Below are 51931 nucleotides of genomic sequence, written 5' to 3'. Positions count from 1 at the left end.
ACACACACACACACACACACACACACACACACACACATATATATATATATATATATATATATATATATATATATATATATATATATATATTGGTTTCATTCAGCCGAAAAGGGTCACGGCTAATTTCTTTTGCAATGGAAGTAGTATCCATCGGATATCAAAATACCAAAGTCAGATATCTTATCCGGCACAGGGTCCCGTACAGTAGCTCCAAAGTGTTTTGCTTTATTCTCTTTATTGTTTGCATCTCTTCTTCTTAAATATGCGCTCCTTCGTCTTCATTTTCGCGACAACGACAACGCGTCCTCCTCATCATCATCAGTTTTGCTGTTCTGGCAAACATTTCCAGCGTATCGGCTACGTTCGATTTTAGAGCGGCGAGAGCGGAAGACGTGCATAATAATGTCTGGGAAAGCGTAGGAACAGCGTAGCTAAAGCGGCCAACAGCGTTATCGAAGCAGGAATGAAGCGTCGTAGGAACAGGCCTTAATTTTATACGAGAGTAGAGAACTTAGTGAGAGCGTCGTTAAAGCGGGAAGGTCGTGCTTTGATCAAGAAAGCGGCGCAGCAGCGGGACCATGTCGTCGGTGTCTAGTTTAGACTATATTTCCCGTTCTTGTGCCGCTGTTACTACGGTCAGAAAAACCTGGAATTGTTACGCTCATCCCGCGGTATTTACACTGTCACTGCTCTCTCCCCGTTTGAGCTACGATTCAAAATAGGTCAATCTTGATGGGGAGATGAGGAAGAAATTTTGAACCAGTTCAAAATTTCTTCCCGATCTGTAAAATTGCCAGATCTAACCCCATCACCCAAACGCTGCTGCTACGATGCTCCCGGTCCCCGTACACTTTTGCCGCTCTCTCCCGATCTGACAGATTGAATAGATCGGGATGCAGATCTTGATAGTGGAATTACATGTGGGGACACTTTAGAAACACTCCGTGGGGCCCCGTACAGCTATATAACTGGTTTCGGTGTTTTTGATACCTCCTTGAGTACTACTTCCATTGCAAAAGAAATTATAGCAGTGATTCTTTTACACACGCATTGACTTTATTCAGCTGATAAGAGTAACGGCTAATTCCATTTGCAATGGAAGTAGTACCCATCAGAGACATACAAAACACCAAAGCCAGTTATTTTGTCCTGTACGGGGCCCCAGACAATAGCCCCAAAGTGCCCCCCCCCCCCCCCCAACACACATACTCACACAATAGTTTCATTCAGCTGAAAAGGGTCACGGCTAAATTCTTTTGCAATGGAATTAGTACCCATCAGAGAAATCCAAAATACCAAAGCCAGTTATTTTATCCTGCATGGGGCCCCAGACAGTAGCCCCAAATTGTCCCGTTACCCCCTCCCCCTCCCCCCCCCCCCCACACACACACACACATTGATTTTATTCAGCTGAAAAGGGTCACGGCTACTTTCTTTGCAATCGGAAGTAGTACTCATCAGAGATATCCAAAGCACTAAAGCCAGTTATGTTATCCTGTACGGGGCCCCAGACAGTAGCCCCAAAGTGCCCCCTACACACACACACACACACACACACACACAGAAGATTGGTTTCATTCAGCCGAAAAGGGTCACGGCTAATTTCTTTTGCAATGGAAAAAGTAGTATCCATCGGATATCAAAAATACCAAAGTCAGATATCTTATCCTGCACGGGGTCCCGTACAGTAGCTCCAAAGTGTTTTGCTTTATTCTCTTCATTGTGTGCATCTCTTCTTCTTAAATATGCGCTCCTTCGTCTTCATATTCGCGACAACGACAACGCGCCCTCCTCATCATCATCAGTTTTGCTGTTCTGGCAAACATTTTCCAGCGTATCGGCTACGTTCGATTTTAGAGCGGCGAGAGCGGAAGACGTGCATAATTGAGTCTGGGAAAGCGTAGGAACAGCGTAGCTAAAGCGGCCAACAGCGTTATCGAAGCAGGAATGAAGCGTCGTAGGAACAGGCCTTGATTTTATACGAGAGTAGAGAACTTAGTGAGAGCGTCGTTAAAGCGGGAAGGTCGTGCTTTGATCAAGAAAGCGGCGCAGCAGCGGGACCATGTCGTCGGTGTCTAGTTTAGACTATATTTCCCGTTCTTGTGCCGCTGTTACTACGGTCAGAAAAACCTGGAATTGCTCTCTCCCCGTTTGAGCTACGATTCAAAATAGGTCAATCTTGATGGGGAGATGAGGAAGAAATTTTGAACCAGTTCAAAATTTCTTCCCGATCTGTAAAATTGCCAGACCCAACCCCATCACCCAAACGCTGCTGCTACCATGCTCCCGGTCCCCGTACACTTTTGCCGCTCTCTCCTGATCTGACAGATTGAATAGATCGGGATGCAGATCTTGATAGTGGAGTGGGGACACTTTAGGAACACTCCGTGGGGCCCCGTACAGCTATATAACTGGTTTCGGTGTTTTTGATACCTCCTTGAGTACTACTTCCAATGCAAAAGAAATTATAGCAATGATTCTTTTCACTTAGAATATAATAATACGGGAGCACTTTCCAGCTACTGGCTGGGGGCCCCTTAACTGGATGGGTTTGTGTTTTACGTATCTCAGCTGTTAATTCCACTGCCAAGGAAAATAGGCATATATGACTGTTTTCACCTAAAAACAACTAATTCATATGGGATGGGAATACCTTGGGGCTATACCTGTCAAGGGCCCTGCATCCGGGCCAATATCGCACCTCTTTTAATCGAATTCGTTAATGTTGAATTAAATTTAGCAAAAACTTCGCCTAGATGACATGGTAGTTCAATGTCATATTAATCTCTTCATTCAAATTTATTTTGAAACATTCACATTACCTCTAACCTTATTCTAAATAACACTTTTTCAACTGAAATCCATATAATACAAGTACCATTCCACTATCCGTTCATTCATAAATTCATAATGATATAGTCACGTGATTACATGCTGCGCTCGTTCATTCAAATTGATTTCTGGCCATCTAATTTAACATGTTCTGCAGTCTGTTAAACAGATATGTTCATGCTTGGCCTCTTTCCTTATTTTCTTTCGTCGTAGTTATTGTTTTGTAAGCATCATAGCATTTCATGTTTTCGTATTCGTTTAAGAGACTTTGACACCATTTTTTAACGTGCCTTTTGAATCCAAAGAAGTAAGAAGCCACAAATTATCTGGCCGTTACGAGCGCTTTATTCCGAGCGGTCGGCCAGTTACAAGAAGTCAAGGTTATGATCCTCATTTTTTTTTTTTATAATTCTTTCTATGTCTTCTAGAGATATACGTCTGTATATATTGTGCTGTCATGACTATAAAAAATGAAGTTAAGCTGCATTACTGGTACACGTATATGCCTATAATGACATGTATATGAAAGAGAAGGAGCGTTACCAGTCTGGTTACAGAACAACCAAATCCAGTTATACTAGATAAGAAATATGACACTTTTACTGCTTTATAACAGTAATTCATAGATGAAACGAAAACACACATAGAAACACATGTTAAAAAGATCTGAAACAAAGAAATAGCATGATTTGAATTTGAATGAACACGTTTGGAATTTGACTGTCTTTCGCGAAATTTAATGACTGAAATACACTTTTCGGCAAGTCAAGGCGAATTTGAATGAACGTAGGGTACCAGCCAATTTGAATACCCATTTTACGAATTCGAACCTTCTATCAAAATTAATGAACGAACAAAAGTGCAAAATTGGCTGGGAAAACCTAACTGGCTTTGATGTTTTGGGTATCTATGATGTAAACTAAGGCCTACTTCGATTGTAAAAGAAAAACAACTATGACTCTTTTCAGCTAAATGATGTCATAATAATTATGTGGGGGGGGGGGGGGGCACTTTATGGCTACTGTAACCTGGGCCCAGTACAAGATGAAATGACTGGTTTTCGTAATATATGGTCATCTTGGTTGTGCACTATACAGAAGTATGCTTCCTTTGCAAATTTCTTGAGTGTTTTGCTACTGTCACCTATGGGACCCCGTATACAGGATAAGATGACTTGCTTTAGTGTTTGTGATATCTCTGTTCAGTAGGCCCTGATATTAACGTTACAAAAGAATTTGTAAGACCATTTTCAGCTGATTCACAGTACATGTATAATGGATGGGACACTGTGGAGCTACTGTCTAGGGCTCTGTGCAGGATGAAATAACTAGCCTTGGTGTGTTGAATATCTCTGATAGGTACTTCTTCCAGTGCAAAAGAAATTACCCGTGTTTGGGGCTATACTGTGCGGGGCCCCATACAGGATAAAATAACTGGCTTTGGTATTTTGGATATCTCTGATGGGTACTACTTCCATTGCAAAAGAAATTAGCCGTGACCCTTTTCAGCTGAATGAAACTAGTGTGTGTGTGTGTGTGTGTGTGTGTGTGTGTGTGTGTGTGTGTGTGTGTATGTGTATGTGTGTGTATGTGGAGGGGGGGCACTTTGGGGCTACTGTCTGGGGCCCCGTTCAGGATAAAATAACTGGCTTTGGTGCTTTGGATATCTCTGATGGGTATACTTCCATTGCAAAAGAAATTAGCCGTGACCCATTTTGGCTGAATGAAACTAATGTGTGTGTGTGTGTGTGTGTGTGTGTGTGTGTGTGTGTGTGTGTGTGTGTGTGTGTGTGTGTGTGTGTGTGTGTGTGTGTGTGTGTTGGGGGTGCACTTCGGGGCTACTGTCTGGGACCCCGTACAGGATAAAATAACTGGCTTTAGTGTTTTGGATATCTCTGATGAGTATGCCTACTACCAATTGTAAAAGAAAGTAGCCATGACCCTTTTCAGCTGAACAAAATCAATGTGTGTGTGTGTGGGGGGGGGGGGGGGAGGGAGCAATTTGAGGCTACTGACTGGGGCCCCGTGCAGGATAAAATAGCTGGCTTTGGTATTTTGGATATCTCTGATGGGTACTACTTCCATTGCAAAAGAAATTAGCCGTGACTCTTCTCAGCTGAATGAAACTAGTGTGGATGTGTGTGTTGGGGGGGGGGGGGGGGGGGTGAGCTCCTTTGGGGCTACTGTCCGGGGCCCCGTACTGGATAACATAGCTGACTTTGGTGTTTTTGATATCTCTGATGGGTACTCCTTCCAATGCAAATGAAATTAGCCGTGACTCTTCTCAGCTGCACGAATGAAATCAATGTTTGTGTGTGTTTGTACGTATGGCCTATGGTGTGTGTGTGGGGGGGGGGGGGGAGGGGGAGGGGGTAAGGGGACAATTTGGGGCTACTGTCTGGGGCTACTGTCTGGGGCCCCATGCAGGATAAAATAACTGGCTTTGGTATTTTGGATTTCTCTGATGGGTACTAATTCCATTGCAAAAGAAATTAGCCGTGACCCTTTTTCAGCTGAATGAAACTATTGTGTGAGTATGTGTGTTGGGGGGGGGGGGGGGGCACTTTGGGGCTACTGTCTAGGGCCCCGTACAGGACAAAATAACTGGCTTTGGTGTTTTGTATGTCTCTGATGGGTACTACTTCCATTGCAAATGAAATTAGCCGTTACTCTTATCAGCTGAATAAAGTCAATGTGTGTGTGTGTGTTTGTACGTATAGGGCGTATAGGGGGTGGGGCACTTTGGGGCTACTGTCTGGGGCCCCGTGCAGGATAAAATAGCTGGCTTTGGTGTTTTGGATATCTCTGATTGGTACTCCTTCCATTGCAAAAGAAATTAGCCCTGAATCTTTTTAATTGAATAAAATCAATGTTTGCGTGTGTTTATACTTAGGCCTATGGGGGGTGGGGCCCTTTGGGGCTACTGTCTAGGGCCCCGTACAGGATAAAATAGCTGGCATTGGTGTTTTGGATATCTCTGATTGGTACTCCTTCCATTGCAAAAGAAATTAGCCCTGAATCTTTTTAATTGAATAAAATCAATGTTTGTGTGTGTTTATACGTAGGCCTACGGGGGGTGGGGCCCTTTGGGGCTACTGTCTAGGGCCCCGTACAGGATAAAATAGCTGGCATTGGTGTTTTGGATATCTCTGATGGGAACTACTTCCATTGCAAAAGAAATTAGCCGTGACCCTTTTCAGCTGAATAACACCATATTTCTGGGGCCCTTTGGGGCTACTGTCTGGGGCCCCGTACAGGATAAAATAGCTGGCATTGCTGTTTTCATGATAAGTACACCCAAAGGAACAATATCCACCAACTTTTGTCTGTGACCCCCTTCGGCTGAATAAATCCATTTTTCGGGGTCCCTTTTTGTGGTCCCTAGGCTTACGGTACAGGATGTGACTTGCCAGCAATGCATTTTATTGACCCTTGGACACATCCCTATATGATGAGACCAATAAAAAGTGTGACCCTTTTCAGCTGAATAAATCTTCTGGGCCCCCGGTCTACTTCCACATGTCCAATGAGAGAAGCTAAATGCCAGGCAATTTTGCTGTGAACATTTATTACGATAACCACACCTTCCACCTGCGCACCAATAAAACATATTTCAACACAAAGACGGACATCCGCCCAGGTATGCTCTTGTAATATGCACAATATACATAACTTTCCATAATTCTCTTGGTTTCAACATTAGGACACCCATGAATACATTTGGCCTCTTGGTTTTTTCTTAGCATTATTGCGTCCGTGAGGCAGTGAACATACACAAAGAAAGAAACGGACAGATTTAGCACATACAGGATTTAGACTAGGGAAAAAAATGATGAACATACAATAACATAGTGCAGCCATATGAGCAAATTGAACAAAACAAGAAATTTATGTATACCAGAAAATGGTACAGACCAAGTCGGTGATTGCAGACATATTTTGAAAAAAAAGGGGAGAACACAGGTTGGGTTAGAGATGTGATCTTTCTGTCCATCATATAAATGTTTTCTAGTCAAACACGAACAGATCTGATTTTCTAGAATCATGTCATGTGCTCTCGAGGGAAAAGGCAATGTGTATGTGTGTGTGCGCGCAGGCGTGCGTGCGTGTGCGTGTGTGTGTGTGTGTGTGTGAGTGCTTGTGTGTGAAATATCGCTCAAAAGGAGTTACATATCTCTTTTCTGAAAGCTTCTCAGAAATAAAAGTGATGCAAGTTAACAATCTCGCAGAAAAGTCACATAGCAACTGGTGTCCCAAGGACAGGCAAGTAACGCCACAATTACCTTGTTGCATACAGGACTTGTCACGAAACAAGCTTTGTGCCTATTTTTTCAGACAATACCTTGAGGTGACGTAAAAAAGGTTGTATGACACATAGAAGCTAATTGATATCCCGTCAAAGCATGGGTGGATCTTTGCTAAGATTTTGAACAGCACACTACCAGTATACTTTACTTCAATGAGTTATGAAGTGTCTCTTAATTGCTCAGTACCAGCCAACTGTAATTGTATGATTGCAAAAAGGAACTTGCCAGCGATTGTTAGTACATCAAATAGCAGGTTTGTTGATAAATGCTGGTAGTCACTTGCATCAAGGAAGCTATAATGTACATTTTCTAGCCTTTCCTATTCACTCCTTACTACAAGTCAATTTGCCTGAAACACTTTTTTTAATTTTTTTTTTGGTATTGCAGTGAAATCAATTCTTGCTTTTGAGGCATTTCTGCGTCTGTATGTTCACACACAAATGTTCACATCCCCCAAGGTATGCAATAAACTCCTGGAAAACCGTATGATTTGCTTCATGATCGTAAACAGTGCTTAAATAAGACACTTCACTGGGACTTGAACCAACAATCTACTCAATAAATTAGTGCGCACGCAATACAAAGCGCTTGTACGCAACACACATAGAACCTCAAATGAACTATTGTTAGCAACTTTATCACTTTCTACTGCTCTCATAGCTTGAATGAGATACATTTAAAAGCAACATTCTCCTCTTTAACTTCTGCCAATATAAAGCTTGGAGCTCAAGTACTGATCACACCCTACATACATGTTTGCCTTTAAACAAGTTCACTTTGTCACTTCCGTTTTGTCTGAGACAAATATGCTACACCAAGATTACAATGACTTCCAGCTACAACCTCTGACAGTCAATGTACCACAATGACAACCATGACACACACATACCGCCACTTTTCTTAGTCCCACACATGCCAAATAATGTCATGTTAACATTGCAGATACATTCGTTTTCCTGGTGACACCTATTAAATAAATGCATGGTGAAATCTCTTTCATTGTCTGTTTTTTAAGTCAAACTGCAGTAACCCTTTTTTCTCATAGTGCCAACAAGAGTATGAACAAACAGAAAAAGAAAAAAAAAGGTCACTCTATTGTACAATCAATGACCAAACTTCCTAACTGGCTATACTGAATTAATGGTCATAATGTACTTAGGTAACCTCCGAAGACAGAAGAAGACACCTCGTAAGAGACAGTGACTACTGCGAGTGTATAGACAGAGTTCAGGACATAATCTTAAATCCCATCAATACTGGAGACCGTTTTGGTTATAATTTGACAGATATTGGCAAATTCCCATTTCTATTTGCAGATGATATTCAACCAAACAGAGAGAACTTACAGAAGATCAATGGCGTGTATACTTGTGCTGCTGAGACTGTCTCTAATGACAACAGAGGATTAATCATTTAAATCACAGAACCAGCATGGTAATGAATTCACTGTGCCACACACTGAATACCAGCATACTGATGGGTGCTAGATGTAATGAGTAAAGGATACAGAAATTGCAAGATATCAACCTCATAAACATGGATCTATTTCTGAAATCTGTCATGCCTCGCACAATCCCAAAATAATTTTGTTTTTTCATTTACAGTTCTTTTTTACATCCAAGATGGAGACTGTGTGTGCATTCACTGTGCCTCCAGTAGTACGATCACAGATAAAAAACATCATAGAATCTTATTTACAACATGCAGGGCTGCAACATTTCAGCACGGCGACAAAACATTTACAAAACACGTCATCTCCTTCTGAGGGAATCAAGAGAATCTGCATCATTTCCCCTTTAGACTTGTCTACATATCTATGAACAACAGAAAAAAAATTAAATGATGAATTACTATAACACATACATTCACAGAAACAAGACAACATTTCTGATACTAATCAAACAGCTATAAAGTGTGTATTCTTGGCATTATGGGATACATACATTTCTCTCCTTTCTCTGCCATTAAAGGACAAGTTCACCTTCATAGACATGTGGATTGAGTTAATGCAGCAATATTAGTAGAACACATCAGTCGAAGTTTGGGGGAAATCGGACAATCCGTTCAAAAGCTATGATTTTTTAAAGTATCTGCACAGTCACTGCTGTATGAGAAGACTACTACACCTGATGATGTCACATGCGTACGACAGTATAAGGAATATATAAAGAGAATTTCACAAAATGTCACTTTTTTTAAAAAGTGCACATTTTCTTGACTTGTCACTGACATATGTTAAGGGCAATATTGTTCCCCCTGCCTTCTGAAAGAGGGAAGTCAAGCATTCTCTTATTATGCGAGAAAAGTGAAAATATGTTGAATTTTCTTGATATTTTCTTTATATCGTTGTACTGATGTGCCATCATCAGCTGTAGTAGTCTTCTCAACTAGCATTGACTGAGCAGAAACTTCAAAAATTCATAACTTTTCAAAGGATTGTCCGATTTTCCTCAAACTGTCACTGATGTGTTCTACCAATATTGCTGCATTCACTCAATCCACATGTCTATGAAGGTGAACTTGTCCTTTAAGGGCAATGCCATACATTTGGTGAAGGGAAGAGAGATGTTATTACCAGGTAGGATCCAGGTTGCATGGAGTTTGTTGCTACATCAGGCAAGCCTTTAAGGAAACCCAGTTACCCTGGCTTTGAAGTTGCCACACAAAGCCTCTACGATGGAAGCATGCAAGAAATTTGGACAGTGTGCATATGCACACATTCTTCTTGCTCTGTTTAAGGAAAGAAGAAACTGGTAAAATATATGTACACAACACAAGTAGTGATTCTTGTAAATGCACGTTCACAAATAAATTTTTGGCATTCCATTGTGTCATCTCACAATGACTCGAGCTGCGCATTCCATTACACAATGAGATACTTCACAACATTAAAACAACAGGGGAAAGACACAGTGATTACATTCTGAACATACACACATTGTGGTGGAATGTTTTCAACTTGGGTAACTGTGAAAGTCCTGCAGAATAATAACACCTGTAGAAAATGCAATTGACATCCTCCGAGATGACGCATAAAGTAAACACACCAAAATTAAGACTCACCCTTTGCAACGAATTCCAACAAACATCCACATGGCAGTGACATTAGCTGCATATTGTCCATATTAAACATTAGGCCATCGCAGTGAAATAAGGCAACACCATTAATCACACAATCAACTTATCACGGCGGGGGTAAGAAATCATTGGATCTTCTCCAAGTCGACAGAAGAAATTTCTTGCAAAAAAAGAAAATTTACAAAAACATTCATGCAATGACATTACAGACCACATGTCTCTTACTGTTTTAAATCACTAAGCTTTTAGTTCTAAATATCTATGCAATTATGTTATGCATTGTGAGTATGTGAGACAGCTTGCGTAAAACACATATGGCACCATTAGATATTCAGTGCTGTAATCAGATCAATGAAAACACTGCTTGACTTGACATCTGAGATCTTTTGCAATTACGCTTCACCCATTAAGTTTGAAAAAAAAAAAAATATGCTGTACTGTACTTTCAATTGATGAAGGTTGAGTATATGGCCAACACGTGGCTGTGATAGGAATGGAGCAAAGTTTTTACTGATTTTTAATCTCCCCTCAAACTTCAGACAAGAAAAACAGAAACAACTCTCTCTACTAATGTCAAGCTCACATTAGGCAACCAGTGTACAAAGTTTCTGCAACTATCTATACTGACATAGAGTTATAAGAGATGAGCACAGAAGAAAGATATTCACATTCCACACTTGGCAAGCCTCACTGGGAAAAAAAAAAACATTAACAGAAACACTTAAACAAAAAACAACTAAATCCCATCAAAAACAATATGAAATGATAAGACATAAGATAATACATAATCCCAATACACTTATCTGTGTTCTCTACAACATGGAATATCCAAGCATAAATTTTCGAAAGGGGTAACCAAAGTCTTGAACTAGAGAAAATCCTGAATCTAACAATCATCATGTTTTAAGAAGTTTCCATGAACATTCCCTTATTTTCACACAGAAAACCAGAACTGAAATCATCATATGCTATCCAGTAATTCTCTTGTCATTGGCAACCAAAACTAATGAGCACTCACAGGTAAGCAAATGCAGATGTAGTAGCTGCTAACTTTTTCCTGCTTTAATAAAGATGTTTAAACAAGACAATGTCAACTCAGCTATCTCAATCCAAAAACATATAATGTCCAAAACCAAAATCGTAACCACTGTGAGAATGCCCTTTGCAGTAAAAGTAAATGTGAAGAAAAAAAAAAGAAGAGAGAAAATGCCCATAAAAGAAAAGACAAACCGTAAACTCCAAACCACCCCTAGTCTCAGGGAACATTCTCAGCCTAACTTCAACCTCCGAAGTGGATGTGAAATGCACTACATCAGACAGAAATATGATCTCCTCGGATGAAATAACCTCAGGCGTCATTGCAGTTGCAACAATTCCAGCAGGACAAACAAGTTCAGATTGTGTGTAACGGTGGTCCAAATTTCTCTCCTGGGTAATGAGATGCTCTGAAGGCAGGAGGAGGAGGAGGAGGAGTAGGAGGAGGAGGAGGAGGAGTAGGAGGAAGACGGTTTCTCTCAGCAAGCTGTGGACTTGTTGGTTTCCGTGGCCTTCTCTTCCCCTCTGGAATGGCTATCAGTACTGGCTCCTGAAAAAAAAAAAAAATACAGGTGATACTGGGTCAGGAGATTGACTTTCAACGACCTACAAGTAATTCTTTGTTCCAATAGTGATTAGACCAGCCATCTGCAGCTCTACCAAGACTAACCCATACACCATTCATTGGTCAAAATATTTTTTTTGTCCTTTCTCTATTAAAACTGAACTGTTTCCATGTCAGATATTATATCATTATCATTATCATTATCATCATCATCATCATCATCATGATCATCATCACCATCATCATCACCATCACCATCATTATCGTCATCGTCATCATCATCATCATCATCGTCATCGCCATCATCATCATCATCATCATCATCACCATCATCACCATCATTACCACCACCATCACCATATCGTTGGCTCAGCAACCATTATCACTACATTCTCCTAACTCTTGATATCAGAATCATCATTTGAGGTCAAACGTTATCCTTGTTGTAACCCAAAAGCTAACAGTCTCTACCAACCTGTCTGTTCACTGCTCTGGCCGTTGCTCCTACCACTAGGACTGGCCTTCTTGCGGGTGAATGTGATGGTTGGGGCTTCGTCCCTCTGGCAGGGCTCTGCACCGCTGCTGACTGCCGCTATCCCACTGCTGGACTCGCAGGGATCTAAAACAAACAGACAATATAAAACAGAAAATATGCACGAATAATGGAGAAACTATACTGCATGAGAAGCGAGTACAGCAAATTATGCCACTAAAAACAGCCAGTCATTAGGTGAGTAGGTAGTTTTGAGGGATATAAGATAGTACCTGATTCAAGAGATGGTGAATTTGGAAACAGTGATGGAAAGAGGTCTGTAGTGCATTAATAATTATGTATATTTGCAGAGTTTTACCACAAAATGGGCTAAGCGCCATTTTCAAACATATTAAAGTAAGATCATCATCAGATAGGGCAAAATAAAATCTTTCCAGTGATACCTCACTTGTGAAATAACACGGAATATTCTTGAAGATATGACTGAAAATACCCTGAATTTTCTTATCATTTTATCTGTTTCCTAGCAGCTTGAATCGCAACTATTTCAACTTAACAATAATGAAGTTAGATTGCTTTGCATTGAAACTCTTTATTTTGTGTCCTTGATTTACAAGCCAGTTTCCTCAATGACATAGCTTGGTAAGAGCACATATCACGTCTCCTCTGCGTTGATCAAGACAATGTTGTTACAATTTGTTAACAATCAAAATGACAAGTTATGTGATTGGCAGGCTGGCACTGTGTCAACTGCACTTGTAGTTATATTAAAACTCACTTTCTGGCTGAGTTGAAGTACTTGAATTCCGTTCGCTTCTGGTTTCCAGCTGACTGTTTAAAGCACTGCAAGGGATGAAAAGACAGAGGGCAGCCACTAATGGATTAAATAGTGACTAACATTTCAATAAGTGGAATGACAGAAGAAAAAAAAGAAGGAAAGAAGAAGAAGAAAAAAAAAGCATCATTTACATTCAATGAGGTGAATTTGTTTTGAAAGAGGTTAAAGGGAATTGGGCTGTAATAATGAAAGATGGTTTCAGCCCAGCAGGGTGGGAGGGGGAAAATTACAGGAAGTGGTGAAAACAACTGAAATAGAACAGTGTATTTGTACTTTTTCAATTCATTTGAAACATTTTACACAGATGATATTGAGGTTTTTTGAAAAAAAATCGGAAATCAAAATTTTCAGGTGATTTTGATACATGAAAATAGCAAAATGTGTTACAGACTTGAGAAACAAAAAATCTGAAATCAGATTAAAATCTACAGAATATCATGCCTGATTTTATTTAATGCATTCTGCATCATTCCACGGTTCATCTTCTCGACTAAATTTTTTTATCTTTAAATAAAAAACAACAGCAATGACTTTGGAAACACTTGGTTTATCTTTTGCACATGATGACATCTCAATTTCAACACAGCAAAATGAAACCACTAAACTCATATCTGAATGAATCGTCTCCACAAGAAATCTTCCATGTAATGCAACCAAAACTTAAGTGTTAATTAAGAAAATTAAAAAATCACAATAATAAAAGATATTCATACCTAATCCTGGCCATGAGTCTAGCAGTACTGAGGTCATCCAGGGCAGACTGGAGGTCACTGGTCCTGGTAGAGGGGTCAACCAGAGGCCCCTCCTCCAGGCCAAAGGTTGCGGCTGAGCCGGGGTCGTCGCTGGTCGCCTCTCCAGGAGTAGTTGCTTCTGTCAGGACGGGACACACATTTCAGATACAATTCTTAAATCGCTGTACTTCAATGTACATGCTATTTCCAAAAAGGTAAAGCACTTTTTTAGCTGGATTTGCTGCTTTTGGTCAGAAACATCACGCACAATGAAGTTGCAGTATCATCAGTGACTTTCAAATGAACCTAGTTTCACTAACAGAAAGTTTACATTATTTAAGAGAATGCAAGAATAGTGAGTATCTCACATGTAGCCATACACTGTGAACAATTTGATAATTGCAAGTGAGTATGTACATGTACACATGCATATTTGTTTTTGTCATTCCTTGCTTACCTGTTTTGATTCTACACCGTGCTTTTTTGTCATTCTGCAACTTTACAAATATTCAATAAGCAACTTCCCATTGTTTGTCTTTAAATTCGGATTGTTCTTGCACAGCAGACAAGCATGTCAGCCAAATCCCCCTTCGATATTGAATAGAAAATTTATAATAAACTCTTCACTCAGAAATAAAACCTCATTTTGAATCTCTTTTGGGGGAGGGATGAGCAAGATACTTTCAAAGTGCTCACCATTATCAACACTTCTCTCGGCACGGTCGCCTTTCTTCTCCGCCCCATTGCTCACCACCCCTTCTGTAGAGAGTTGTAGGGAGATGCTTGGCACAGGTTTGGTCTTTGGCTTCCAGAAGTACTGGATACCTGGTAGGAAAAGAAAAAATAGCATTGGAGAAGAGGTCAAAGTTCATGTTATTCAAGATTGCATGACAGGGTTATGCTTATGCTATGTGTACATTATGTTCTCGGTGGTCACGGCAGTCACGTTTCAAGCCACTGAAAATTTTCCATGGCAGTCAAGGTGCAGATGACAATCATGTTATGCCAAAGTAAAATGGGGTGGATGACAAATTATTGCATCTGTAATACAAAGAGAGAAAGTCAAGAGATGTGAAGAAAGAAGGCCAAAACTTGAATATGGAGGACAAAATTGCCAAAATCCCACAGCGCATCATGTTTTGGTCAATCCAGAGTGCCGCAGATGCCAGAAACATAATGTAAACTGAGCCTAAGGTATGGTGTGTCAGACTGGGCTCTGGTGATTTGCATTTCACCATGAACTGACACTCTTTCTGGGAGGGGTATGGGTAACTCCTTTCTTGAATAAGTACTGCCACTTCATCACTTTTTTTTTTTTAATGCTGGCATATACTTTCCTCTGGTGTAGGGATAATCTGCTGCAATGTCACGTTTATTTGAGAGGAACTGCTCAATGGCTTACGTGATACCAAATGCGTGGGACTGAGGGGAAGGCCTGCTACATGTAACAGTGTGCTGAAAAACCTACCTAGGGCAGTATCCGACTTGCAGCCACCTACGGCCCCGGTCCCCTCCTCCGCCCCTTCCCCCTGCTCGCCCACAAACGAGGAGGTGTCTAGCGAGGTCAGCCCCATGTCCAGCATGCGGGTCTGGATGCGCCGCAGGATGGAGTCGGCTGATAGAGGGCGCCCTCGCTTCTCGCGGTCCCGCTTGTCCTTGTCCTTTCTTGGATATCCTGCAATAGGAGAGAAATACAAAGTAATCTACCAACAATGCAATGCGGTGTACTATTTATATGTTTGAACAAGGCCAAACTGACAGCACGATGTAATTGTAACAACCTTCATACCTTCAAATCAGATCAAAAGAGCTATCTTTTCCAGCAACTTTGTGAATAACATGGGACATATCATATGAACCAAGTGCCTTTGAATGTTCTTTACAGACAAATGGTGCTATATTAATGCTGTTCATCGGCATCATCATATAAAAATTCATTTGGCGGAAGTCTCTTCATGAGAAATTATTCACATTTGAAATGTGACTTAATAAATTGACCTGCCCCTCCCCCCCCCCCACACACACACACAAAATAAAAACCTTTAACTCCATTACCAGAATATAGCATCATGTGGCACAAAGTTTTATAATCAATTATGAATGTACAATTGATTTTGGCGAGCGATACTTGATGCTTCACGGTCACTTACTATCAAAAATTCGAGTATTCCACTGTCCATGCTAGTATCATATAACTCTTTGGGAATTTTTATGACACGAGAAACCACCACAAGAGCATGAAAACAGCGATGAAATAAATCATGAATCTACACTGAACCACAATAATGACTCTGGTGCTATTCTGAGGCAGAGGAATGAGAATTGTGTAATTTGTAGACGTACACAGTATGGGTGATTCAGCGAATGCCAAAGTCTGAATAAGGCAATGGGGCAATGAACTTTAAGAGGGTTTACGACTACCACACTGCACATCACTTTTAAGACACAGACAGACACAACGGAGAGAATTAATACAGAGATTGAAGTTTCGAAAAATGAGAGCTTGATGGGATTAACATGAGACATCACAGGACTGGTAAAGACATTAAACAAAAGAACAGGGCTGCCAAACTCTGCAGATCAAAAAACATTATCATACAAATTGAAAATGAAAAATATATGTCAATATACACATAGTATATTTACATGTATTTTCATATGGAATATGGACAGGAGTAATCATGTTTGTGGAAATTGCACTTAATAAGCATGCTACATGTATAACAAAATTTAGAGAAAAAAAAAAACACAGACTAGCTATCACAAATTATGCACCAGTTGGCAACTCTGACTGTACAACCCATCAAGATATAGACTCTGTTAATTATTTGGCCAAGTTAAATATGAGAATCAAATCAAAGTCCCAAATGCTTGATTCATAGATAATGACTGTGGAGTTATACAAGTGTATTTATTTCACTAAACGATATGTTTGACTTTATACAACATTATTTTCACAACAGGACATTGTAGAGGTGAGCCACACAAGTACCACATGATATTGGATGATATCTTGTAGGATATAGGATATAGGATGGCATCAGCATCACTACAGCTCTACACACTCTCTTCACCTCGTGAGCGGTACGGCGGTTTTGGCAGGAACCCCAGGACGCTCTCCCCTGCCCGCGTCATCTCGAGGAGCTGCATCAGCATGATGTCCTCCTCCCGGAGTCCCCGCATCATCGAGGCCCCATCGTCATGGCAATGGGCTTGCTGCTGGCGATGCTGGTGATGGTGGTGGTGGTGGTGATGGCGATGATGGTGGTGCTGGTTATGGTGATGATGCGAATTACCCGCCGCCGCTCCGCCTCCCTCTCCTCCCGAGGCACTCGCCCTGCCGTTGGAGGCACAGTTCGCCAACGGCGACTGCGACGTGCATGACGGGGAGTTCGAGTTAGTCGTTTTGGAAGATGAGAGTGATGGTGATGATGCTGATGACAGTGGGTGTGAGGAGGATGATAGCGGCGTGGAGGAGAGGCCGTGAGCCTCCTTACCAGAGCTATGTTGAGGTTGGCTCTGTGAAGAGGAGGCGGCATGGCCGGACACCATCGTGGCGCTGGATGCGTTGTCCGAGGAGACAATGTTCAGGGAGGAGTCGAGGGAGCCGTCAATGGTTATCTCTCCTTCCTCCAAATCCCAGATGTGAGAATGTTCCACATCATTTTCACCAGACCTACAGAGACACCCAATCAAGAGATGGCTAGCATCAAACAAAATGTACTTAGATGCACACACTTACACAATTCAGATAGAGCAAGAATATTTTTCTTCGTACACACTGACACATTTCTGCTTTCAAGGATGTGAGGAATATTCTAACATGACCATTTGTCTATCATTAGAGATATACATGTACAAGCTTAAAAACTAGTCCAAGGGGGTAGGATTTTGAATGTCTCATGATGTAAGCAAGTGAAGGAGAGGTTCCTCAATCACATACGGCACTGAAACTAAAACAATATTGCATGTATACATGTACAAGATTCAGAGGCTTCTTCATACTGACAAATGTGGAGCACATTGCTTAGATGTGATTCAGCTACTGTAAAAGTGGAAATTTTCGCGGTGTTGAAATTTCTGCGCATTTCGTGCAACCCGAAACTAGCGCAAAAATAAAAGCACGCGAATATTTTGGCTCGCCATATGTTCCAGTAGTTGATGTCTTGATTCCACGGAATTAAAAACATGTGAAACTCTTCTTACCCCGCCGATCGTGAAAAATTAGTCGCGCGAAAATATCCACTTTTACAGTATAAGAACTTGGGAAGGCAGATAAATAGAGACTACCAGTGGGACAGCATAGACAAAATAAACCATGACTTTCCATGAAGATCTATAAATCAGGTAGAGTTCAGGCAAATAAAGAGACAGGGGAAATGGAGAGAGAGAGAAAGAGAGAGAAAAAAGTAAGAAAGAAAAGACCTCGAAATAGAAGAGTCAGCCAAGTATTTAAAAGTAAGAAGAAACTGGCTTAGCACCACAGACACACATACACAAATTACATCATATCAAAGGATGCCTCCAGCAAACTAAGCCAATTCTAGGCCAGATGAAATGTGAAAGGATCCAAAACACTCACATGGTCTCCTCGTCAATATCATTCTCCTCTGGAATGGGCCCCTCCTCCAGCATGTCTTGGCTCTCTCTGTCTCCGCCCCTCGCTACCGTGGTAACCGCATCGTCATCATCGTCTTCCTCGTCCTCTTCCTCCTCCTCCTCATCATCATCATCCGAGAAGGGTGGGGATGATACAGTCCCACTGGAATTATCACTCTCCTAATTACAGTGTGTGGAAAAAATTATAAATTGGGCTTGTTCAATGCTATCAAATTGGAATCTACCATTCTACCATACTAGTATTTAACGAAAGTTTATATAAATCATCATAGCGTAAATTTAACATTATTGTTGGCAAACAGCAGAGAGTAAAATTCATTCAAATTTGCCACTGAGTTGGAATCAGAGATGGTCACTAAGGCCAACAAAGCAGTGCGCTTAAAAAAAAAAAAAAAAATCATTTGCAGCATGCAGGAAATTCTTGCTTCTCCTACACTATGGAGCTTGAATTAAAGTAATTATGTATTAATTATGTATTATTGGCAGGAGAAGACCAAATAGCATAAGATGTACTCAGTGATATGTAGATGTAAATGCATTGGGTTGAATGTGAATTCAATGAAATATTCTTGAAACAATATGGAGTGCCATTAGCATTGTCATCAATCCTCTGTGAATGTGCAGATTCTGTAGACTATGAACCACTGGTTTACATTTGTGCGAGAAACAGACGTCTGCAGCATACCTGAGTGTCATGTTGCTCTCTGCTGGACTCCTCCCCATTGTCCTGGTCCTTGGACTCTGGACACTGCTTGGTCCGGCTCACCTCACGGTCAGTGTCTGGACAGAAAGTCACACACAGAAAATAAGAGAATGGCGTTTAAAAGACAAATGCGTTATGCTTAAACCTTGCATTTACGAACACCACTATATTAATATAAAACACTGATACCAGTAAGGCACATCTTTGAACCTTGCAGTCACATCACCATAAAAAACATCAATACCAGTACGGCACATCTAACTCTGCTATTAAACATAATCACTGAACATATTGTTGCTTACTCCATGGAATAGTCTAGCAAATTTAATGCTGCAATCTTTTTTTATTTTTTCCAAGGAACAATGAAAAAGAAAAGACAGCAAAATACGACAAAAATTTCTTATGGAAAGGAAAATATGCAGCACTACTGAATTCTTGTGGATTGAAACAACAGACTGAAAATAGAATGTTTGCTGCGCCAAACAAAAACAAACCAAGCTCTAGCACAGCTTAGGTGTATCTTTTGATGACGACGGCAATAACAAACTTCACCAACACGAGACATGTATTCCTAATGCAACATAGAGTCATATATATCGTAATAATTTTCCTCCCGATCATCATTCTCACCTGGTGATGACCTCTCCGCACTGCTCTGTGTTCTGGACAGTTCAATTGTGAGTCTCTGTATGGAGACAGAAGGTGGCATACAGCACATGGTCATTCAAATCATTTCATAATCTGCATTTAACGAGCAAAAATTGGTAGCCACAATTTCCCGAAAGTCTCCTTCTCTTTATACCTATCCCCTTTATATTTTTTTTTTTCTCCTAGCAGTGTTAAAATGTAAAGGCAAAGTGAAGAATGAAACAGAGAATGCTGTTTCGAGTCATCATGAACCAAGAAAAAAAAAAAGGATTGAAGTAAGATATCCTTCCATGGTGTTTCTTGAACACCATTATTTACTAAACCTATGCAGTATTCTTTGGCCATTCTATTACCATAAAACACTGATTGTGACAACATGAATTGTGATTATTATTATCATTTAACTGTAAAAAAAGTTTAGACAGTGCACAATGATGTCACCACCCATGTATACACATGTAGCTCCCATAGGCTCTTTGTCAAATTTATAATCTTACACTATTTGCCTTGTCCCATGACTGGTTTGTCATTATATTCAAGCTCTGGCTCGCACCTTGGCTATTCTGAGGTGCTGCGTAAAATAAATAGTGAATGGTCTAATTTGTGCCCTGGAACAAGATTTCGCAGTCAGTGGTAATTGCTGAAGGGCTGATCTTGAACCACCATAATTGTGACCATCAACTGTTTGTTCACTCTTGAATTGGAATCTTTCAAATATGGATGACTTTCTTCTGTAAAAGTGGAAATTTTCGCGCATTTCGCGCAAACAGAAACTAGTGCAAAAATAAATGCACACGAATATCTCTGCTTGCCATATGTTCCAGTAGTTGATGTCTTGATTCCGTGGAATTAAAAACAAGCGAAACTCTTCTTACCCCGCCGAGCGCGAGAGATTAGTTGCGCGAAAATATCCACTTCTACAGTAATGGTCCCCCCTCCCCCTCTCTGAGATTGACCTTTGACCTACGTACCTCTTTGAGTTCGTTGATCTGCTGAACTGACTGCCTCTGGGAGCTCTCCAGCTGGTTGATGTACCACTGCTGGTCTCGACATTTCTGGTAGAAGGTTGGTGGTCGCACCTGTGCATTCACGATCAACGGGTTAAAGATTTTTCCTTCACAAAAAAGAAGGCATGTACATTCACACAGTCTCCACAAGCACCCTCCAACAACTCCAAACAAGATGTGATTTTTTTTTTTTTGAGTAACAGGTAGGATGACTTTCTAATCACTGAAGTGATTGGCAGTCCTATTATTGAGAGAAGCTGCAGGTTTGATATAGTGGGATGACGGATGAGCATGAAATATTCTTTTTTTCCTTTCTCAAATAAAAAAAGCGTGCAGTATACAGGGCACTGAGTGATCATATCTGTAACCATATAAACTTAGTCAGTGAACCAAATTACATTGAATCCTTATAAAATTCAGTGCACACTTGTGCAAACTGGGCAACAAAGTCCTGCCACTACGTCGAACACTGTAAGCCTTGGCAAATTACAAATCCTATGCACACTTATATGTATAAAAGAATCAAGTATCCGTACATACGTGCAATATGTTCACATTCATGAAATCCTGTTGTCCTCAGCAAAAATATTGTCCACCATTGAATGAACGTACAAGCATTTGTATGAACTGTGTGGCTAATTCACCTGTCCAAAAATAAAACCCTGTCAACTGTCGAGCCAAATACTTTGCATCAAAGCATGAACGATATGCGCACTTACATACTGAATGTGGTCCATTCACACCAAAAAGTTAAGACCCACAATCTCTTACCTGAAATTGTAAGATGAGAGTGTCCTCCTTGAGGTAGCCCTCCCCAGCCAGGAGGTCCAGGCGGAAGAAGCGGTTGTAGCCCCAGCACTCCCCGACCTCAAAGTCCGAGGCAAACTCCCTCACGATGTTGCGGCTGTTGTCGTGTGAGGCCTGGTGGATCATCTCGACTCTGTACTCGTACCTGAGCGAAACAACGAAGACAAAATTTGGAGAAGAGCTGAGATACTTAAGAAATTATAAACCTCATATCAATATACAATCCTCCTAAACACAGTTGATGTCATACTTACAATGTACCTCACTTCACCAGAAATACCTAGCAGAATATTAAAAAAAATAACAACAAGAGAATATATTATTCTATAATGGATATACCCCAAATAACACTCACTTGGATGTCTCTGGTAGGCCGGAAGATAACTCCAGAAAGACTGACAGGTAGTTTCCCCTCACGACTCCATTGCCATCCTTGTGGGTAGGACAATCATAACAGAAGAAGCAAAGCATGAGTGCACAATGTTCATTAAGAAAAAAAAAAATGAAATATGAAACATATGTCGTAACACAGCTACATCCGTGTAATAATCTCGAAGTTACAAATTATAATTAGTTATTTGAAAATTGAGAAGAAAAAAAGGAAGCATACTGTGATGATGTGTTAGATTGTCATCATGCTTTTTACTTGTGAGCTCTTGGAGGCTTGCCTACAATGACCTGCCTTTTTCGACAGCATGATTTTTCAAGATTCAGGATTCAAACCACTTCATAGAATTCATCCATTTTTATGCACTTGGTATATCTGCATTGTGAGATACATCACAGTAATTTACATACAAGTCAATTCAACATGAGCACACATACAATGAAGTCTCCTTCAAGATGTCACAGATTTTAAGAGCTCTAACAAAGAAGACAAAACTGCCTTAATATAGGAAAATGAGTGTTCAGAGTGACATTTAGCTATAATGAGCACACTTTGATGGATTGAAAGACCTCATCCCAATCAGGTAATGATGGGCATTTAGTTTGTAGGTCCTATACACCATATTATGTTAATACAGGAAGACTGCCATCTCACAACTGCACCAAACTTTGAGCTCTACCATTAAACTCACCGGGTAAACTTTGAGCCTCCAACTCAAACCAGCCACCATGAGGGGCGGACTGTACACTGGGTCTGCTTTGTGTTGCAGAGCTCTGTGCAAAATAAACAAACAAACAAACAATGTAAATATATGCCTAAGAAAAAAGTCAGATGCAAAGTCAAGAAGGCATACCAACCCAATTGTACAGCCAACATTTTTTTTTCCTGCTCAGCATATGTTACTGTCTTATTTCAGGCACCAGTATATCAATGAGAAGAATATATGACTCCACAGCAATAAATTTCTGTACACAACAAAGAATCACACAATGATAACGTGTGTGCAATTATTCTGATAATGCCACATGTTAGTTTCCTCTTTTGCTTATGTTGAACTACATTGTATAAAAGTGAAACTTTCTGGGTGATACATTCTGTGTGTTCTACCAGGTATGGCAAATTTTTCTGCTTGTCAACATGTTAATAGTAATGTTCCACAAAGGCAAAGTAAAAACAACAAACAAAGGATACGATGAAGAGACGATTCGTAAATTTGATTACAGCACTGGCATCATACTGCACTAAAATGCATGAAATTTTCTCCATCATGAAATATTCCATATTCACAATGATGCAGAAACAATGTCTCTGTGAAAAGCAAAAACCAAAATTCCAACTTTACAACCAGCTGACAGTCATACTCACGTGAAGCCTGTAAGTACAAATCTACTGCTATCATAGGCAGGCACAAGTTCACTGGAGAGGAAGAAAAGAAAGAGAAATTTAGGAGCAAGATGATATTGTCTGACGTGTATCATATCAATTCAATCATTCCTTTTTTCTAACTAGCAATAATCTGAGCACTCTGTAACCGGCATCACAAAATATATAATAATGTTCGTCTCATCTGTAGAAAGGCATAGTATTAAATATAATTGCCAAATTTAATTCAGGAGGATTGTATCTGCTTTTTTGTTTGCTTTCATTTGCTTGTTTCTATTTTGGTTTTGGCCAAATTGTTACTTGTGGCACCTGCATCCATAAGAATCGCACCTACTGTTACTGGGTTGGACTGGGCAGTTGTTGGGCATGTACTGCTTGTCAGTGATTACAGCATTGACTGCATTCTGTCTGCTCATCACACTTATGACTCTCATTCTGCCACCTTACCATTCTCAGTGATGGACAGTTAATATCCAAAAGAGTGTGGATAAATGCCCAACAATACATACTATGAAGAGCTTAAGAAAAAGCTGTAACACAAATGTTTTGTGTTATTGTGCAACCAGTGTAGTCTGCATCCCTTGAAAAAAAAAACACAAAAAAAAACCCCACAAAAAACAAACACACATCCACATCCATAACAACAAACCTGAGCTACAGGAGCCATTTACAATGTATAACTAAGGATAGTAACAGTAGGAAAAAAGTTAACCAGAGAAACCACCACTACTGGCATAAGAAATGAACAGAACAGAACAAAACATATATTAGTCATTAAAAAAAAGAGGGACAAAAGACAAAAAACAACAACAACAACAACAAACCAACCATATTTTGCAAACAAACCAAGCCTAGGGCAGTAACCCCCCAAAGATAAACTAACCTGGTGAAGTCAGCGGGAACGGGTGCAGTGACGAAGGAGGCCATGGGCTTGCGATGGACCTGGGTGAAGGTCTGCAGGATGTCGGCGCTCTTGGCAATGAGCTCGCTCTTAGAGCAGGAGTTAACCTGGTGCTCCACCTCGTGTAGGAGGGACTCCAGGAGCTCCGTCTCCTGCATCAGGGAGTTCTTCTGGCCTGCAGGAACCACGCCCAGTGGGGAGTATTAATGTCTCACAATACAGACGATGATGATGATGATGATGAAAATGATGATGATGTGAAGATGATAATAATAATGATAATGATAATGATAATGAAAAGGTTGATGATGGTGAGGATCATGATGGGAAGATGGCGATGATGATAATGTTGATGATGAAGATGATTATCAGAATAATGAAAATAATCATACTTTCAATAGAAGCAATATTCCCTGGATTACAACAAAAAGGAACATAATCTCGCTTGCTGGCACATGACAAAATCAGTACAGCACATTCCTTTGGGGAATAAGAATGAAATCAAAGGTACCAGTACATGAAACACAGAATGTCTACCACACACGTTTTCCATGAACAGGGACTGAATCATAAGTCTAATAATCAATGGGAAAGGAATTCCACATTGTCAGTCAGTCCGCAGCGCGAGCGAAAACGCACGTATTTATTCAAGTCGTATGCACGGCTGAGCGGTGCTTGCATACGTAATGAGCAGATACATGGTCATGAATAAATCCGTGTAGAACGAGTATTTCTCGTCAGTTTTCGACACTTTTAGTATCGACTGAAAGAGAAAACATAAGCAAATATGCTCATGATCAAAATAAACAGAAAAGAGGAATATAGAATATCAAAATCCCTCTCGACGTTCGGTATTGTATTCAAAAATATTCCTTCACGTTTGACGCCAAAAAAATAGCCTGAAATCTTTCATGCCCCTCTAAAATATGGTGAAGACTATGTCCGCTAAAGTATATAGTATCACAATAAGGGCACGTTTTCCCATCTTCATTTCAATACGGGTCAGGAACTAGCAAAATTCAGAGACATGTCTGGCGTCGAGTTTAAAAAGATTATCCTCGCATTCGCACCGGAATTCCGGGTCTGTGATTGGTCGAAATCTGTCGCAAGACGCGGCGTGTCGCATTGCGTAGTATCCATTGGCTGCTGACTCAATGCTGTGAGTTTTAAATGTTAGGTTCCAGATTGCGATCGAATTTTCACTCTCTATACAAAACTTTAACTTTACACAGGAACCAATGATGTGTATGTGAGTGTGCACTTACAATGACCCTGAACAATGGACCTGGCTGCCACCTGTCCCGAGCTCTGCTGCAAGGTACATGAATGCTTAATCAATTATTCATGTGGATTGCCCCGAGCACTGCTAGTCTGAATTCTTGACACAGGGTGAAATGCATGCACATGAAAGAAGTAAGCACATGTTTCCATGTGCTTGCACACACCACATTTCAGAATGAACAGAGACTAGCTGCGATAGTGGAATTCCTCATGAAACATTCCAATCCTGGCCATTGTCCACGACCATTGTCTGGGTATCAACAACACATTCCACGCGTGTTCATTCACTACCCCACTTCCAGTAAGAAAACGTAATTTGCCTTGTTTTCAACAGGAAAATTCACAACCTTAAAAATGGTGCCCCTCTTCGTTTTTTAATTGATCATACTCGCTCAAGTTTCACGATTGTGAAATCGAAGAAATTACGGAGATTTATTTTCAATACCAGTCAGGAACTAGCAAAACATCAAACTATGATCTAAAAGCTTCTTGAACATTGGCAAAATAATCGTTTACTTTGATGCTAAAATGGACTACTATATTGACATAAAAAATAGGGAAATTAGGTATCAAATTAATGTGCATAATCAGCTCTATAACTTACCTAACCATCCTGGATCAAACAATGCACTGCGAAAGCTATGAAAGCTGTTGTTGCGACCTCTGCAAAAACTCTCGCAAAGTATCGCGAAATCTCGTCAGTCTCAAGGGCACAAACTGCGTAAACGTGATTCTGAATAAAATTGTCGTTCATGCCTCATTATCGCACACGCTGCGGACTGACTGTTGTATGAGTGAGTGAGATAAGGACATGGTTTATCCACGAGGAAGAAAAGAACTCCTTCTCCCCATGACAACATACCCATTAGGGTGAGCAGTTTGCTCTTGAGTTGTGTTTCCAGTCTGGATATCATCAGCTCCACTGTGTTCCTGATCTCCCTCACCCTGTCATCTTTGGCACTTCGTACGCTGTCGACGTTTCGGTCCTGGACAGATGAGAAGTTGAGCGTGGTGCGGTAATATGAAAAAGATGTGAAGAAGACTACTTGTTACTCAAAGTTACAGCAAAAGGAGACACATCCACATTCTGTTGATAATTAGGATAACTTAGAATAAATTGAATAATAAAAAGAGGCTTACCTCAAAAAGAGACTCCCCCACAACTCTGTTAATAATCGTAATAAATTCAATAACAGCCCATGCTCTCATGGAGTGCAAGCAACCGTCAAGATGTCATTCGATTGAGAAATTGCTCTTCATTGACTTAAATAAGCACCAATTATTCGGTGGTTAAGTAGCAGCCATTAATAGGTGCTTATTTACGTCGCTGAAGGGCAATTTGTCAATCAGTAGCGAAAAAACAACAACAACAACTCGAAGCAAGGATTCATTAATCTGACACATGGCTAGTCGTAGTATAGACATGAACCATAATAATTTACATCAGAGTATGCACAGCACAAGAGTGAGAGTACGGAACACACACATTAAATACAAACATGTGCACGCCTTGCTGGTGGGTGCAAATCAATTATGCAGGAAGACCCAATGTATAACTGGTGAGTGCTCCGATGCAGACATGTCTCCGGACTACAGGCTAACAGCTGAAGGCTACAGAGATCTTTGGACTTTGACCAGTCCTTTGGTCGACCCAGAAACAGGGCATGTATTCCAGCATTCATTGTCAGTATGAGCATGCCCAACACCATTCTTTGCCGCTGACGTGAAATGAGACAAGTATTGTAACCACAACTTCTGAGAAATTCATGGCTTCAATCCTTAGCTAAAAGTACCAATGAGAGTGCTGACTCAGCACAAATAAAATTGCCAGAGTAAATGTCAATCAACTATTGAGACACAGTTGTTACAACTATATATAAACTATTGTACCATCAAGTTATTATTAGAGTAAGTCCATTCTGCTACACGGATCTAGTCGTGAAGGAGGGGGGGGGGGGACTTCATAATTATGAAGATTCTCTCCTTGAGGAATAGCAGAATTTTCTTGGTGATTTCTTCAATTAACCCAGCAGAAATCTGATGTGCCTGATGCTTCCAGCGATCACAAACAAACTGGTGTGCTCTAGCTGAATTTCTCACTTTGTTTTGCAAGGAAGCGTCATAGTGAAATGAAATGGTAACTCACAATGTCTTTGTTGAGGCTGATGAGTTCTCGCAGCCTCCTCCTCAATGCCAGCTGCTCTTCCTGAATCTGTGAGGCGTGCTGGGCGTATATCTCATCCAGAGGCTTGAAGGTGTGGTTTGAATGCTGTGTAGGGGGCAGGGAAGATCATTATATCAATGAAACACTCATGGGGTACAAGGTAAAAAAAGACTTACAACCCCACACCAATTCAAATACTCAGTATATGGGAATAGGCAAATATCACTGGAAAGTGCTTAGTGGGTGGTTAAGGATCAAAATCACATAAAATTGGTTGCCATGTAGAATATTAAAGGAGCTGGGCTTTCACTTTATCACTGATGCAAGCATACACAACAGGAATGACAGTCATCCCACATCATATCATATACGTGGGGATAGGCAAAATTACTACAAAACGTACTCTGAGAAGCACATTTGTATGTTATACCTCGAAAGTAACAAAGAAATACATTTTGCAGTATAGAAGGCTAGTATCATTTCCACCACAGATCACACATATAGTATCATCAAATATTGATTTGAAGTAAGATAATGCAAATATATATATATATATATATATATATATTTTTTTTTTTTTTTATAAATCCACATGTAACGTACGGAGAGTAGGAATCTGATGCATATCACTTGATGTCATTTCTCAAGTGATGTGTGACTGGTTTTTTCTGTGACATAAATGGGTAGCTATAAACTTCTTCTTGATCTCATGGGGAAAGTTCAAAGGTCAACTGAGAGAAAGAGAGATTTACCATTCCGCCCCACAAGGCACACTGGTGACATATACATTTGTGGCAAGTCCAGCAGTACACACTCAGCTTCTCATTGTGGATCTCACACCTGTGTCGAAAATGAGACATAATTTTTTTCGGAAATGCATAAATGCCCCAAAAAGCAAGCAAGAATAAAACCCACGCATGCAATTTACTCCAAAGCAGCCCAAATATGTCAACAAATCTGATGGATACTCCTGCCACAATGCAGGTTGCACATGCCAGGAATTGCAGAGTCGTTCAGCCGCGACGGACAATTTACGAGTAATGAATGCAGTCACTTCAAATGCGTGTCAGGTCGGTTCATTTGAAGAATGTTACTTTGTAGGTCAATACATGTCACGGCATAGCAGCTGAAAAATTCTTTTGATACCTGTGCCAACCTGGTTTAACACAAATGTGGACTTTACGTTGGTGAGCTTGATATTTTATTCAGAGAATAACATGCCACTGTGACATGGTACAAATATCAAATACACATGTAGTACATTCTCTAACATCAAATAGATAATTGCAAATTCATATTATTCTCTCACCTTCTGATATCAGGACACACCAATTGCAACTTTTTCAGAGAGAACTCCTTAAAGTATCGCAAGAATCATATTACATTTTGTCATTATTTTGTTGAATCTAATTTTCCACTCTTTCGCCTTTCCACAACTCTTTCGATCCTCAGAATGCTCTGCACGGAGCAACCACCCAGGAGACCCTTTGCAAGTCTATGAAATGCACAGCTGTACTCCATGATATGCCCTTGCATGTAAGTACATGCAAGTTCTGCTTAAACAAACAACAATTAAATAAAATTTCAATATTGGGACTGAGCTTTTTTCTGGGTATGAAATTTTCAAAGCTGCATGTGTATTCCACACAGCACTTGACATAGCAAGCATACTTTGGAGACATGTCAAGATATCTCATTACTATCAGAGGATTAGTAATGGCAAAACAATCACTTCTTACATCCATTGCGCTATTCATTTCACAATAAGATTTACAAAAGAAAACATAACAACAAATTAGAAATATATCACCATGCCAGCAACACATGTTTTCATTTGCAAGTACGGATTAATGTACTGGAAGTCCCCAGTCACATGTACCAACTTACAGGCTTCTATTTCAATATCTAACAGCAACAACAAAATCTTGCAGTCTAGATTTATTTTGTTATAAAAGTGGGGCTCATCTGCATCATACAGTTTGATCACAATATCCAGTACACTTTCTGAGAATTACTTAATTTTCTCTTTTTTTTTTAAATAAGAATTTTGCAACATATTCAATGAACACAATGTGATGTATGAAGTCAAAACAAATAGAAACGGACTGTGTGCTGCATGTCAGGTAAACACACTGCCAACATTACACTAGCTGTTTGGCCAAGATGTGTCTGCCTGTGTGGTGGTCAGTGGTCAGTGGTCAGGTGACTCACTTGTCTTTGTCCACATCGTCCTGCTTGCCCTGCGGTGTGCAGAGCTGCAGCGTGTCCAGCTGTTGGGTCACTTCCTCCGCCCACCGGCAGTTGACCAGTTCGTGCAGCTGCAGCGGCGCCCTGGACACACAAAGTAGCGCAGGTGTGATAAAAGAAAGATTGGCAATACTTGTAATACAACAATAATGATGACGACAACGACAACGACGACGACGACGACAACGAAGACAACGATGACAACAACAACAATAATAATAATAATAATGATAATGATAATAACATGAATTTATGTTGCACCAAATCCACTCTATAAGAGTGCTCAAAGGGCATTTTATATACATTGTACATATACATAAATACATACTACAGTGTATACTATCGGTATACTACCGGTTGACATGCCAGAGCATACAATGTACATTGAATAAATAAAAAAAAGGATTAACAGAAAAGAGAAATTGATTACAGTATAAACATACACATAAACCAGCCCAAGAAGTATAAACACACTAGATATAGCATTTTTTGAGCAGGCTTTCGAACCTCCAGGAGGCTCTGAAACTCACCCACAGTATAAACACGGTATAGGGTACAGTATCTACTCTTGCGAATAGACTGCCTACCATTACATGTACAATACACAACTTGTAACTACCCCAACTTTGAATTCCTCCTTTGACACATTGCGCACTGCTTGCCCTAAATGCTTAACATTCCTTCCTGCTAAAGGGATCAAATCATCATCATGCACATCACCTATAAATGCAAGTGAATACATTATCATATACATTACATGGTATACATACATGTATACATAAGAGTACCCTACACAAAACCTGTCAAAATATTTGGACTTATGGCACGATGAAAATCATGCTTGATATAAATCAATGGGAATCTGTATAATTATGACCTTAGCACAGCAACTACAGACCACTGTATACATGTACCTCTCAGTGCTGTGCCATGCCCATAAAAATCAATCAAACTAGACATACATTTATATGCACACAGACACTCTTTCACACATACCCGGTACACACACTCTCTCTACTCTCTCTCCTCTACCCAACCCCCCCCCCCCCCCTTCCTGCATCTACACACTGTATGATATGATTAAATAATTCATGTACAATCAGTGGCTAGGTACAATAATATTCACATGCAAAGCCTGATGAACATTTGCACTAGCCTGCAGATTAGGGACACCATCGAGAAAGCATGCAGAACGCCATTAACACTGCAGTGCACATACTGTATCTAGCATCCACTATCACTGTACTGTGAGTTTCATTCAGTACAATTGTCCATAGGTTGAAATTAAATTCAACTGTGATACTATGAGTGATTATTTTACCTTTTCTGTTAAGGATTGCTATGTGGAGACAATTTACCCATTGCCTATTAAACTCCTAGAATGTATACATGTAGAGTAACAACCTCCCACCCCCCACCTCCCCCCCCCCCCAAAAAAAAAAAAAGAAAAAAAAAAAGATAGATACTGGTTCAGATAAAGGTCAAGAGATTCTTGACATTTTTAATGGACAAAGCCAGTGGAATAACATTATGTGAAATCCATACATAATCATAGCGCATTGAGGATCATGTTTCTCCGTGGGACTATTCTACTTAACTAAATACATTTTTTTCTAATATGTTTACAGTGCTGTCTGTAATGTCAAGTACTCAAGGTTACAAATGTGGCTACTACAATTTAAGGTGACCTTAACTTTTATACTAACATTTGCAGATGAAAAATTAAACAGCTTAGTGCTTCAAAACAGTTCTAAAATAAGAGTTAGGGATAAAGATAACCAACGTGAAAAATGTTAATTTTTTAAATCAATGTTTTAATAAGTAATTGTTAAATATACAAAATGTGAACAACTGTTTTATGAAAGACTGTTTCTAGCATAAACCGTCACCGTGAAAGTTCACTGAGAAAATTAGAGATATCTCCTTATATTTGTGGCTTTGTTGCAAAATTTCTGTTCGGTAGGGTGTTTTGTGAACTGAACGGTATTTTATAGGCATCAAATGTGGTAATTCAAACATTTTTTAAATCACTTGTCCAAATGTTATACATGTAGATATTGTTCGCCATTGGAAGCAGTGATTTAAAGAATGTTCGAGTTATCACATTTGATATGTGTAGGTCAGTTGGGTCACAAAACATCTTACCATATAAAAATTTTGCAGTAAAGCCTAAAATACAAGAAGGTATCACTTACACCTATTTTTCTCAATAAACCACAACTGTAGACAGTTTATTTTAGAAACAATTTCATTATAACTATTGTGCACATTTTGTATATTTAACAATGCTTGACATTGATTATACTGATTAACATTTTTACATTGGTTGTTTGTATCCCTAACTCACATTTGAGAACTACATTGTATTTTGAAGCACTTAAGCTGGGTTTTTGCTTCATCTGCAAATGGTAAATACTGCCTTTAAATTGTGGCTTCATTAAAGTGATCAGAACTATAGGTGAGCTCACAGACAGTGATGACAATGTCTACCATTTACCATGTTCCATGGTGCCAGACTGGCTCTCAACACACTCTAAACTCTCATGACTCACTGTGTGCAGACACTGACTTAGTATCTGATGAACCACAAAATCAAAACAAACACCTGCTGACAAACAAAGGTTCGATATTAGAAAAATAAAACTCTTTTTCAAACAATTAGCAGACAGAATCAAGTCAACATCAGCCCCCGTCTTGCTGAAGATGCCTTTCACACATTGTGTGTGAGACAGAGTGATGATGTAGTAAAACAAAGATCACAAAGCAAATGGGGTACCGGTAAGACACTTGTTTAAATTTTCTTGGCCCTTAGTTAAAACTGTTAAAGAGTGACAGGGAATTGCATAGATTTCTGCAAACAGAGCAACAAGATTTTCAGTCATCCTCAATATTGCAAACCCTAATTAAAAGATAACTGCATGTATCCTGAAATCGTCATTGGCATTAGACACACCAAACCTATAATTTTTTCTTCTTTGTATTATGTGTGTTTTAGAAATTTGTATTCAATTTGCATATCTTGATTGAATGTGGACATTTACAATGTACACTTGTAAATCAAGTCAAATAAATCAAACAAACTTATATCAAAGACTGTACACACACACACAGACATAACATACCTTTTACAAAAGAGTTTTCAACATAGTCTTCATGAAGAAAACATATCCTGGCTAAACTCTAAATCATGCCTTCATGTACATACACTCTTAAGGGCTTTTTACACTTGTGTTTCTTAACCCCGGACTTTCTCTGACCCAGGACTATCGTTAGTCCCGTACCAATTTTTTCAGCTTTTTACACTCGCCAATTAGTCCCGTACTATCTCTTGTCCGGGGCTAAGGAGAAAACTTACCTTTTTACACTCGTATTTCTTAGCCCCGGACTTTCCAAACCACATGAATATTCATAATTACGCTGTGTACTGTACACGTACACGCACGCACCGGCAGCACTTGATTACCTCGTTTCTGATTGGTCAGTGAGGGTCGGACTTCGTCTCCGTCGCTTAGCCCAGGATTATTTTTTCGTTCTGTTTACACTCACTTGCTTGGCACCGCAATTGCGGTGCTAGCACCGCAATTGCGGTGCTAACCCCTGCTATTTTGCAGGGCCAGATAGTACCGTACTATCGGTGGGGCTAGCCCACTTTGGCAAAAACGAGTGTAAACAGAAAGTGGGCTAAGGATAGTCCCGTACCAACGGTGGGGCTAAGGCCCCCCCTTAGCCCCACCGTTGGTCCGGGGCTAAGCAAAATTTTACAAGTGTAAAAAGCCCTTTAGTTCCATGTTAGCTCTAAAAACATGCTGTTGCATGGCTCTCCAAATATATTTGCCTGTGATATGGATGAAAGATTGGATAATATTTCCTGCAATTACTGCAACTGCTGCAAACAATGAGATCAGAGGAAGAGGAAGGAATTCTTCAGAGGAAGGGAAGTAAGGACTAGACAAAAATACTCGTGGTATTCCACTATCTTATTGTTTGTGCCCTTTGACACTTCAATGACCCCAGTTATGTCAACTAGTCTGTGCCCATCTCCAATTATTAAAAGAAAATAAAGTATGAAAAGAAAAGGAAATAATAATGGCAACAATGTCATTCATTTCCAATGGATTTTGAACTCTCTGTGAACTCACTGAGTCAGCCCAGTTACACCCAAACAACCATTACTAGATGCTGTACTTCTGTGAATGACACACTCACATTGTGCAGAGATATCTCCCCCCCCCCCCCACCCCCCACTCATGACACCTTTCTTGCAGAGCAAAGCGTAGAGTTTCTTGATCTCTGCAAAACTGTTGCTGAGTGAAAATACTGGAATGCTACTGTATCTGACGACTACATGCAGCCGTTCAACATGAATGAAAGACTGACCTTTTTATACTATAATGACATAATTTTCTTTGAAATTCCATGGCAATAGCACTACAGGTTACATGGATTTCCATGCATAACAACTGGCAAACACATACATGTAGCAGATCTTCTCTTTTGCAGTGTGGATGCAAATGAGTATTTATCAGAAATATTTTTCTTTTGCCAGAAGAGCATATTATTGCTTCTTCATTATGAGTCAATTTCTCCTTTCACAACTGTTACTTCTTGTTTCTATCCAGTCCCATTTGTGTGTGTGTGTGTGTGTGTGTGTGTGTGTGTGTGTGTGTGTGTTTCCTCTCCCTTTTCTCTGTTTTTGTTGTGGAGCAATATACTGTAGTCATTACTGCACTGTATATAAACAGGGAGGTGGGCCGGGAGCCCTGATACGAACTAGTAACAAACTCAGAAACACACTTCTACTACATGGTGGCTGGACTGAAACATTTAAAGACTACTGTAATATTCAAACATGATATCTCATTTAAGAAACTGTGTATGGACTTTATAGCAGTTAAGAGCATAATCAAAGGGAAAAATAGATATTGAAAGATTACGTACACATTAATTATATTTATAATTAATGTATTTGTGCACGTTCATTATGTGCATAAATGTTTGCATGCATGAAAATGTTGATGTGAATGAATGGATGTACCACACACAACATGAGAGAGTTTATGACACATTTTACCCTTTGTCTTTTACAAGAATCTACATACATGTACAATACTGTTCAGAAATATTGTTTTTCACTTTTGCATTAACAAAAGTTTCCTGTTTATCTCCACTGCCCATATCCATGTGAGGCTGAAGGGGGATAGCGTCACCACCCCTGAATGGGCTATGTTTAATCTCAGCTGATTCTGCCTTCCTGCAGAAAATTGAGACAATCGATTGACGCCCATCCAGGGGGCTCACCAGATCTCGAGGTCTCTAAATTGTGCTAGCCTCCTGTACCCACCTAGCTTGTCCTAGCAGGCACCTTGGAAAAATTATTTCATTTCCAAGAGCAATTGGACTTTGGAAACGCACTACCACACTGAGAGTTGAGAATAGATTCATTCTGTATGCTTTAATCAAACATGGCTGCTGACCTAAGTCATAAACTCTGGGCTTATTTCTATTAATAGCAGCCATCATAACAAGCCTGCTACTGCTACTACTACTACTACTCCTATTACTAACTATTACTACTACTACTACTACTACTACTACTACTACTACTACTACTACTACTACTTCTACTACTACTGGTAGTAGTAGTTGTAGTAGTAGTAGTAGAAGTAATAGTAGTACATGTAATTCGGCTATTATAATGATCATGATAATGATTGACATAAATCCTCATCCTCCTGAACATCATAGCAGTCGAACTACTGGTAATAACAACAAAATGAACTATGATTATCAAACAGCAATTGTTGCTGATAAATCATAAATACAGCAGATGAATGGATGCACAACTGAGAATGTCATCCGTTTCATTCAGACTCATCTCACCTGCAATGAGGGCACTGTGGCCGCTGCTCCGTCAGCCACCTCTGTTGGGGGAGGAAGAACAGAGAGAAAACAGAGATTCTAAATAAAACTACAATAACAACAACAAATCACACTGCAAACCTCTATTAACGCACAGGTCTTTCGTTTACCCGGTACACCTTACACTATGAACTGCAAAAACACAACTGTTAGTGCAGACAGACCAGACTGCTTATACGGGACAAGGGAGGAGTATTGGGGGACGGTGGGGGGGGGGGGGGGGGGGGGGGGGGGTAAGAAGGAGAAACAAGGAGTAGGTGCATCAAGCATGGAAAAGATGAGACAGGGAAGGAAGAGGGAAAGAAAGGGCAGACAAAGAAGAACAATACCACATACAGGGTACAAAATCAAGATGAAAGAGGTAAGAGGAACGAGAACACCATTCATTACAATACATGAAAAACCACACAACTGTGCGACAATGGGTAGCATTTACATTGTATATTGATACAACTGTATCAAAATGAGGAACTTCCTGTTACTATTAGTAATAATTCATACAATAGAGAGGAATAGAAATGTCCAAAAAATGTTTTTTTTTTTGTTTTGTTTTTTTATGTGTGTCCGAGTGTATTTTGGAAGTTTCTTTCATCTTTTCTTTGTTGTCAATGCCCAAGGCATGTAGCAACTTCCTATAGAGGAAAGTGCAGTGACATCCCACCTGATCCACTGTAGTTGATGTTGCTACCAAAGAGCAAATGCTCCAATACTCTACAATTACTTGTCATTCTGTTATGCCTCTGGGAGGATTTTTGTCCCGCCTAAAAATCTCTTACATTTCCCAACCAGTGGAAAATTTCCATACATTTACCCATTAATGAGTCAGCATGGCTATAAATCTCTTTCTCTCTTTTTTGATTAGCAAAAATAGATAAACAATAACAAACACATACAATAATCAAATAATCAATAAACAAATACAATAATTCAGCTATAATAACTAAGAATTTTGAAGCATAGATCTGCACAAGTACAATACCAGCCAGTTACAATTACATGAGACAAATACAGGTGTATCAATTTGAAAAGAAACATTTCCGACATTTGGTCATATCGGAAGAAAAATCTCTTGCTGATAATTTGGGTCTCGACGAGGTTCACTGAATTCTCTCTCTCTCTCTCTCTCTCCCTCTCTCTCACTAGCCTGCCATTACCACAGCCTCAAATTTCAGAAATGGATGATCACAATTCCACAGAAAGCGAAATGTGCTCATACAAATGCCGACAAAGTGTGATTGTACATGTACTCCACACTGCACGACAATTATGCTCAACAATGCAGACACCCACCGGAAGCATTGTGCCAGTTTTCGGATGTTTGATTTCACAGAAATGATCTTTGAAATCCAATCTAATTTCAACATTTTTGTTGCAGTCCCTAATGGAAGTAAGTAGAAACTTGGCACTTTATGTCAGCGACCGCAGTTTGCCGTTAAGGGGGGGGGGGGGGATACGAACACAAATCGTTCCCTGAAGTGCTGTTTGACTCCCGGAAACCCGATTCCAAAGAGAAAATGGAGATTAACAGAAGAGACAGTCTACTTTAAAAAGAGAGGATGTTGTTTACTACATTGCGTGCTTTTAATCCAGAACTAGATCTTGTTTCCTTATCTGACAGAAAATGAATTCTTCATGTCACCAAAAACAAAACAAAAACAAAACAAAATAAAACACAAACAGCTTGTGTGGTCTGTGATTTGTATTCTGCACCCTCAAGTTAAAACATTAACGATAGCGTGAGTTTCTAAATTTTCATTCCTTAACAAGAACAATCCTGTCTTTTCCTTCTTAATCTTTCTGGGTACATTGTAATACCCCAGCAGTGCATGACACTGCCAGTATAAACCCAACTACAAAATGTATCTATTATTTTGCCTGCCATGCATGGCAGTGAAACATACAATGCTTGTACTCACACAATTTAATTACCAGCCGACATTTGAGTTATACTAGGATTTCTTACAAAAGCTTTCTCTTTACTTTCAAATATGGAGTCCTGTATTCAAAATTTACAATTTCATACAATACAACAATTAATTCAAGTTGTCAATATTCTTAATTTGTCAGTAGATAAGGACTAATGAGTTAATGATTTTGACTCTTCCACCCTTTTCATCCCCCAAAAGTGTCTAACTTACATGTTTGCCACTGCCCATAACAAAAAAAAAGGTAGTGCACTTTGACATTAACAAGTAAAACTTTTTCCTCATACAACAGTGGCTAAAAAGTTATAGCTCTAGGTTTTGCATGCACCCTGTGGAAGAAGATAACATGCTTGACTATATTGGACACAGACTATTTTCAATTCTTGATGTCTAACTGAGCTTTAGTTTCACAAATACTCTTTTTTTTTTTGGAAGGGGGGGGGGTTGGGGATGGGGAGAGAGGAAAATTCAAAGGGTATGGCTCTACTATCAAATCCTCTGATATTTCAGATCAGTATTATGAAGGTTAACAGAAAAGGGAAGTAAATCTAGTTCAATTGATCAAAATCACGCATCAAAACCAAGCTGCAAGTGGTAGATGGAGTTGCTGGTTGCAATTGCTGGTTTCAGCAAGCTTACATGAACTTTGCTCTGACATATACAGGGCAAGTCCAAGATAAGGTCCCCTCAGAAGGCAAAATTTCATCTTTGCTCAATATTGACGTGTTTGGTATCATTTTGAAGCTTATGAGTTGAAGTTTTGATTTCCATGGAGGAAAAAATGATATTATGTAATTTTATGCAAATTTCAAGGGCTTCATTTGCATAAATGTGAAACACAGCGTTACGTATGGGACATTTATAAAAATTCATATTAATTCAAAGGAAAGCAAATGATATTTGATTAATATGTGGACATAAGAAGTTCATCAAATAGTTTAACTTGGTATAAAAATTTAGGGATTATGCAAATGATTATGCAAATTAGCTCGTGTCTTATCATGTGATGTCCCATACGTAACAAATTGAGGTCATTTTTTTAGGTTTTTTCTGAAATTGCTACGGATATTTTAATGCCCTTTTGGAAAGTTCTAATTAATTGTTTAGAGAAACTAAATACCATAGAAAAAAGAAAAAACAGTAAAAGAAATATATTCTATTAGGCATTAAAATAATGTTACGTATGGGACAAATGCGTTACGTATGGGACATCCTCATACATATTGCATGTGAATGCATGTAGCTAGCTGGGAAGGTCTCTCAGTACACAAATGGTCAATCATCCTGAAGAAAGCATCCCAACATTGTAGCTACTTTTTGAGTTTTAGACACTTGAAACAATGCATGTACTTGACTGAACAATTTTCAGAAAGGGGGAGGGGAAAATGGCAAAATACACAATGAAAATCAGCATTGAAGGGATGGTATAGTTTTTGTAGAAATGGGGATTCAGTTTTCAACATTTAATGAGATGATTGGAAACCAATTATATGAATTACTAAAGAGCATACAATCCTAAGACTAGAGGAATTCAAAGTTTATGTGATGGAGATCCAATTTGAAATGGTTGTGATATATACAAAAAAATATATAAAGTAAAATGATTCCTTTTTATTGCAAGTGATACACAAATTGTCCTTATTCAGTTTCAATAGTAGCCACGACAAAATTCATGGGTATACATACCGAGGTGTGACACGAATCAATGACCTGACTGCTAGACAGACATCATATATCTACTCGATCACTGGGGTTCCACGCAGCAGGTATTGCTTATTTATTAAAATTAATATTTCTTGTGTCAAGTCATTTTTTGTTGAAACTAAATGGCAAACTGCCCTTCATCAATGGAAGTAAACACTTTAAACTATTCAATTTTTCAGTAGTAACTATCCTGATAAAAATAGGGCATACATACTCAGGTTGGTCATAAAAAATATAGAATATGATTAAATATGATTATGATGGTAAATATATGGGGAATATTGTTCCCTTGTCAATCTGGAACAGCATTTGAGTAATTTCAACTGATTCTACCTCAATAATTATGCAAAAATTTGTTTATGGGTATCTTGCAAAATTATTTTGCAAAATACCCATATAAACTTGGTTCTCCACACACTAAACGAATGGGGGACAAAGGGCATGCATACTCAGGTTGGTCATAAAAATATAAAAATATGATTGAATATGATAATGATGGTGAATATTTGGGGAATAATGTTTCCTTGACAATCTGGATCAGTATTTGAGTAGTTTCAACTGATTTTACTACAATAATTATGCAAAATACCCATAAACATGGTTCTTCACACACTAAATGAATGGGGGACAAACTGTCCCATACGTAACTGTCCCATACGTAACACGTCATGTCTGTCTTTAATTAGAACCTGTAATTAGAGCTTTTTGCCTAATGACATGAAACTTACCTGTGATAATCTTGAGTGTTGTGACTTTCATCACAGTGAGTTACAAGTTATAGAATGAAATACTTTCAGAGAGTTTTGAGGTTGAAAAAAATGTTCAAAAAAACAAAAGTTTTCTGGTCCCATACGTAACGGCACATATTTTCTCTTCTAGAATATAATTGTCAAGGTCATTTTTCTCAATTTTTTACATGTTTATACTTCTCCTAGATATCAATCACCATGATGAAGTTCAATATGATCAAAGGCCATTAACACTATTTTTCAGGTCATAAAAGTCTCTGAATGTCCCATACGTAACGCGCGCATTATCTTGGACTTGCCCTACAGTGGAATACATAACAGTTGTAAGACAAGGAAGTAACTTTACTACTTTGCTGCTCTAGCACTGCCCTTTCAGGATATAATTTTTCTGGTATCGCGCCACAAATTGCTGTGCATTTTTTATATGACTGCTATACAAAATTTCTTGTGTGTAGCAGGTTTTTCTTTTTTAACATAGGACTGTATAGAACTTTCTAAAGTATTTGCCCATTGATCAAAACTGCTAATCAAATTTGAAGTTCCCTGTCTTAATTTGATTAAGACAGGTTAATTAAGTTAATTTGGAAGCAGTAGTGGGATTGGAGCGCTTCATCTACATTGTACACAGTAATAGTCAATGGTAGGATACTCGAGAAGTAGTGCACATTTTTTCTATAATGCAAACTGACCTCTGATAACCTCTAGCCTTTTAGCCACTCATATGAAAGGAGTACCAGTAGGTAATGGCTGTAGTGCTATAATTACTGTGGACTTAAAATTTGAACCTCATCGTCCAATCCATGCCATTAATAAAACATCATGCTAACAACAATGGTAGTCAATACATCACTACTTGCATTGCACATAAGGATCATTGGTCAGCCAGTTTAATAGCTGTTGCCTTGTTCTTGTACTACAAATGCAACAGGAAAAGCAGCCAAACTTTGGCATTTGTTCCAGTGGAGGGGGTTGCGTAGCGGCAAAAATGGAAGAGAAGGCAGTGTTTACGCCAACTTACCCGTATGCAGGAGTAGCAGCACAGCTTGGAGCAATGTGGACACAGCCGGGCGTCCCGCAGCTTCTCCATGCAGATGAAGCATCGGAACACCTCCGCCAGGCTCTGGTGAGGAAGTCAGCAAAATCACACACAATCACATTATCAAACATTGGGGAGACTTACGTACAGTTGTGGGTCACAGGGAGGTTTGGAAATAAAGCTCTTGAAAAATGAATGGATGGAACAAACTCAACAATGGTACTTCCATGGACTTTACTTTCAAAGTGATGGTCAGTATTCAAAAACTGTCTTCATTTTACAAGTTCCATTTCAAGCCCATACCATTCTATGCACCATGATTAAACGTATGTGTGAACAAAAGAGTGAAAGGAAGAAAATACATAATCATATTAAAATAAACATTTGTTCAGAGCACAGTAAAGCCTACCTGCATCTTTGATCAGTCAGTGTCATCCAATTTGAACAAACAAAATCCACTTCCTATCATCTAGGCCAAAAACAACAGCAGCAGCGACCAGAAAGCTAGAAAGCTAGAAAGCTCAGCCGAATCTCTTTGCTGACAACATACAGAGTTCAAAGAGCTTAAACACATTTCAACAAACACCGTCGACGGATCGTCAACTGTGTCGGGACTCTCTCCGCTCACATTGAGTCGGTACGCTCTTGCAATGCGGACGATTCCTACATAATGCGGATCTTGCGAATTAGCTGGAAGGGTCCCGACCACACCTAAGGGACTCCGAGGGGTAATCCAGCATTTGCTTCTGAGCTACAGATTGCAGACAGGGCAGGGGGTGGTGGTGGTGACATGGGGGGGGGGGGTGTTCCTGATGTATGAGTTCAGGGCTAATTCGAATGTTGACAGCCACTGAATCATCATCCATGAGGACAAGGGTATTTTTTTTTCAGACTGGCAAGGCACAAATCACAAATTTGATGGATCATGACCTAGTATACAAATAATGAATGTTTATGAGTGCAATGGACAGAATATTTCATGAGGTGAAAGATGAAATGATCCATTCAACAAGGTGCAGCCGAGTTGAATGGATCAATAATTTCATCTTTCTCTGAATCAAATATTCTGTCCATTGCATGAATGAAAAACATTTATTATTTGTTTTATATAACGCCTAAAATAGATCCTTGTCATTTCATGTTTTAGTAATTTAGAAACAAGAAAGAATCTGAAATCGCGAGAGTGCTCACTGAGCGCTTTACGCTAGCGCGCTGTCGCATACACACACTGCAAACCCAAGCGTTTTACACGCGTACCCTTTGTAGTGTGTCGGGCTCTCCACGAGCGTGCAATGGAGCAATCGTATGGATCCAAAATTGAACGGTTAATGGAGCCACAATTGCACTGATGATGACGTCATAGTGAAATGGGCCAAATGATCTATGTCAAACAACCAATCAAATGACAAGGATCTCTTCAGGCATTACATAATAGCCAAGGATGACTGGGTTCTTCATGCATCTTTAATACATCACAAAGTTATAAAGTAGCAACTGGCAAGATGCATGTTTTGTACAAGAACTTGCATACTGGGCACAATGGTACAATTAGTCTTGCATCTAAATTTCTGAGTATATTGTTTCCCGGTCTTTGAAATGAAATTCATGGAAGAGGAGAAGAATAGTGACCTTTTTTGAAAATTATTACATCAATGACACAAGTAAAATGCAAGCAATCTTTGATAACTGAGAAATCTGATAAAATTTATACTTTTGTCCATCTGAACTTTGGTAAAGTCAGAGTACATGGCAACGCTATGGGCTCTGCAAATTAGTTTTTTTTTTTTGTTGTTGTTGTTAAATGGCCATGACATTACTTGTGATTTTGTGAAAAACTGTTTGTTTTTCTTTTCTGCATTTTCTGCAGTAAACACATGAAAACAGAATACTGGTATAACAAGTGAAAAATGGAAATTGACGAACATTGATAATACACTGTATAGTCGGCTTTGATTTTAAAAGCAACATTGACTTCTTTTTTGCTGTTAAAAGTATTCTTTAAATAGGAGACATGCATGATCGATTCTCTGCACAACACCTCCAAAAAAAGAAATTTCCATCAGAGCAAGGACAAGGTCATCACTGATATGCAAGGTTGACTTTTTTTTCAGTTTTTTAAAGTTAATTTCTCAGTTGGTTAGACACTCCATTCATTTTCAAAGTGATATAATGCATTATAGCATGCCCACCATGACAATTTATTGAATTCATCTCTAAAAAAAAAATAATAATAACTTGCGTAGACTAAGTAACCACAATGTTATTCAATTGGATTGAATGCACAAACAAACTTTTTCTACTAATATTGCCAAATACCCCACTTGCTGTCAGGTGGATGTGCTGGCAAGTACCCTTTACAAGGATTAAATGAATAATCGATATCACATGCTTTATTATCTCTGTGAATCTAACACCCAACATGCCTGTTTGTACAAATTATCTTTTTCTGCTCAGGCACAAACTGGAATGCTCCGAATTGGCTTATTCTTGACTGAAGAGTGTGGCTGGGTGAGCATATCATGTTTGGCTTGTTTGTGCTAGAGGTGAATATGCTGAACAGAACAAGAAATGGGGCCATATTCTGTTGCGGGAGGGGGTGGGGGGGGGGGGGGGGGGGGGACACATTGGATATCACTGAAAAGATTACTACGCACAGAGGCACCATCTAGCCAGCCAGCCAGCCAGCCAGCCAGCCAGCCCCTTGCTATTGTGCTCAGACAGAACAATGTGTCACACGTAAACAAGGCACTGATTCACGCCGACCAGTCAGCGGGAACGGGGACCACGAGCCAGCGAACAACTGGCCTCCCTTCGCAAACAGGAACACCCTGGCAAAGAAGGACGCACAGGCCCAAGTCAGCAGTGGAGGCCTGCTCCCCGACGTCAATGAAATCATGCTGCAGCAAAAGTCAAATTTTCCTGCATTTCTCTCTCTTTCTTTAAACTGATATCTTTCACATTTTTTTTCAATCTACGTCACGGGAGAGAAAATGCATCGACAGGTTGTCGACAAGCAAAGCAGGCATAGCACAGGATCTGCAAAATTCTACAAAGCAAGTCTCTGGAGATGAAGAGGGTGAATCTTAGCTGAGGGAGACAACAATTCTTGGGGGAACAAATGGGGAGGCTACAGTAGATAATTCTTATGTCAATAAAAAAAGCAGTACTGAAGCAATTGTGCTGGCAGAATGGTGAAAGATGAATTCTAATTTTCTCACTACAGTAGTACTAGTAGTAGTAGAAGTAGTAGTAGTAGTAGTAGTAGTAGTAGCAGTAGTAGTAGTGATTGTGTCATAGAGTTGTACATTTTGGGCCCTACATTTCAAGTACGAAATGGCTGTGGCATAAAATTTTCACAAATTGGAGCAGACGACCTTTTTCACATCATTAAATTTTCATGAATTGCCACTGGCATTCAGTGCATATGGTGTAGACAAGAACTTCTGCTTGCATTTAAACTTTGCAAATCTTGGCTCTCGCGAAATTTGCAAAATTAAAATTCATGCAAACAATTCTGGTTATACAGTAATTGGAGTCTAGTCACTGAATCAAAGGATGTATGTGTATCTGTACGTATCTCACATAAGAAGGGACAATGACATGTTCTTGCCCATCTGTACGAATTCCTGGGGCCGTATTCTGAGAGCTTATTAAGTGTCTGATTAGCACTTAATTACCGAATTGGTATTCTGAGAGCATGATTAAGTAGGGGTTATATTAACTACTATAGCAACAAGCGTTTTGGCGGGAAGGACCTACGCATTTGCGCGTATCAATGCGCGCGCACCTCTGAGAGGACTTAATCACAGAGTTAATTACGAATCGGTATTCTGAGGGTGTAATTAAGTATGAAAGTTAATGAAAAACTTAATGATACCAAAGAGTGTCATTAACTACTCCGATATCAAGCATTACATCGCGTTTTCTCTGCCACAACGATGCTTACCGTCTTCGGTAACTGAGGAGCGGTTGAATCTTGTTGTCATGGTATCCATAGAATTCAGAGAAAAAAAAAGAAATAAAGCCGATCTTCGAGGAATTTTGTCATTTTATGTGAGCAAAGAGGTTGAGATCTTCGCGTGCGTAGGTGAGGGGTTGTAATCAAATACCGGAGTGTGCGCACGGAGCTCTTGGGTTGTAATTACAGGGGGCGTGGAGGAGTGCGCATTGAGGGCATATTTGCGCGTATAGTCATCATTTTGGCTTCTAACAACGTGTCTGATTGGATGGAATAACAATTAGATGGGAGGGACCTAAGATAATTACAGGGGACTTAATCATACCTTAATTACGTCCTCAGAATACCGATTTTGCCCATGATTAAGGGCCTATTAACTTCACGACTTAATCACGAAGTTAATTACAGACTTAATTACGACCTCAGAATACCACCCCTGTTAATTAATCATTTGTTCGGTAGCTTTCTTTGCTGCATATTAATCAGTCCTACTCAAACACATTTCATTGAAAGTTAAGTCTAAAAGTGTACTTTCTCCACTACTATTGATTGCACCTATGTACTTTCAACATCAAAGTTTGAATAGGCTGTTCAGTACACACGCATCACAAAAAAAATCTTACCTGTATTTTATCATATACAAATATGTAAACCAGTGGGGGGCATTTCATGAAGCGTTTTGTCAGATATTTCATCTGACAAAATGTTAAAAGCTACTGAAATCCTTGCATCTGATTGGCTGACAGCAAATTTGTTCATAAAATGCCCCCCCCCCCCAGATCTGCAGAAAGACAATCTTTAAAATCCTTCTAGGCATGAGTGCTTCTGGTACCAATACTAAGTAGCATGGTAATTATTGAATAAATCAGAAGAATACAGAATTCGATGAACTTATTTCTGTTTGTGCGGTTATAATTAGCATACAGGCAGACATATAATCTGTCTCAACTATCACACAATGTACAATAGGTGTATTTAAAGTACTACATGTATGTATGCTTTCCTGCCAAGGTTTTTAGGCCAACAGAAGCAGACGAGTAGATGGACTAGAAGCACATGAAACATAGTTTCTTTTATAGTCACCAGGCACAGGGACATAAAATCTTTGAAATGCAGAGCTCAGGTTTTACCTTGCTTGAGCACTATTCTTTGCATTCAGAATCGTGTCATACATTTGGTGGGCAACAGATACGAACCAACAGACAACAACTATAACATGTGCCTTGTTGCTGAAAACAGAAAAGCTCTCTCTCTCTCTCTCTCTCTTGCATTCTTTTTTTTTCCTTATGATCCACACAACAACAACAAAAAATGACCTAATGTGATAGCACAGCACATATGACTGAAATACTGACACCTGTTTATCTGTATTCTACAGTGGCTGTATGTGCACACCAATAATTTTGATGCCCTTTTCTGATAAACAAGGACGACACGGCAATACTTTTGAAGCATACACGGGCAGGCCTGGGAAGAGACAAGTATAGGCAGTCTTGTGGCTTTATGAGTCTGGCTTGGCAAGAAACAAAGGTCTTTTTCAACCATTAAGTATCTAAAAAAAAAAAAAAAAAAAAAAAAGAAGAAGACTTAGACCTGAACATCTGCTATCACTGATTGAATCAAACAACTGTCATATGATGGTATGATGAAACGATAAAATGCTCTGGTTCTTTTGCTGCTTTGGAAGCCCTACAGCACAGAAAGGTTTCTTGCACCTTTTTTGCAACCCCTACTCAAAGAAGGGAGCATTGAAATTCCATCTGACTTTGCACAATTGCTTTTCTTCATAGTCTACTATTGTAATTGCTCCTCAGTTTATGCAGATAAACATGCTGCTCAAGAAACGTGATATGAAATAAACATGGATGGTGGGAACCAATATAAGACACTACACACACACACACACACACACACACACACACACACACACACACACACACATTCACACACATTTTCACACACTGAAAACCCTCCCACAAAACAACAAAATAAAAATAAAAAATGTTTGTTCATCTACTTAGAATGTATTACAACTATAAAGCAAGTTCGCAGCTTGAAATTTTTGAGAATTGGAGCCGACAGTCTCAAAAGTTGCATGAACTTTTCGCGAATTGCCCCTGGCATGCAATGCAAATATGTAGACAAGGATTTTTGCGAGCATTTTAATTTTGCAAATCTTGGCTCTTGTGAAATTTGCGACATTAATGCATACATTTCTGGTTTTACAATAAGCTATGAGACTGAGTTGACCAAATACATGTCTGATTCATTAATGAATGGCTTACCACCACATTATTCTCTCTAATGTCGTAGTCTATTTCCAGAAATGTACTGTACACATGTGCTCTTCCAGTATTAAGCGTCAATTCCATTTATAAAGCATCTTTCTCATCAACTATTTTCTTTCATATTGTATGTCTGAAAGACTAGAACCCAATATCATGAGATAGATTTGTACCTATAGGACTTCCCAATGTTACACATCTTCAGTATACAGTAGTATCTATGGTAGGAAATCAGAGGAAGTGAAATAATTCACAACCCTTGCAACTCATAGCCACCAGCCTAATGGTGTATACTGTTACATGGCAACTACCTTATCAACTTGCTCTTGGGCATATAAATCAATGATTACAAGCATAATTAATAGCCAACAAGTCTTAGCCTCAAAATTTTATTCTTATTTCATTCCATTTCAAATTACCATAACATTCATTTCAATACTGTAGAATGTAAAATATTCTATTCAAGATTAAATATTTTCATTTACTTACTTTATCATTATTCATTTTGGTACTTTCAGACACAACCTTAAAGGACAAGTTCACCTTCATAAACATAAGGATTGAGAAAATGCAACAATATTAGTAGAACACATCAGTGAAAGTTTGAGGAAAATTGGACAATCGATGTAAAAGTTATGCATTTTTTAAATTTTTGTGTTGGAACCGCTGGATGAGGAGACTACGACAGCTTGTGAGTCATATGCGTTCAGTATAAAGAACATGTAAAAGAAAATTCAACATATTTTCACTTTTTTCGCATAATAAAAGAGCACTTGACTTGCCTCTTTCTAAAGGCAGGGGGAATAATATTACCCATAACATGTGTCGGTAAGGAGTCAGGGGAATGTGTACTTTTTTCAAAAGATGGAATTTTGTGAAATTCTCTTTATATTTTCCTTATATTGTTGTACGCATGTGACATCTAAATTATTCATACACAGCAGTAGTCTTCTCATCCAGCGGGTACAGCACAAAAACTTCAAAAATTCATAACTTTTGAACGGATTGTCTGATTTTCCTCAAACTTTCAATGATGTGTTCTACTAATATTGCTACATTCTCTCAATCTTTATGTTTATGAAGGTGAACTTGTCCTTTAACTAACCAAGTACGATTTCAATTTCATGTTTTGACCCTAAAAATTGTGCAAAATGCACAACGGATCAGTAGCAGTGAGCTTTTGCACTACAATCAAACAAAGAGGCCATTTTATCTTCTATACTCTCTTGAAAATATAGTTGCAATAAATGCATGATACCAATCCTGCAATTTTGTTAAGACCCTATATCATGAATTTCAATTTTTAAAAAATTTCTGTTATTCTGTTCATGAGTTTGATTACTGTAAACTTCAATATTTTTGTGAGATTAATTTTTCGCGCTGAGCTGCTCAAAAACATATTCGCGGGTTCTTGAATTCGCGCTGCACAATTGTCAACCCATGCAAAATGTGCAGAGAAAATTGTGAAGATACATGCATTGCATGTATTTTTGCTGGTTTTAGAATTAGAAACCTATCAATAATACACTTTTGTGTACAGTCGAACCTAGGCACAGGAGGTCGAACCCTGTGCGATGTGCAAGTGCCGATCCACATTTCATTTGTGTGGAGGCCTACGCCGGCTACAGACAAATGGCTAATTAATACACAATACTGTAATGTAAGCGGAAATTTTCGCAGTGTTGAAACTTTCGCTCATTTCGCGGAACCAGAAACTAGCGCGAAAATAAAAGCATGCAAATATTTTTGCTTGCCATATGTTCCTATGCATGTCGTCTTGATTCTGCGGATTCAAAAACATGCAAAACTCTTCTGACACGGCCAAGCTCGAAAAATTAGTCACGCGAAAATATCCACTTTTACAGTACAATATAGATTGTAAATTTTCAATGTACACAATCCACAGCTGACAGGCCACAGCTGCACAGAGCACTTTAACATTAGTGGCACAAGAAAACATGTAATATGGCGCTTATTCCTAGAGCTACTAAAACTGAGTAGGCTTCCTAAACAGGTTAGACTTTTAGAGCGAGTCTGGCAAGCTATCACCATGTGCCACGTGATCACTCAATTTATCCAGCTCTATTTTTGGGTACTACCCTCAATCATCATTTCACTTCAACAAGGTCAAGGATATCAATATAACATTAACAATGTCCTTGTCAATGGTTACAAGTTTCTAATCTACAAAAATTACAATCAGTAACTTAGCCTAACTTTAGCTTTGTATACAAACATGGACACTGGCATGGAAAGCTACATCGATAGACACATATTAATGTGTTCTCGGAAAGAGTTCCTTATGTCCCCCCCCCCCCCCACTAAATTACTATTTTCTTTTACTAATAATTAACTAAATAAAGGTTAGATTCTATGCCATTTATGGGAAGACTTCCTTTTGAGACATAACCCTAGCATAACTTTTATTTAATTTAGTTTATTATCAGTATAAAAAAAAGTAATTTATTTATTTTGTGCAAATTAGTGGGGGGACATAAGGAACTCGTTCCGTGTTCTCCTCGCGCTTCTACTTGGGCAGGGTGCAGCTGCAATAGAATTTCGAGAATTAGAAAACTCAAAGTCCAATTTCTGTAGTGAAGTGCGTCGCTTCACAAGCAACGGAAGCCTTGCGAATTCGCACGGGAGAGATCTGGGGGTTATAGCTATACCATGGCCGATAGGCAAGGTTCAGGTAGTGGTCCACTACTGGCCATTCGCGACTCATTGAGTTCACACGCGGCCCGCGCAATTTGTCGGAAAACTATAGAATAACCTCATCGTTCAACATAATTATACTTACTTCAACTGTTGCTTCCTCCATAGTGGTATGAAAATACCAGTCAAAAATAGCGAAATTTAGTCATTAAATATTCGGTAGCGTCCGCCGTGAAACCTGCTCATATCGTCGATGTTTTGACCATACGTATTCAGCTGTCGCGTAATTGGTTGAAAACTATCATGTGACAACCGGCGCCGATCTCTTTTATTTACCGACCGATAGCGGAGATCTATCGAAATCACAATTTGAGGTTCACTCTGAACAACATTAATTTTTTTTATTTCCAAGTGTTGGTATGGTATACATCAAATGAAATTCCTATTTCAACTATTATCCTACCAATTGCTCGGTGACATACCAGCATAGTTTCTTGGGGAAACTGAACTGAATGGAATTCTGCTGTTTCATTATAACATTTAATACCTAAAGAGAATATAAATTATCATTTCGTTTTATGTAACTGAATAAAAACCAAGTCCTTGTGAAAAAAAACCACTCTCTATTATGCGTTATGCCGTATAGGCCTACTTTCAGTTATCATTATCACCTTTATTTATGGTGCAATTTAGTCAGGAACGCTTGCATTGCGCTCATTGCCTTCTATTTCTCTGCGTCCATAATTGTTTTCTTTATCTTTATGCAGTACTCATTTTTTTCTTTTCTTCACTATACCTCTAGTTCTTCCATTTCAAAGCTTTTGAGATCAGAAAACATCTTAATTATATGACGTAACAATGCAAGAATGTAAGTATTTTTGCCCCATCCCATCATTCCGAATATATTTGCTGATTTCAGAAAGAGGAGTTTTACAGTGCATACCAAAGTTTTGCTTCTACTTCTTAATTATCTGGGCTCTTATCAATTTTGATAGTGCTCGTTTATTCAAGTACAATCACCTCTTATAAGTCTATAATAGACTTTGGAATCTTTATCTGGTGACGCATTGGTCGTTTTCATTAGGCAAATTAATGTTCATACAGTGAACACAAAAGTTTTGGATACGGATTTTTATCGAAACAAAAGCTTTGTATATAGATATCTACACAGGGCACGCGATGCAGCTCTGGTGTCTATCAACCTTTCTGTATAGTTTGATATCAAAACTTAATCTATACACATTGTGGATTTATTTCGGCTCAAATTTTCAATCTCAGTGACGCTCTCAATGCCTCTCTTCAGATAAATAGATAGAAGGTACAATGAATCGTTCCATCTTTGTAAGTCCAAGGCACGACAATAACTTTTTTCTTTAATGGTCCGTTCGGGTCACTAAAATCTTGAAATCTGAAATTTTGACCAGAAAAAAAAAGAGAAGAAGAAATTTTGTGGCCCGATATAACCGGAAACATAACAATCCACCATAAATCTTAACTGCCCGCTAATGATAGTCTTCATAGAAATTTAGTAGTTTTTAGTCATTTTTAGTGGCCCCGGCATGGCTACCAAATCAAGCCCTGCTGTCCTTCATCCGTAAATCGCTCGTAAGTCAGCACTCGGATGATGATCAATGGTAATACATGTACAAACTGTATATGAATAATAATATTGT

At 39.2% G+C, this 51931-nt stretch overlaps 1 protein-coding gene across 1 annotated transcript; it reads right to left on the bottom strand.

The window, feature by feature from the left end:
• Positions 1–11709: 11709 nt before the first annotated feature.
• Positions 11710–50500, bottom strand: LOC139738402 (E3 ubiquitin-protein ligase TRIM37-like). The gene is made up of 23 exons (XM_071649038.1): positions 50404–50500; positions 41343–41444; positions 35908–35948; positions 29992–30111; positions 28533–28620; positions 27763–27885; positions 26479–26602; positions 24318–24510; positions 23417–23467; positions 22743–22824; positions 22019–22095; positions 21628–21808; positions 20821–20928; positions 19832–19886; positions 19184–19278; positions 18461–18657; positions 16953–17554; positions 15347–15553; positions 14575–14703; positions 13861–14017; positions 13088–13152; positions 12292–12435; positions 11710–11801 (listed from the first exon to the last, which is right to left on the bottom strand). The coding sequence occupies exons 1-23, from the start codon at positions 50422–50424 to the stop codon at positions 11731–11733; spliced, it is 3033 nt and encodes a 1010-aa protein (XP_071505139.1). The 5' UTR covers positions 50425–50500; the 3' UTR covers positions 11710–11730.
• Positions 50501–51931: the final 1431 nt, after the last annotated feature.

The sequence above is a fragment of the Diadema antillarum genome, unplaced genomic scaffold (genome assembly GCF_040938485.1).
Source record: "Diadema antillarum isolate AM-2024a unplaced genomic scaffold, OU_Dant_1.0 seq00000740_RagTag, whole genome shotgun sequence".
Lineage (NCBI taxonomy): Eukaryota > Metazoa > Echinodermata > Echinoidea > Diadematoida > Diadematidae > Diadema > Diadema antillarum.
The sequence above is the reverse complement of the archived record's forward strand: the minus strand, read 5'-3'. Positions and strand labels throughout refer to the sequence as shown.

Coding starts and splice junctions, on each gene's coding strand:
- LOC139738402 (XM_071649038.1), bottom strand. CDS start 50,424: ATGGAGGAAGCAACAGTTGAA. Junction 13,153..13,860: donor AGACTCATGGCCAGGATTAG/GTATGAATATCT, acceptor CATCCCTTGCAG/TGCTTTAAACAGTCAGCTGG. Junction 11,802..12,291: donor CCAGAGCAGTGAACAGACAG/GTTGGTAGAGAC, acceptor TTTTTTTTTCAG/GAGCCAGTACTGATAGCCAT.